This window comes from Ascaphus truei, chromosome 4 (genome assembly GCF_040206685.1).
Source record: "Ascaphus truei isolate aAscTru1 chromosome 4, aAscTru1.hap1, whole genome shotgun sequence".
In the NCBI taxonomy this organism is placed as follows: domain Eukaryota; kingdom Metazoa; phylum Chordata; class Amphibia; order Anura; family Ascaphidae; genus Ascaphus; species Ascaphus truei.
The window spans coordinates 119,680,405-119,752,493 of NC_134486.1; the positions used below are offsets into that span (position 1 = coordinate 119,680,405).

Sequence of the window (72,089 nt, forward strand, 5' to 3'; positions counted from 1 at the left end):
CTCACCAAAGCAATACACACTCCCTCTGGTATCTATTGCAGCTGTGCAGCCTATCACTGCAACATAGACTTGTATTCACTCATTTGGAGCAGTACCTTCACACCCCCGCCGGGGATTGGCCCGCTGGCCTTTAAGTATTGCTTTCCCATAATGCTCCTTGCCGAGCATAGTCCTAACTGGATGTCAACTGTTTTGCCACAAGCTCTCGCTTGTTCCCCTTTGCTGATACCAGGTCACGCCCTGCGTCCTTCAGCTTCCTTCAAGCCGCTTGTTCTCCCATGCTGATTCCAGGTTACGTCCTGCATCCTTCAGCTCCCTTCAAGCCGCTTGTTTCCTTGTGCTGATACGGAGGTATTCCCTGCGTCCTTCAGCTTCTGTTCCCCTGTGCTGAAGCAGAGGTTTCGTCCCTGCGTCCTTCAGCCTCCTGGATTCCTGCACTAAAGTAGAGGTTCGTCCCTGCGTTCTGCAGTCTCCTGGATTCCTGCACTGAAGCGGAGGTTTCCCTGTATCTACAGCTTCCTGGTTCCTGGGGCCTACTCTTTCCCTAATATAGAGAGGCCGTGTCCTGGTTCCTGCGCTGAAACAGTGGATTCCCTTGCCCGCTCAGGACTTTTGCGTTGTAGCACTGGTGCACCCGTGCAGCAAGACGGTGTGCTATTCTGGTCTGCCTACCATCTCCTGTGACCAGCACCATGGGCCATGGTCGTCGCTCGCGCAAAGGCCAACCCCGCGCGCCTAAGCTGAAGCGGGACTCTCCTGACTACCTGTTGCCGAACTCTTGCCTGTACAATGTTTATCCTGTTGTCTCCTGTCCTGACCCTGGCTTCTACAACGACGACGCTGCCTTCTCCAATCCTGATCCTGCGACATATGACTACGAACTGCGCAATCCGGATCAGCCTGCGCGGTCTCAGGTCGGTGCTTTTACAACCCCACCTCAGCCTCGCGGTCCGGTCCTGGTTTGTGGCGAGCAGAACCCTGACAAATACTAATAAAGAATATTTTAGTAAAATTACTTTACTTATGGATACTTGAGTGCTCTTACAATACGAGGTTCTTTTTCTCTAGCTCCTACATTACCATTTCCTGGGACGAGCACTGTATCCACTACTTCTACTAATACAGCTGAGCAGGGGTATTTTCCCTTCCCCATCCACTTCCCCTTTTCCCCTGTCCCTTGGGTTACTTATTTGTTTTTAGTAATTGTTATATTTAAATAAATGTACTATCAATTTTATGTGCTTTGTCTTTAAGGACCTCAGTCTAATTACCTTTGGTATTACACCTGTATATTGTTACAACAAGTTAGCTCATGCGCCATATATCTTTATTTATGCTGCTTAATCTAAGACCCTATTTTAGTTTGCAGGGCCCACAGGTTTGAAATCACTGGTATACTACATATTGAGCACAGTGGCAGATCCACAAAGCTCTGTTGGCCTATTTCACCTAACGTTAACCTAAATTATTGTTAGGTTAATTATTACGCCTATGAACTAAAGCAAATAATGTAACATTAACCCAGTGCTACTGCTTAAATAATATATGGTTCATTTTTTTCCCGACCACTAGTGCTAATGATATGCAAAAAGGTGTCCCTTATCATTACATTTCCACTAAATTTAATACAGGGATTTAACCTGATGTTATTTTGGTCATATAGATAAGGTAGCGTTCGCTCCCACTAGACACTGACCAGACACTGAAATATGGGTTTTGCTTGAGAAGAAGAGAGAAAATGGGGTAATGTGACATTATTTGCCCTGATTTAATGGAGCTCTGTGGATCTGCCCCATAGAGAATTACTTTAAGGCCTCTTGAAAAAATGGACTATATTTTATAACTAAAATAATTTATTGATTTATTTAATGTATCAGAGTTATTAATTTGAGCATTTTTCATGGGAGTGAAAACAATGCTTTAGTCTTCAACATTACACTTTTGTCAGACATTTACTTCTTTCCTTTGTTTATTTAACATTTGTAGTCATACACAGTGCAGAAAGGGAAAGGCAAAAAAGAGAGATAGCTAGAATTTAATTGTGTGGGATGATTGTTTTGAAAGTGATAAACAGATGGTAAGAAAACAATTATCTTTAGGTTTGGAATATTCTGTTTTTTTTTTTTAAATAACACTGAGAGCTAAATTTACTAATAGATATAATACAACAGGGCACCTTCTGGTTGCTGGAAGACACCTTTTGACTCATATAAACCATTCGCTTAAGTGGGCTGTAACATGTCTTCCAGCACTAGATGGTGTCATTTGATATAGCACATATTAGTAAATATGGGCCTGAGACTATAAATAACTTTTCTTAGGTTGTTGCCACAGTCTAAAGTTTAATTAAAGACTCTGTAAAAGTTCATGGATAAATATAAATGTCATAATTACTATTACTGTAGAAAAACATAAATTATATGCAGGAGCACTTATGACATTCAGGAAACGCCATGCTATTAATGCTTATTTTCTAGAAATAGATTGCATTCGCCACTGAATGTATCAAAATGGAGCACTCCCGTTCCCTTGGATCAGACTCTTGAACACTGGGCCACTACTGTGGTTGCAAACACGCGATCCAACATGACAAACATTAATATATCCCACAGATACTGTTGTACATAGACTTTCAATGCTTCATCATTGCTATTAAATAAAGATAAACAAGACATGTGCAAAAATCTCATGAAAATTGATTTTAGTGAGAATATATGTATGAAAAGAAACATTCTAGACAATGCCAATGCAATAATAAATATGATGAAGTTGCACTTGCTATGAAACGTGTTGGATTAGATTGTGTGCACTTTTTCATATTGAGCTTGTTTCTAGCATTGCTCTGTATTTGCCTAAAAAAAATCTTTTTATGCCTGAAATTGTCCAGCTTCTAAATAGTGCGAGGCGTTGATGTCACTTCTAAGTATCCCCGCTGCAGCTGCTGAGCTTCTGTGTGAACAGAGGTGATTTCAGCCTCAGCTACATCTGTACAGCTGACGGAGATGGGGGGTTTGTACACTTATGACCGGGAGCGGGTGCCTTCCCTACCGGAGACTATCTTCCCCTGCAATGCTGTGTGTTTGCTAATTGGAGACCAGGAGCGGGTGCCTTGCTCGCCGGAGACTATTTCTCCTCCAAAACGAGGAGACCGTGACTGCCTACACTTTCGAGACCTGGATCGTGTTCTTTCTCTACTGGAGCAGATGCCTACTTCTCTTGCTCACCTTGGTGGTTCCATTCATTGGATTAACATTAACCCTATGATGTCTGTGGGAGTCCGGTAACCCTGTTTCATTGATGGTTAGTATCTGCATATTTATTATTGCATTGGCATTTTCTATAATGTGCATTTTTATACATATATTCTTACTAAATATCAATTTTCATGAGAATTCAGCACTTGTCTTGTCTATCTTTTTCTATTTTTTGATGTTTTGAGCCATTTGTTTTGACTAGCTGCAACTCATTTGTCTTGGGGTTTCCCCATAACTTTTTTCAACATTAGTTGGTTAATGTTTCACTTTTTCACATTTTCAGGGGTTTTCCCCTCACTACTACAGTACAACACTAGTTGTTTCTCAATATATATTTCACAAGAAGTATAGAGCATACTATTACAGATGCTGCCACCTGTATTAGAACACTTACCTGGGAAATGCTGGCAGATTCTGGAGCAGTCTCACAGTACATGCCTCAACATTTCTGTGAGATTCTTAATGGCCCATCAGATTAACACAGCTGGGGTGGGGGGGGGGGGGGTCCCTGCAGACCCTGCAGTCCCATTCTAACTGATTGGGACTGCAGGGACCTCTGCTGTGTTAATCCGATGTATGAAACCAGGTAACCAAGAGGTTAACTATCCAGGCGCTTCCAAGAGTCTATAGAAGACAGCTGCATCCTGATAATAGGTAAATGTAATGCTGACCAGATCCCAAAACAACCGATTAACACAGTCTTAGCAATAAACAAATAGCTCTCCTTAGAGCACCAGTGAAATTGTAATTGTAGACTCACGGTTCTGAAAAGTGATGGGAGGCCAGTAGTAAGAATAAACAGCAGCACCGGCAATCTGAGAACCGGTTGCAAACTTGGCTCTGCTCGCATCAGATGTATCCCTCTATGTCCTGGAATGACAGGAACAGCAGCCGTCCGGCGCGCAGCCAGTGAAGATCTGCAGCATGAAGACACTCCCCCCGTGGGAGGCAGGAACGGCGCTCAGCCCAAAATGAAACCGCAGCAGGCAATGGTGATGAAGCACACAATTTATTCAAACATCAGGGTAAAAGAGTCTGGCGGATCCTCTTACGCGTTTCAGCCCGTGGAGCCTTTTTCAAAGAGTGATCCACCAGTGCACAAGCTGCCCTAATATGAGATGTCTGATCTAAAACACCTGCGACCAAACAATGATCAGCAGGTGCCTCAACAAACACGTCACACAGGGAATACAATAACGAGACATAAAAGGGTTAAAAAACACACACAAATTGCAGAAATATGGCATAGGTTAAATGAGTACAAATAGAAATATGCATACTAAACCTACTAACACTCTGCAACTAATATACAAAATAAAAACAATGTGGCATATCCAGACTCAATAAATAAGTAAATCAAAACGAATACAATACTATATGACATTTGCTGAAATAAATATAGGACAGAGGATGAAACAGATGTAAATAAATATAATAAAGTATATAACCAAATTAGAAATAAATGGAGAAAAAAAAAAAAAAAAGAGGGGGTGGGGGAAGGGAGGTGGGGGATGGGGGGTGTAACATAATCAAAACTATATAAAAATGATATAATCAAGAAGTCATAGAAGGTTATACTACAAAAAGTGTTGCAATTCCCAGTCCACGTTTAAACCATTTGGATACAATGTTTTGAGAGAGAAAATCCAATACATTTCTCTCCTATTGAGAAGTTGAATTCTATCTCCACCTCTAATGTTAGCGGGGACATGTTCAATGCCAATGAATTTAAAGTTAGATATACCTCCTTGTGGGCACTCAGAAAAGTGCCTAGGCACTGGATGTGTGATATCTTTTTTCCGAATAAGCCTCGCATGTTCAGAAATGCGCACTTTAAGTGGTCTAATAGTGCGACCGACATATCTCTTCTTGCACCCACATATGATGACATATATAACATAGCTGCTATTGCAATTGATAAAAGATCTAATTTTATGTCTATCTTTGGGTTGCACTGTGTGTATTCTCTTAGTGGGAACAGCAAATGGGCACCACTTGCACAATCCACATTTGTGAAATCCTATAGGTATATGTCCCTTTGAACTGGGGGGACATGATTGAAATAAACTTCTGGACACTGAAGTGGCCAATGTCTTGGCTTTTTTGAAAACAAATCTAGGGCCATTTTTTGTGATGGAATCCAAATCTGAATCTAATTTGAGAATTCCCCAATGTTTATGTACAATTGAACGTATTTGTTGTATTTGCCCATTAAATTGAGTAATAAACAGAGGATTATCCATCAATTTAGTATTTTTTTGTTCTTTTGATAGATCAAACTATTACGTTCCATGGATTTAGCATCCATATATGCTGCTTTTACAGTATTAGGAGCATAGCCCCTAGCAAAAATTTAGAACTGAGTTCTTTGGAATATTTCTCAAAAGATTCATTATCAGAGCAAAGTCGTCTGTACCTCTGGAACTGGCCCTTAGGAATGCCTCTAATAAGAGATTTAGGATGGCTACTGTTAGCATGCAGATAGGAATTTCTGGAGTGAGGTTTGATAAAGACATCTGTTCTAATATTAGTATTAGGGTCACCATGGAGTGTCACGTCAACAAAATCAATAGAGTGTGTATCTGTATGGAATGGGAATTTTAAATTTATATCATTAGTGTTAAGTTCGTGAATGAAAGTGTCCTGGATGAAAGAAGGCAAGGTATGCACCATGGGCTGAAGAAATCTGTCAATGTATTTGGAGACACCATCTCCCAAAGATCCAATACTCGCAACGATAGGACGCCCAGGAGGGTCCTCGAGGGATTTATGGATCTTTGGGAGATGGTGAAAAACCGGTATCACTGGATGTAAACAATTCAGAAAATTTCTTTCTTTAGCAGTCAATATATATATGGTGGTGTCTCCAAATACGTTGACAGATTTCTTCAGCCCATGGTGCATACCTTGCCTTCTTTCATCCAGGACACTACGGCCCTTCTTATAGCATTGAAGGATATTATCTGGAGGGACGGGTATAGATGGGTTACCATGGATGTCACGTCTTTATACACCATTATTGAACACCAACACGGTTTATTGGCTATCAATCACTATCTTGAAGAATCTTCACTTTCCATGGCACAAATTTCATTTATCACAGACTCCATTTTAATTTTACTCACACACAATTATTTTCTGTTTGATTCACGGTTTTATCTTCAGAAACGGGGCACGGCTATGGGGAGCTCCTTTGCTCCTTCATATGCCTATCTTTTCATGGGATTATGGGAATACACATATATTTATGGTAGCACTAATCTTTTTCTTTCCAATATTATCTTCTATAAGAGATATATTGATGATTTGATTTTTATTTGGCACGGTGAGTTAGATAGTTTACACTCTTTCATTCACGAACTTAACACTAATGATATAAATTTAAAATTCCCATTCCATACAGATACACACTCTATTGATTTTGTTGACGTGACACTCCATGGTGACCCTAATACTAATATTAGAACAGATGTCTTTATCAAACCTCACTCCAGAAATTCCTATCTGCATGCTAACAGTAGCCATCCTAAATCTCTTATTAGAGGCATTCCTAAGGGCCAGTTCCAGAGGTACAGACGACTTTGCTCTGATAATGAATCTTTTGAGAAACATTCCAAAGAACACAGTTCTAAATTTTTGGCTAGGGGCTATGCTCCTAATACTGTAAAAGCAGCATATATGGATGCTAAATCCATGGAACGTAATAGTTTGATCTATCAAAAGAAACAAAAAAATACTAAATTGATGGATAATCCTGTTTATTACTCAATTTAATGGGCAAATACAACAAATACGTTCAATTGTACATAAACATTGGGGAATTCTCAAATTAGATTCAGATTTGGATTCCATCACAAAAAATGGCCCTAGATTTGTTTTCAAAAAAGCCAAGACATTGGCCACTTCAGTGTCCAGAAGTTTATTTCAATCATGTCCCCCCAGTTCAAAGGGACATATACCTATAGGATTTCACAAATGTGGATTGTGCAAGTGGTGCCCATTTGCTGTTCCCACTAAGAGAATACACACAGTGCAACCCAAAGATAGACATAAAATTAGATCTTTTATCAATTGCAATAGCAGCTATGTTATATATGTCATCATATGTGGGTGCAAGAAGAGATATGTCGGTCGCACTATTAGACCACTTAAAGTGCGCATTTCTGAACATGCGAGGCTTATTCGGAAAAAAGATATCACACATCCAGTGCCTAGGCACTTTTCTGAGTGCCCACAAGGAGGTATATCTAACTTTAAATTCATTGGCATTGAACATGTCCCCGCTAACATTAGAGGTGGAGATAGAATTCAACTTCTCAATAGGAGAGAAATGTATTGAATTTTCTCTCTCAAAACATTGTATCCAAATGGTTTAAACGTGGACTGGGAATTGCAACACTTTTTGTAGTATAACCTTCTATGACTTCTTGATTATATCATTTTTTATATAGTTTTGATTATGTTACACCCCCCCCCCCCATTCCCACCTCCCCTCCCCTCTTTTTTTTTTTTTTTCTTCATTTATTTCTAATTAGGTTATATACTTTATTATATTTATTTACATCTGTTTCATCCTCTGTCCTATATTTATTTCAGCAAATGTCATATAGTATTGTATTCGTTTTGATTTAATTATTTATTGAGTCTGGATATGCCACATTGTTTTTATTTTGTATATTAGTTGCAGAGTGTTAGTAGGTTTAGTATGCATATTTCTATTTGTACTCATTTAACCTATGCCATATTTCTGCAATTTGTGTGTGTTTTTTTAATCCTTTTAGGTCTTGTTATTGTATTCCCTGTGTGACGTGTTTGTTGAGGCACCTGCTGATCATTGTTTGGTCGCAGGTGTTTTAGATCAGACATCTCATATTAGGGCAGCTTGTGCACTGGTGCATCACTCTTTGAAAAAGGCCCCACGGGCTGAAACGCGTAAGAAGATCCGCCAGACTCTTTTACCCTGATGTTTGAATAAATCGTGTGCTTCATCACCATTGCCTGCTGCGGTTTCATTTTGGGCTGCGCGCCGTTCCTGCCTCCCACGGGGGGAGTGTCTTCATAGTGTTAATCCGATGGGCCATATTTAGAATCTCACAGAAATGTTGAGGCATGTTAGGCATTTACTGTGAGACAGCCCCAGAATTTCCCAGGCAAGAGTTCTAATACTGGTGGCTGCATCTGTAGTTTCACATTCCTAGTAAATGTACCATTTAAATAGACTGAAAGAATATCTGCTTCTTTCTTTTAACTTAATTTCTTAGTAGAAAACCATAAGCAAGAAGTAGAATGCTGATGATAAGAATGATGATTTGATGGTAATGTTAGGCTGCATAAGTGCCTTATCTTGCAGATATTAATTAGATGCAGTGGCTAAAACAAAAAATCATCAGAGACATCATCAGGCACAGATGAAACATGCCAGCTCTGAGACTTAGGTGTGAAAGAACACAGCAGGCCATGCGTGTAGTCAAGACCATGTTGGACAGTTTCCAGCAAATGCCTGCTTTGAACTATAACATTGTAAGTGATTCTCTGTTACTGCTCATAAATTGTTATATCAGAACTACACTATGTCCCACTCCTTAATCTAGATGTACATATATAAGAAGGATCTGTGACACTTACCTTGATATATCTATATATCTGCACATCTTGAGATGAACAGATGACTGTTGGCAGATCTCACCCAAGATGGATTTTCTATACTACATGTGCCTAGACCTGACAAAAAGGGTGCTGGAGTTGCTTTGATATTTCAATCCAATATTATCTGTATCGCCTGCCCTGGACCTAAACTGGGGTCATTGGACTTTATGATTGTGCTTTAGTCCAAAGGAGGGAAACCAAAGCCTGTACCTTAACCTCATCTATAGACCGCTTGGGCAATGTGGTGAGTTTTTAAAAAACCTCTCCAGTGTGCTTCACCACCTGGTGGTGGTGTTTGCTTTCACTTTGGTGCTGTGGGACTTCAACTTCTGTGTGGACGACCCACTGGACGGGATTGTGATGGATCTCAATTGGGTTTACCCAGATTGTCCATTGCTCCAATGCACGAATTCGGTCATACACTTGACCTTAATTTTGCCCAGGGCATATTGGTGGGGAACCTTTGCATCATTTTGCCCCTATGGACTGATCATAAGGTTGTACAGAGAACAATAATAGGAACCTATCCAACCGTTCGTTGTTGGGGTGGACTCAAGAAGGTTTTAGGTCCAGCCCATGAAGCTCAGGAATCTTCCAGATTTCTTGAAGCTTTAGAGGTCCATCTATCTGCTGTGCAACCCCCAATTGCTCTAGATGAAGTCAAGCAGTACGATTTGGTACTTTGCATGACAATCAACAGCATTCTGTAGCTCCACTCCGTCAAGTATCTGTCCACAGAACCCCAAATACCCCCTGGTTTTCAGGGGACCTTCAGGTCCTGAAGGTCCCGCTGCTCAAATAGATTAATGGGAGTGGCTACAATGGTGGATCCTGACAGGGATTTTTTAATGAAATAATACTCTAAATGGATTTCTCAAAATTGTATGATGGATTAGTTCTACGATCAGATCAAAGATCTGGGAGCAAGTTTGAGAAATTTTTGGACAAGACCAGCAGATATGGGACATCGTACCAACTTTTCCACATCTATTGAAGAATGTGGATACCGTATATTTTATGTAATCTATCCAGTACTAGGTACCAGCAGAGTAGGACTTTTATATCTATTTTCTTTCATATTAGTACAAATCAGGCATTTAGAGGTGTTTGTATATATGGCTTTCCATTCCTCTAGTAGCACAGTATGCTAAAACCTTGTTCTTTTTCCCAATTAAGCATATATAATAATTTAGTATCAGGATACATGTTTTGTAGGATATTGTTTGTAGTGGAATTATACCTTTCATAAAGGAAGACTCCTTGCACAGTTTATCAAAACAAGAAAGTATTCCCAGTCTACTCTCTGGCAAATTCAAAGAGAGTATGACATGTTTTAGATGGAGGAAGTAGAAAAAAAAAATCAGATTTAGGAAGGTTATATTTTTTTATGGGTGATATTAACGCGTTTATCCAATCACTCTATAATTGCTTATTGAGCAGGTTTTATCCCCTCCCTCGAACAGGATGAGGGGAAAAGGGGAGATGGAGGGGGAAGGGATACCCTCGCTACTGCTTGCTGGATGAGGCTGTGGAGGTGCTACTATCAGGGGTAAGGTAGGTATGGAGTAAACAGGGAGAATAGGACCCCAAGGAGAGCACTCATCCACTATGGTGAAAGCCACGTGTGAGAGAAAACACTAGGGTTAGGGAGTGATCACAAAACCACACCAATTGAAGCAAAATAATGAGTGAATAAATGGTAATCCAAAAAGTGGGTGCAAACTGTGAACTGATTAGTGAATCAGAAAAATGGGGGAAGGAAAACACAAAATGGATGTGTCTCCTAAAAGAATCCACTATACTGCACTCCTACTTGATTTAAAATTTAACTTTTAATATATTTACATAAAACATATGTTACCAAAACGTCGTGTATTGTGCATTAAGACTAAATTAAATAATCAATACCTAGCGTCCGTGTCAGTGAATGTACGTTGAAATAGTCTCAAACACCAAATTGTAGTAGAGATTACAGGACACAGGGCGCTAATAGTCCGGGTATGAACCCATCTGGGGCACCTATGAGATCAGGTATATGTGTAATTATAACTTACAAACTCAGTGACTGATTGTGTCATGAAAAAACAGCAGTCCTGCTTCAAACTTTAAACCACAGAGCACTTAGGGATGTCTGTTAGAAAAGTATTACCATCCTATATGTATTGGAGTGCTACTGACAGTAGGGGGATGGAGAGTAAAAGATTCACAGCATTGTGAAGCAATTGTTCACAGCATTTGAATCAGTGAATCATTCTACAGCACACTCCAAATGATCATATTATATAAAGAGAGCAGGCAGGCTTGCGCACTGAGTATAGTGAGAGTATCAAATTCAGATCTACATAGATAGAGCCAGGAGACTACAGAACACTACATAAAAGCAGCTCCAAGTAGGAGACTGACAACATTGCGCAATGTTGTCAGTCTCCTACTTGGAGCTGCTTTTATGTAGTGTTCTGTAGTCTCCTGGCTCTATCTATGTAGATCTGAATTTGATACTATAATATGATCATTTGGAGTGTGCTGTAGAATGATTCACTGATTCAAATGCTGTGAACAATTGCTTCACAATGCTGTGAATCTTTTACTCTCCATCACCCTACTGTCAGTAGCACTCCAATACATATAGGATGGTAATACTTTTCTAACAGACATCCCTAAGTGCTCTGTGGTTTAAAGTTTGAAGCAGGACTGCTGTTTTTTCATGACACAATCAGTCACTGAGTTTGTAAGTTATAATTACACATATACCTGATCTCACAGGTGCCCCAGATGGGTTCATACCCGGACTATTAGCGCCCTGTGTCCTGTAATCTCTACTACAATTTGGTGTTTGAGACTATTTCAACGTACATTCACTGACACGGACGCTAGGTATTGATTATTTAATTTATTCTTAATGCACAATACACAACGTTTTGGTAACATATGTTTTATGTAAATATATTAAAAGTTAAATTTTAAATCAAGTAGGAGTGCAGTATAGTGGATTCTTTTAGGAGACACATCCATTTTGTGTTTTCCTTCCCCCCTTTTTCTGAAAGCCACGTGTAGCAGAACCTAGTGAAGGTGGGTGGACAATGGGTGAATTAAAACTATTATCTATATTAGAGTCGTAACTCCGAAAATTAAAATAATGGGGGGAACTCTGTAGGTCAAGTAAATACTATGAAAAAACCAGTGTACAGCAAATTTAAAAGATGGACAAAATGAGCCACAAATAAGTCTCTCTACTGTCTAGCCTGCTGTAGTAGGGCACGGTGTCCAATATTAGCCACCACATAATAATAATAATAATAATAATAATAATATAATTCGGTGATTATAATATAGCCCAGCATCTGGGATATTGGCCACACAATGCCACTTGTTGAGTAGTGTATATCCTGATACAGTGCTAGCCCAGTAGGTGGGTCACGGTAAGTATCTACGTAGTACCATGTCACGTGACATATGCCAGCATAATGATGTCAGTAATACCTGTAGCAATACACAGACTATGTCTGTTTATATGTGAAGGTTAGGTATATCATATATGCATAGGTGACACACCAAACAGGATAAATACCTGTACAGATACTGCAAGAACCGTGCCTTTATACAGTAGATCTATGTGCTTCTAAGCCACAAGTCCTGTGGGGACTTAGTGTAGGTAGATGTTGTGCAGCGTATGTGTGTTGTCCCTCAGTGTAGAACATATACAGTACACCAAGACACTCTCAGTATTTATCTAAAACAGTGCACAAGTAGTGCCTGTTAACATGGAGTGTGTGGGGATTCACGAAGTTCATACACTCACATACATATCAGGATAGTATGCAAACCGAATCAGTGTTTATCTAGAACAGTGCACAGGTAGTGCCTGTTTACATGGAGTGTATAGTGAATCACAAGGTGTATTTGTCCATCAATCAGCAGACATACCTCCTAGAGTGGGGCTGGGCGCCTTGACAAAGCAGTACGAGCGAAGCGTACGTCGGCAGTTGATGACGTCATCACGTCAGAGGGGCGGGAAACGCGCTGGCGGTCGGAGCGCCTCCTGTCCCTAGTAGCCTCAGATATGTGGCTCTGCTATTGCTATTGTAGTAATACTTTTTAATGCTATCACCAGGCGTACCGAGGCTGATCTAAGAGAGCTCCTGGCATGTTGCTGAAGGCGCCCAGCCCCACTCTAGGAGGTATGTCTGCTGATTGATGGACAAATGCACCTTGTGATTCACTATACACTCCATGTAAACAGGCACTACCTGTGCACTGTTCTAGATAACAACTGATTCGGTTTGCATACTATCCTGATATGTATGTGAGTGTATGAACTTTGTGAATCCCCACACACTCCATGTTAACAGGCACTACTTGTGCACTGTTTTAGATAAATACTGAGACTGTCTTGGTGTGTATGTATGTGCATGTTCTACACTGAGGGACAATACACATACGCTGCACAACATCTACCTACACTAAGTCCCCACAGGACTTGTGGATAAGAAGCACATAGATCTACTGTATAAAGGCACGGTTCTTGCAGAATCTGTACAGGTATTTATCCTGTTTGGTGTGTCACCTATGCATATATGATATACCTAACCTTCACATATAAACAGACATAATCTGTGTATTGCTACAGGTATTACTGACATCATTATGCTGGCATATGTCACGTGACATGGTACTACGTAGATACTTACCGTGACCCACCTACTGGGCTAGCACTGTATCAGGATCTACACTACTCAACAAGTGGCATTGTGTGGCCAATATCCCAGATGCTGGGCTATATTATAATCACCGAATATTATGTGTGGTGGCTAATATTGGACACCGTGCCCTACTACAGCAGGCTAGACAGTAGAGAGACTTATTTGTGGCTCATTTTATCCATCTTTTAAATTTGCTGTACACTGGTTTTTTCATAGTATTTACTTGACCTACAGAGTTCCCCCCATTATTTTAATTTTCGGAGTTACGACTCTAATAAAGATAATAGTTTTAATTCACCCATTGTCCACCCACCTTCACTAGGTTCTGCTACACCGGGCTTTCACCATAGTGGATGAGTGCTTTCCTTGGGGTCCTATTCTCCCTGTTTACTTTATCCCCTCCCTCCAAGGTATATATTCTCCAAGTATGGTCCCTGCAAGTTCACTTCCTACAGTATGTCACTTTCCATTTCACAAGTAGTGAGTGTCTTGAGACTTGCCTATACTGTATGTGAGTATCTTTACTGGTATATACCAGTTAACTGCACTAAGTCACAGAAGCATATGCTTTGTTTATTAACCCCTTCAGAGAATATTTCACATACTGTAATTCACTAGAATGTTAATGTGATTAATGAGGGTAACACTGATGCTATCAAGTTCATTGGCATCGACCATGATTTGGTACCCCTGCCCACTGAGGAGATCACCATTCCCCTGCATTTGGAACCACTGCATCCTAAGGTCGCAGAGGAGACCAGGCCGGTAAGCCAGACCAAGTCTGTACTGTGTCCTGTCCTCCCTTGCATCATGCCTGTTTCCCCATTCCCTGACTTAGTGACTGAGGGCAAGTGGCCGGAGAGCAGCCCACGGTTCAGCAAAGCTGTATGCTTTGATCCCAATTTAGAGGACATGAGAATGCAGGTGGCTGAGTCTGTCTCTAATAGTGGGTCGGATCGATTCCTCTGACACTGTCGGCTCTTGTATAGAGAGCAAGTCCCTGGGGCTCTGGTCAGGGTATGGACAGGTAGGAGACAGCTAGTGGTACACAGGAAGTATAGGCAGCAGTTACCCACTCCATCCCACTAGCAGGGCATCAGGGGTCTCCCGCACCAGATCCCAGCTCCTGCAGAATTTCTACTGGCCAGGGGCATCACAGGAGGTATCAGTGTAATGCTTGCCAGCGGGTAGGCAAGTCAGGTGACCATGCGAAGGTCCCCCTGAGGCAACTATCAGTGATCAGTGAGCCTTTCCCGAGGGTAGCTGTAGACATAGTGGGTCCACTTATGATCCCTAGCTGGTCAGGGAAGTGTTACATCCTCAAAGTGTTTGATTTTGCAACCAGGTACCCTGAGGCTGTAGCACTCTCCTCAATCGAGGCAAGAAATGTAGCTGAAGCACTGATAGTGATTTTCACTAGGGTAGGGTTCCCTAGTGAGATTCTAACCGATCAAGGGGTGCAATTCATATCTGATTTGCTCCAGTGTCTCTGGGCTACGTGCGAGGTGACAACCCTCCATACTGCCCCTTACCACCCCCAGACAAACAGACTGTTTGAGCAGTTTAATGGGACTTTGTTGCAGATGCTGCTAGCATTTTTGGAAGCAGAACATGGAGACTGGGAGGCTCATCTGCAGCATTTGCTCTTTGTGTACTGAGAGGTACAGCAAGAGTCCACCGGGTTCTCCCCGTTTGAGCTTCTATATGGGCGTCATGTCCAGGGACCGCTTCACCTGTTCCATGAGGGATGGGAAGGGGAAACTACTGATACTGATGCTTCTGTGCTACAGTATGTAGTAGATATCAGAGACCAGTTAGAAAGGCTCATGAGTTAGCACAGGCTAACCTTCAGGCAGCTCACACCAAGCAGAAACTTTGGTATGCCAAGAATGCCCATAGCAGAGAATTCATCCCTGGGCAGCAAGTGCATGTTCTGAAGCCCACTCGGCAAAACAAACTCCTGGCTGCCTAGATTGGCCCGTATACGGTACACCGGCAGATGAATGAATGTAATTATGTAGTGAATTAAGACCTTGAGACAGATAGGCATAGGACATATCAATATGTTGAAGGCTAGCCAGCACCAATGACACATTCGTGTGATATCTGTAGACCACCGGTGGGGGACCTGGCAAGCCAAGCTCTGCCTGATCTCATGGGGAAAACTAGGCAGGTAAGTACAGTGGAGCAATTACGGATCTGTGCCCAGCTCAAAGCACCCCAGAGGGTGCAGGCATGAGCTATGCTAGAGCAGTATACGGTCATGTTCATGGAAAAGCCAGGCAGGACCCATATTACTGATCACCTGATCCACACCGGAGATCAGAGACCCCTTCATAAGAATGCATACAGGGTTTCTGCAGAGGTGAAGCAGAGCACAGAAGGGGAGGTAGAAGAGATGCTGGCCCTAGGGGTGATAGTCCAGTCTCAGAGTCCTTGGGGTTCCCTAGTAGTTTTAGTGCCTAAGAAGGACTGAACCACCAGATTCTCTGTAGACTACCGGCAGCTCAACGCTCAGACCATGTCAGATGCCTACCCCCTGCCCCTCATGGATGAGCTTGCGGGGGCAAGGTATCTGACTACCGTGGATCTGTCCCAAGGGTACTGATGAAATAATATTGCTGAAATGAATATACTGTTGAAATGGATGATATATTACTGAAATGGACTGGGGGGTCACTGGAGAAGAATAGATGGCGGTGTTATGTTTCCATTTTATCTGTTCTGTTATGTCTTTAGTGTCCATTTTGTGTGTAAGAATGTGTGTGTGTGTGGTATGAATGAGATTCGCTCACAGTAGATTTACGTCTGTGCCTCTAGTAACGCCCAAATTCCTGGTATCAAGAAGTACCTGATATCTATAGAGAGCTGTTTTAATCGAGTTTTAACCAGGTTTTAATTATCTGAAAGATGACTGGTTTAAGAATAGGGAGTAGTTATTATATTCTGCCTTGTAACCTATTTTGAACAAAGGAATCTAAAATGTATAAAAAGCCTACTTGGGCCCTCCCCTGGCAGAGAGTCTCATTGACTTTGTGTGTATGATCATACTCTGTGCTGTACAGGCAATAAACTACTCATTATCTAAGAACCAAGTTTGCTCTTATATATTTGGGTTTGCATACAATGACAGTACTGGCAGATTCCTTTGACCCAGGGGGCGCAGGAGAAGTTATCTTATATAGCCCAAGTGGCTTATATGAGTTTCTGGTTATGCCATTCAGGATGAAGAATGCCCCGGCTACCTTCCAGCACCTGGTCAATCAATTACTGAGGGGATGCAAAGTTTTACTATGGCATACCTGGGTGATATTACTGTATTTAGTCATTTATGGGAATCACATTTAGAGCATGTAGCATGGTGCTGGAAAGGATCAGGGAAGCCGGGTTAACCCTCAAACCATCGAAGTGCCTAGTTGGCATGGCAGAGGTATTGTACCTAGGGCATCGGGTGGGAGGGGGTCAACTCAAACCTGGACCTGTTAAAGTGGAAGCAATCATTGATTGGCCAGTCCACCCTACATAGAAGCAGGTTTTGGTATTCTTAAGCACTGCTGGCTACTATAGGAATTTTGTGCCCCAGTACAACACCCTGGCCAAACCCCTGACTGACTTGACCCAGAAAAAACTCTTGGTTATGGTAGCCTGGTCTCCTGCAGGTGGGTTGGCATTCCAGGCTCTGTCTGCTCTGGCAAGCACTCCCATTCTGACAGCCCATGATTACAGCAAGCGGTTCCTGGTTCAGACCGATGCCTCTGACTATGGTATGGGTGCTGTACTGAGCCAGGTAGGTGAGGACGGAGGAGTGCACCCGCTCGTCTACCTGAGTTGCAAGCTATTGCCTCGGGAGGTTGCTTATGCCACCATTGAGAAGGAGTGCTTAGCCATTGTGTGGGCACTGAAGAAGTTACAGCCCAACATTTATGGCAGAGCCTTTACAGTGATCACTGATCACAACCCCCTCAGTTGATTACAGATGGTGTCGGGGATGAACAGGAAACTACTGCGCTGGAGTTTTGCCCTGCAAGAATTTGGCTTTACGGTTCAGCCCAAGAAGGGCAGTGAACATGGCAATGCAGACGGTAAGAGGGTACTCAGGCCAGTAAATAAAGTATTATGCCCAGATGGGTGCCCCTGAGCCATATTGGGAAAATGTAGCGTGTCAGCTCTGCAGCCCACTAGTGTCCCGCTAGGTATAAGGGGACCACATCAATATCCTGAGTGAAACTGTATAAGTATTGCAAAATTTATGTATCAACTATGAGTATTGCAACAGTGTTTCCCTGCAGACTGCAGAGAGGAAAAAAAGGGTTTAAAATGCAAGAAGCCTCGCGCATAGCACATAAGCGGTAAGCTAACTTTGGCTAGGAATGTGCTAGCACTTTTAATTTTACTGTGCGTGTGTCTGGGGGTAAATCATTAAAATGGTTATATTTTACTTTTTATAAACGTTCATGAAAAGTCATGAATGAAAGTCCCCCTCTTTTAAGTGTATTAATATTATTAGAGCAAAGGAGTTTGCTTCCAGGTGGGTGGAGCAGCGGAAACACTGGATTCACAAGTACAGTGATCAAAAGGTGTAGGGCACGACATTCCTGTGAGTGAGTCATGAATGATTAACCCCGGACTTGTAAGGTATCACGCTGGTTCCAGCATGGTTCAAGCATGTCTGCAAAAGTCCAGAGTTAAAAAGGTTCCGACCGTTAAAGGTGTTAAGCAGAGTGGAGGGAAAATAAGTGCTGGCATCCTAGCAGATGTCCAGATATCCGGGTGGATTAGACTACCCGGTGCCAGGGAAGGGGGCTTGGCCGGGTACGCTAAGTGATGAAGGTACAAAGTTTTCGCATGCCCTTGGTACACTATGAAGCCTCTGCCCGGTGCTGGGTGTTACTGGCAAGACCTGGGGATAGGTGGCCTGTTCAGTCCCATGTAGCGATTGGCTGCAGAGCATAGAGATAAGGGTTTTCACTGTTTAAAGATCCCTGTAGCCGATCGGGAAATGAGTTTCATCGTGCAGTACAAAATTGTAACATCGTAACAAAGATTTGTATTCAGCTTCAAGAGTTCGTAAGAACTAAGGTCTTCCAAACCAATTCTACAAGGGTAGAACGAAGCGAGCAGTCCCGGCAGAGAAAAAGTGGTTGCGAGCGGCGCCACTAGCCAAAGACTGTTTTTGCAGCTTTGTGTGTGAACAATCCCCGCTCCTGGGAGATTGTGCTTAGAGACTCTATTTCTAAAGATTTCGTTCTGGAAGTAGATAATTTGATTTTACCCCATCCCAGTAAGTGTATTTTCATAATATTTTGTAAATCAAGCTGTGTATGTTCATTGTGTAAATAAATTTAAATTTATTTTATCTTCTGCTTTGCCCAATCAAAGTATCTGGGTAATTAAGGTGTTAAAAGCATTGGTCTCCCATGACAGACTCTCCTGACAGGATATCCCCAGTGACTAAATAACCTCCAGGACATCCAGGCTTGTGGAGCTACCTGATGAGGTGACTGCCACAATGCCTTCATCTTGAGGGGGGACGTGTGATGGTAGGGAGGTTCAAAATAAAGGTGAAGCCCAACTGGTTACCCCTGAAAACCAAGGGACCCTGGTAGCTAAAGTAGCACCATAAGCCAGGGACACTGTAATGTAAAGCTAAAACATGTCCTGTTGTGGGTTTTACCTATTCCCCTTTCCCAATAAACATGAGACTTTGGGAGTGAGAGTTTTAGGTGGGATATTTGGGACAAATGTGTTTATCTTGTTTGCAGGAGTTCGGGGGATAAAGTTACCAGTAGTCCCGTAATTCTCCCTGACGTGCAGGCATGATTTACGGGTACGTAAGGTGAATTACACCAGGGCTACACAGTGTCCCTTAGAATCCTGTTTTTTGAGCCCAAGTATCCCAGACCCATTTCCCACACATGTATATGGTTCCCTAAGAAGTATAAGTTTAATAAAACAATGGTCAATCTGTTATATCGTATGTATTAATATCTATACAGTCAGCCCGGGCATCTACATAGGTGCTAGGATGTAAACATAGACATCAGAGTTCAACAGAGAAAAGGGATGTCCACAGGTGAGAAGACCATTTCATGAGTGGGAAAGGACAAAGTACCAGGTCCGGAGAAAAAAGAGCAGCGTGCTGGGGCACCTTTTGGACTGGCAGACCTGGTGGAGCCTGCCCAGTGGGTGGCAATGGGTTGGTTGGGGGGAGATGCTGCTAGTAGGTGCGTTTCCCATTGGCCGCTTCATATTTCCTGCTCGCCAGGCATTTCGAGTCGGCTTGGCACGCCCCCTCCTCCTCTGACATCAGCAGCCAGACGATCCCCCATTCTGATTTGTTTGTCGGAGAAATTCCCACGCTCTGAGTGGTCGCCAGTCTGACTTCCATGATAGAGATAGCTCAGCAGAGAGTATGTAAGGAGACTGACCGATCAGAGAACCAGACCCTCTAGTGGCTTGAATCGGGGATGCAAAGGCGGGCTTTTGAAAGTTGCTCTGTTGCGAATAGCAGAGCAATGGCTTCATTTTTGGAGCTAGGAAAGTCTGCCTAGCTGAGGTTATGTCAGACGTGAGGACCAAGTTCTCAGAATAGAGCGTAGCGGTCGCAGTTGGGTGTTCTACCCGAAAAGAGTACCAGGAAGCTCAAGATGAGGTCCCAGTCAGGTTAAGCCTTCCAAAGCAGTTGCCCGGCACCTATTTGAGTCTAGTTTTCACCCCCAGACCCCCAGTTAGTGTGTATTTCTTCAGTATTTTGTATATTCATTGTGTGTACATGGGTTTACCCAAATAAACAACATTTTATTCCACTACCTTTTTTTGCCTAGTGAATTATCCCAGAAGGTAAAAAGTGTTAAAAATTATGGTCTCGTATGGCATGCGTGTCTTGTTGCAGGTGCGGGAGAATGAGAGGAAGTGAGGGAAGAGGTGAGTGAGAGAATGAGGGGGAGAGATAATGAGAGAGAATAAAAGGGAGAGGGAGAAAGATAATGAGAGGGAGGGGGTGAGAGTGTTTGAGTGAGAGAGGGGGAGTGTGTGTGAGGGACAGAGAGAATTATGTCTGCTCTGGGTACATTTTTTCACCACCAAAACTTAATTGGGGGAAGGGTACAAGGGTCAAGATTCACCTAGGGTGCCTAATACAGTAGCACCAGCCCTGTGAACATACTATAAATAAAGTGCAGGTATCAGGAGAAAACTGATGAAGAAAGTATTCATACTTCAAAGCAGCTGATGTGACACAATTCAAATGCAAAACGCATCTAGGCAAACCATCCGAATTTGCAGTGATGATAAAATCTCTTTATTATCTGCATACTTCATAAGTTACATTCATTTTGAAAAAATATTATAATTTCCCAGTATCCACTTTATATATAAGTAATGCTGCCATCAGCAAAGATATACACAATTAAATGTTTAAATATTTATGCGGTAGATAAATTTTTACATTAAATAAATCTTTGCCTGGTATCGTCCCTTAGGCATTTCTCCTCTTTCAAGATCCAAAACTTATCAATCATATATAACATTAATATGATTGGTACAATCAGCCTTTTCAATCAATTTAACTTATCAAAATGTTTTTGAAAAATTGGAGAAAAAAATAAATAAAATCTGGAAAAGGTATATTATATTTTTTGGAGAAATGGATTTTGGATCATTTCTATAATAGATATGTGTTCTATTTTAGCATCTTCAGACTTTGATAGAATTTGTTATCTAATTTTTATCTGTTGAGTGTGATATGGAAATATACTGTATCAGTTACATTACACAATTGTTCTTAATCTTCACCCTGGAAAGTTTAATGTTCATGTTCTTCTTTTTAATGCATTTATTGAAATAAAGGGTTTGAAGCATATGAAATCACAGGATTTTCATGAATAAAAGGCTTGCATACATATGTACAGCTTTAGGTAGAGATCTCTAAAGTAATATTTACAGTGTAAACATCAACCTTTAAATATAAGAAACATATTTGTCACGATTTTCACTTCACAACATATTTGTTTTGGTTTGAATACTGAAGTAATTTCTTTGAAATACTATGTCAAACTCAAAAATATAGTAAACTTGCTCTTGTGATTAAACAGCTATATGGGTTCTCTCCTTCAAAGGTTCTGTAAAAGAAAAATGGTCACTTTTATTATACATGTACGCGTTATGATAGCAGATACAGTGTTAGAGGCAGCAACATAGCCCAATTTACAAATGCACCAGAAGACATCTGCACCTTTAATTTTAATACACCCCAAACAATGAACTATAGTTTTTGGGTTTGAATGTTTATAAAAGTTCCAAGCGTCCAAACCCAAAGGAGATGCACTAATTGAAAGAGACATTATGTAATACATTTCAAGTAAAACAAAGCTTCACGAAGGTAGCGTATAAAAATGTAAATGAGCATTTACCTAATATTCACCAGTTTGTAATAAATTGCAACTCTAAAAAGTACACATCCTGTAGGTGCAAAATGCTGTTGGGTGAATTATTGCAGGTAGGGATCATTTCTATTATATCCCTAAACAGTGTTATCGAATACTAAATGTAAAATAAATATAGATACATTGATGGCCTCCAGTACCGAAAATGTGTTTTGCAGCATTTTAAAATGGGATATCATGAGTATCCACACTAGGTTTTAATCTAAATAACCAACATTGAAGAAAATATTGATCTTAAGATCCTCGTCATTAGAAAACATGGAAGATATATTCAAATGAATTGGGGCCTTAAAATAAGACAAACAAATGTGAACAATTTTTTTCAGCTGTGCGTACATCAAAGTAGAGGAAACAAATGTTTAATTTTTAAAGGTTTCTTTAAAAAGAACATGGTCATACATCTGTGTAGCTATATTACACATTTGTCACCCACAACTCATGGTCGTTAAGGAAAATCATTAGATCTTTTTTACAATGAAAGACCAAAATGTTCATATGATGTGATTTTTCAAAACATTTGTTCATGCTCCACTAACAACAATGAAATGACTAAATGATTTAATCATGAATACAGATAAGCCCTGCGAGTAATAAATCATGCTTGAAAATGAGATGTACATAAATAAAATAAACAATTACGGCCTAGCATTGGAGAAATATAGATTTGTAGGAGTTTCATTTTCAAATCCCCCATTACTGTGGCTCTAACAACTTAAACTAATCAATATGATTATTTAGTGACATACATTAGTTGAGAACATATTCTTAAAATGTCTCAAGTCTCTACATATACTATAAGAATAAGTATATATCACATTTTATGAACCAATGAGTGGTCGTTAAAAAAACCTGCACACATTTTTGGTGCCAAAGATTCTAGCAAAGCAGCCAAATTTGTTCAAATTTTTTTGATTTTTAAGTTGGATCAAATTTCGAGAAATATGCTGTAGATATTTTTCAAGTCTCTATTCCATATAATATCTAGCATTTTACGTACCAATGGGAGGTGGTTCAGTAGCTCATCAATGGTGGCATCATCATAGTTTTCTGAAAATGGTGTTTGACTTAGATCAGCATCCTCTCGAAAGCTAGCAGGATTGATTTCCTCTTGACTGTTGAATATAAAAAATATTATGTTTCATTAAAATAATGGCTACTATTTGATCACAGTTTACAGGGGAAAAAATTGAGAAGTATTGGGGGTCTAAATTACAGATATCATACTGTAGGTCCCAAAACATTTGAGGCAGAAAATGTATGCATGTAGATTACCACATATGAATCGCAGAGTTACTGTATGGCAATTTAATAGAGCAACAGAGTACCAGAGAAGAAAGCTGGGGGTTTTCAAACAGTGCTAATAAACAGGCTGAATGGAAGTTTAATTTATAACAGAAAATGGGGTGAAGAAATGTGATATTGTAACAAATGCGCACAGCTAAATAATATAAGCATGTTGCAAGTACAGCTGAAAAAACAAATTATCAGTGGTTAATGCTGACAGAAATGTTACTTCTATTAGATCAAGCATCATTATTATTGTGAATATTATTGTTGAGATTCTCTTCCAAAAGTAGTTTAATTCACTCAGGACCTTTCATCAGGTCAACACAAATGTTGTGTTTTTTCCTGTTCTATTAAACTACTTTTGGAAGAGAAACTCAGTATACGTGGAACTTCAATTTTTCTACAGATTACCTTTCTCTGTTTGATTTTCATTATTGTGTTGGCTGCACATTTCGTATTTTTTTCTTTGTTCGTATATGTACCCTAACTTTTTGCATTGCTATTATAATTGAGATGAAACAGTATGGGACTTAGATTGTAAGCTCTTTGGAGCATGGACTCCTTTTCATATTGTTTTGTCTGAAGCACTTATTCCCATTGTGTTATAATATTATGTCACATGTATTGTAATGTGCTATGTACCTGGATGGCGCTAGATAAATAAAGATATACATTCCTACTATACATACTTTGAGATTTATTTAATTATACAAGTCAATATATTGTGTAGATTAGCTAACATAAACAAAAGACAGAGAGCCCCAATGCTACATCCAACCTGACAAATCATATAGTTAAAAACTTATCTGTTCTTTTCTCATAAGTGAGGGTCAAAAAAAGGGGTCCAAGGTATCTCAAAAAGCCCCTATTACAGTGCACTCTCAGAAACTCCTCACACAATAATAGAGGGCCATTTAGTTAATTTTTTTCGCCAAAGCATTTGTAAACTTGCAGACCACATCAAAGGTGTGATTTCTTTTTCTACAAGTCCTAACACTATCTCTGCGAATGTTTTCTTTCTCTAATATGAGGTCGAAGTCTTAATAGACTCGTCATTCACAGCTGCATCTCAGGTTAGCTAACAACATGCAAAAATATATTAGTGAAGCTAGTTTGAATAATAAACCACCCAAGTGTGTAGATGTGGAAATCTATCGAGATCTGCTTTTCTGCTGTTTTGATCAAACGTTAGAAAAATGTTTTTTTTAAAAACCTGCTCCTATTTCAATTAAACTTTTGGCACCAGAGTTTCTAGCACAACGACCAAATTTGATCAAAACTTGCTGTTTCGCTTTAAAGTGACAAAATAGCAGCTTAGCAACTTTGACTTTTTTTTAAAGTTTGATGGAATTTCCAAAGTGAATGTAATCAAAATGTATCGAACATTGACTATTTAGCGTTAAGCAAACTTGTTGCGAACTTTTAAAATCAGCTTGATTTGTGTCCTTGAAATCTCATCTGTCATTCAATTCACAACCCAGAAATTAGGATTGAAGATTAAAAACTTTGGCATTTGTAATAGTTTACACCTTATTACAAACAAAGCAATGTCTTTATGTATTGTAATTCGTAGTCCATTCCATATACACATACTAAAGAAATCCCTTTAATATGTTATTTTCTAAACAGTGCATTGCAATTATATCTGGTTGCATGAAAGCTAAATTAGTATGGATTAGTAAAGTTGTGGTTATACAAACTTGTATTCTCTGATTTGGAGTTATGCAGGGTTTTATTTAGCTTTTCAGATAAACAGAAAGAACATTGGTACCTTCTTTTTCCAGTGAGAACAGAATCCAGATACTTTTTTACAGCCATCTGCTTCCGAAAGCGGCTATAGTTATCCGTGAAAACTGCATCAGAGTGGCGTTTAACTGGACTCTGCTCTTCCACAACATTGTTGCTGTTTCAGCAGGAAAAAAAAGAATACAAATATGTTCACATAAACATACGGTACGTGTGTCTCATCATTGCAAGTTGTAGTAGTTTGCGAGGGTTTTATGATCGGATCTCCCAAGAATGAAAGTACAGTAGGTCAACATAGAATAATCTGGTCTAGGTCTACAAATGACTGTAACATGGTAAGCAAGCTTTTGTAGCTTGCAAAAATTCCTAATAGCAGAATTTATTCTTATTGTTTCAGGTTTTAATACTCTTTTATAGTCCAACATGAGAGTTTTTTGAAGCCATAGTACAACTGTCATAAGAAAATATTTGAATGTGCATGTACATCCACGTATGAAGTCCTCTCAAGTTGCTCCATCAGCAGGTATCAAAACTAGAAATACATTTACATATCTCTGGGACCAGTATAGCTACTTAATATATCTACTGCTTTTCAAAATTAATACAAATAACCACATTTATTTACATTCCTTTTCACTATTTTAAGACCGCAAAGAGAACCCAACAAAACAATTACAATAAAAATAAATATCAGCATTCACTTTAAACACCAAATAGTATACGATATATAAAAAGAAGAATAAATAACAGCCGGTGTGATGGCTAATATATTATTCCTTAATAGGGAAATTAAAACAAATCATGAATCAAACAGTTAGGCAGAGCTCATGATAACCAATGTGGGCTTTGAATTGTTTAAATGTAAATGTAAATGCAAATATCAAGATTTCTAGGAAATATGTTTTATCCACTCAACTGATCTATGAAATGCTTCCATATACATCCCCACTGTGGACAAATGTACATGCTTTATTGGAAATGTAAAGCTACTGTACACTGTCCAAATAAGGTCTAACTAGATGCAATTTAAAAACCATAAAAAGCTATTGTAACAAATTGCAGCAAAAATTAGCAGGTTACTTGTTTCTAGTGAAGACTTATTGCTAAAGTTTATTGTCCAGATAGTCAATTGAAAATATGATGATGTGTCATAGTCCCCAAACCAAAACGTGTAATCACTAGAGATAGGGCAAAACTGTAAGAATCCGCTTCACGGAATTTCCCGCGTTTTCCATTTAAAACCCGTTCCACAGTGTAAAATCCCACGGCGGATTGCTGTCGTTTCAATCCATGAAGATTAATGATAAACCGCCATTGAATACAATCCGCTGGTGGATTTTACCAATCCAATCTGTGGATTTCGCAATCAGATGGTGGATTTTGAGAATCAAATCTGCGGATTAAACTCTTGAAATCCACCAGCGGATTGTGGAATCAGCGGATTGGATTGTCAATAATAAAAAAAAGTGTGTGTGCCGAGCACGCGCATTTTAAGTGAAACTTCTGTGTCTTTTGTCACAGAAATTGTATTTGTGATGGTGATGTTTTTAATTAAATATCTAAACACAATTTCAGCTCCAAAACACAAAGAAGTTAGAACGTGTGTTTTAGCTATTTGCACATCTATATTTATAGTAACTGAATTCCTTGTGTGTGTGTAAGTCAATGTGTGTGTCTCTCTCTCTCTGTGTGTGGTGTGTATGTATCTCTCTGTGACCTGCCCCCACCCCCCTCTCTCCTGACTCCCACCACCCCAGCGGAGCTGTGGACACAGGGGGCTCTGTATGAGTCTCCCCCCAGGCCGAGCTGCGGGCTGTGTGTCCTGCTGCAGCCAGCCCCCCAGCGGAGGAATGGGAACGTGGAGGGGGGGGGGTGCTTGGCAGCTCACTGGGGGGGATAGCCACATCACTCGGGTGGGGGGGGGGGGACGGTGTTCAGCGCATCACTGGGTGTGTGTATGTGCATGTGTGTCAGTCAGTGTGTGTGTGTCAGTCTGTGTGTGTATATGTGTCAGTCAGTGTATGTCTCTCTCTCTCTCTCTCTCTCTCTCTCTCTCTATGTGGTGTGTATGTCTCTCTGTCTGTGTCCTGCCCCCCTCTCTCCGGACTCTCCCCACCCCCCGGCGGAGCTGTGGACACGGGGGGCTCTGTCTGAGTCTCCTGAGCAGCTCCTCCCCCCGTGGAGGTACACGACCAGAGCAGCCCCCACTCTCTCCACCCGGCGGAGCTGCAGACACGACTGTGTGTCCTGCTGCAGCCAGCCCCCCGGCGGAGGTACGGGGCCACAGGGGGTAGGGGATACTGAAGGGCATGGTAACACATGTGTGTGCACGCGCGCGCTCAGCGATCTTCTTTCCCCCCTCTGGTGGTGCTGCGGGGGACACAGCGCGCTCGCTCAAACTCCCCCCACTCTCCCCATCACCGGACCGGAGCAGGAGGTGCGTGCACTCAGCGCTCTTCCTTCCTTCCTCCTCCCCCCCCTCTCTGATGGTGCTGTGTGGGATGCGGCGTCCCCCTGTTACCGGAGCAGGAGCCATGGGAGGCGGCAGGGCACGGTAATGTGTGTGTGTGTCAGTGGTGACTCCTCCTGCTGGAAGCTGGCAACACTTATGGCCTCTTCTGCCAGGAGTGATGTCACTTCCACCACCACTTACTTCCATCTCAATCAAATGCATTCAAGCCGCTAAAGAAGTTTCACTTCAAAAAATCCAGAAAAGGCGAATCGCCCTTTTTGTGATTGATTTGCGGAAATCCACAGACCAAAGGAACCGTCAGATCCATGGCAGATCCAAATCCACCCCCACAAATTGCCCATCTTAACTAATCATTAGTATCAAGATAGTAAAGGGACATGCTTGTGGGAAATATGCTAAGGTTAGACTAGGAATGTTTACGGTTGCTTGAGAACACTGGTAATTGTAGAAAATTGACTGACTAGGTAACACTGGGGACAATACGTGTTGTTGTTATTAACATTGCATTACTTACCAACATCACATACAGTACCCACATTATATTGTCAAACATTAAAATAGAAATACTGGGAAACTATGTTTTGAGAACATGTACCCAAACAAAATGAAAACTGCATATTTACCTTACTCTTTTGCCAATTAGAGACTCTAAATATCTTCTTGCAGAAAGCTGACCCAAGAGTTTGCTATATCCACTGGTGAAGAGCCCATCAGCATGTCTTGAAGTTCTTATCGAATGCAAATAATAAAAATTAGCTTACTTGCACTATGAAAAATTGATAAGCAGGTTATGTTTTCAATATGTGTTACAGTAAATAGACTATAAACATGTGCACGTGGGTTGAGCAATAGCATATAGATAATAGACTTTGCGGATCATATATAAGAAGTCGAGTGATGATGCCAAGTGAAAAGTTGGGATATTGGAGACATTTTGTATGTCTGTAATTCATGTAAGAAGATGATAAATTGTATCTATGAACAACTCATAAAAATACCACTTATGAGCGCATTCACATCTCAGACAGGTCCACAAACCTGCCTTTCCCCATTATCTCTTAGCATACAAAGTTTCCACTTCAAACAGGGATTCTGGGTAATGACATGCAAATGAGCACTCACAGGGTGTCACTTTTTGCTTCTTCTCCATTTTTACATGGACCCCTATAAACTTATGTCTGCGGTTTTCCACAGCTTTTCCAGCACAGCCTAGGTTAAAGAAGTGCATGGCCAGTAAACCAATTCATAGCTGTGTCTTTAAACAATAAATACACCCAGATAAATACTGTTTATCTAATATGTTTATAATAGAACATCATTTATATCTGTCATTATATTCTCATAATTATTTCTTTGTTTATTTTCCTGAACATATTGACATATTCTAATGCTACTTCTGAGTGGCAGAACTATATATACACTACCTACTCAGTAAAGAAGTAGTCTACTTTCTCATTTGTTGTATTCCCTTAATTTCCATAATATTTCTATGTAGAAATGTAACTTTTATGTAGTATAGTACATATGCCTTGCAGGTAAGTAGCTCATATTGTCCCTCTTTCATTTTTGCTCTCTGAGGACCTCCACCTTTGGGATCTGGCCATATGTATTTTCAGTTCAACGACTTCCATTTACAAAGATACTCACCAAAGGTAAAAAAAGAAAATTAAATAATAGATTCTAAAATTAGGGATACGTACTAGGTTTAACATTGACATTTTCAATTTCTTTCCATGATCTTACGAATAATTATGATTTGTAATTTAATAATAACTTATTAAACTAGAAAATGCGCATTGTTAAGGTTCCCCATGATAATTCGAAGGTTAAAAAATGCTCAGTGCTCTGTTGGCTGTTAACATAAATCTGTGTTTTTCTCGTTTCTTTGTTTCTGCAGTATATACATATGTAACCCTCAGGATAAAATGAGTCACGTCTGTGGTTGAATCAATGAACCATTACCGGTCAATTTGTTACTTCCAGACTTTTAACTGATAAAATTATTGTTAGCATAATAATTGATCATTAATGGGGTTTTCAACATTCAAGTTTTTATTCTGAAAATATCACAATTTACATCACTGGTTATAATAAAGAAAAAGATAGGTACATTTCCTAATTTGGGATTAACAAACTAAGAGGAGATCTAAGTAGTGCATTATTGAATTAAATAGATCTTTTTAATTATAAATGTTAGTTAAATGTCAAAGAGACATTAAACTGTATATTCCACTCAAAAAACAATAAAGTTCTGGATGATTGGTTTGAGATACTGTATCAGAGAGACTATAATAGTTTAGACTATCTTAGAATAAAAACCTGTAGCCTGAATGATAACTTTATTTTTAAAGGAAAGCAAACATACAGATGTAGAAGGCGTGACCAGCGTTAAAGTGCTAACACCACCCCATGTTGTGCGAGGTCAATTTAAATTAATTGAGCCGCCAACCACATAACAAGCTATGCGTTTTCCAGGATAATGTGTTAGGTTAAAGTTCCATAGAAATCTTTGTTTTGTTTTTTAAATCATAAACCTCTGAATGCAGGAGTTAAGTAGTAACTATGTAAAAAATTTGCCTGTAAGCAAGGTCAGAATTAAATATGTTTCACAATTTTCTTTTTATGAAAGTCCACACTTGTACAAAGTGTGTAAAAAATAAGTGAACATGGCAGTATATCATGTAAATGTCAATGTTCCTCAGGTCACATGAACCCAGTTGTACAAATGCCTTAATACGGTATGTGCTTTGAAAAATTGTTTGCAGTAAAGAAATGCAAAAAAACAAATCTGGTTTGTGAACTTCAGCAAAAATGTTGCATATCTACAGTATAGTCAGAACCTTACAGTATATCGTTTTAGTTTACTCTGCAGATGTATTACTGAAGTATTGCTTGCGGCACAAATATGCTAATTAAAAATGGACCCTACTATATAAAAAGCATAGGAATATGTTGTCGAGAACTATGGATGGTGTTTGTGTAACCTTTTAAAAGGTGCTGCATACATCAGATAAATATATAGAAGAAATAACTAACTCACCTGCCAAGAGCCCTAGACATGTCCAGAAAGTATTTGTCATTCTCAGGTAGGGTGTTTTGCAAAATATCAGTGTCTGTTTTTAATGAATCCTGAGTCTGGTCAGATTCACTTGCTCCATCAAATGGCAATCGGTTTCCCAGTCCATAAAAAAAACAAATACAATATAAGATTTACTATCAAAAATAAAAATAAAAATTGAATTTTCACATTTTTAAACCGCTTTGTTAAAATATGTATACTGTATGTATATTTTATTTATATAGCACCCAGCATGTACTGTACGCTGTGCTTTACGAAAGCGACAATACAGTAAAGGGAATTATAATACCATAATACCATAAGTTCAACAAACATAGTCAGACAATAAGAAAGGAAATACCTGCCCTGGAGATATAACAATCTAAGGGGAATTTTGGGAGATTTACAGATACAGCAGGAGGGGAAAGTGCAATGGATAGCAGTGCTTGGCCAAAATGGTTGGTTGGAGTGTGTGGGTGTGGGACAGTAGCCAGGACAGTAGCCATGAATCCAGGCTATTGAAATGCTTCAATTTAACATGTGAGTTTTAAGGTTCGAGAAGGTGCTTGGCATCTACTGGGTCTGAGGGTGTTCCACAGATAAGGGGCAGCAAGGGAAAAAGGTTTAAGACGAGAGAGAGCAGTATAAGCGAAAGGGGTGGAAGTAGACAATTATGGGCAGAGTACAAGAGACAAGCAGGTCATAATGAGAGATCAAAGCTGATACAGTATGTATGGAGGAGCCATGAGTATAGATCTTTGGTTAAGGAGGAGAACTTTGTGGGTGATTCTAAACTTGATGGGAAGACAGGAGAGGGATTTAAAGAGATGAGCAGGGGCTACTATGGGAGAATGTTAAATTATTCTAGCTTCAGAATTTTGGATAGATTGCAAAGAATAAAGTTGTGAGGCAGAGAGCCTTAGCAATATGTTATAATAATCCAGTAATAAAACAAAATATATTAATATATAGCAGTTTGACAGTTGAAATCTGAAGCTTTGATGCCAGAAAATATATCTTGTGGAAACTATCTCTGTGATAGGTAGCAAACCATTTTTCTTTCTCTACGATAAAAAAAACAATTTTTTTAAATAATCATTGAGCACTAAAACATGAACTGAAATTGTTTTAATTAGTGGCACGTATACTAATTTATTCCCATTGACAACAGGTAATTACAGAATAATACAAAAACATTAGCCCCTATTCAATATGCAGTGCATATGTTATTCTTCATGCTCTGGAATATTTAAGCTCAGCTCATTCCCTTGAGCAAGGAGAAGACTGCTTCATAACATGTTGAATAGGGCTCATAGTGTGCTAGGTATTAAGATTATGGTATTAAGATTATGCTGTCAGCTATCAACTAGGCACAGAGATTAATGGCACCTCTCACCTGGCAGATTAATTTAATGCAAAGAACAAAAGGAAAACTTCAGCAGCAGCGACAACCTGAAGACATCTATTTACTTAAGTCTCATGGACCAAGACCAGTGGAAAAAAAAGAACCATAATTATCAAAGAAAAGGAAGCCAGTGGAAAGCAACTGCATGTTTTCCCCTCTGGAGCAATGAATTTGCACTGGTTTTGCCCCAGTTTTGCAGGCAGGAAACTTTGTAAATAACCCCAAAAATATTTAATTTAGGTTTCATTGTGCCACGTAAATCCTTCCATAATTGCTCTACTAACTTTTCACCAAATTACTCACTGATGGAAGTGATGCAAAGTTGATGCAAAGCACCATGATACACATATTGCAAATTATATGACTTGATTCTTAAGACGCACATTACAAACAATTGGTTTGATATATAGATGTATATATAGATGTCATTCCAAATCATTTGTCTACGTCAAATCAGTGTCAAATTTTAATTATCAACCACTTAATAGAAATACCCATAGTTTCAACTTAACATCAATATGCCCATTTGCACGCCTTGATACATATCAACACCTTACCCACTAAATCATGGGCCATATTTACTACGCAGTCATCTGCCATAAGGCACCTTTGAGCGCTTGAAGACACTGCACAGGCCATTCAAGTCAATGGGCAACAATGTGTCTTCCAGCAGTTGAAGGTGTCTTATGGCAGAGGACAGATTAGTACATTTGGCCCTTGCGTCTCCCTGATTACCATCTACTTTTTATTTCTGTTAGCATTAGCTTGGGATTTGGGCAGTGTCTAAGTAAAAGGTATCGCTAAAAGTAATTTTGTTGCAAAAGTGATGCATAGAAGAGTAACACATTCACATGTCTTTGTGCGACAATATATAGAACTGATTTTAACTGTGCGTTTTGTGCAGCAACTTTCTTTTTGTCTAAGGAAAAAATTAAACGAGGGGTGAAGTTATAGGCAGAATTTGGAGATTGTTGGTGGCACACATATGCAAATTACATGTAAAAAAAAAACATTTTGTGCACCATAAATGCGTTTACATTTTCAGTCAACCTTTTCTTGGGTAAAAGGCAAATGCAAGACACAAACAATAATTAATGCATTATGTGTGAGCTTGATGCACAACCTTACAAAGAATGAGAAAATGTGTGCAAAATGTAATAATAAAAATCACGATGCTAGAACATGTTGCTAATTATTTCAGGTGAGCAAAGACATTTGTGACACAATGCACTCTTTCAATTAAAAAAAAACACAAGTCTTTACACATCGCCCTCAAACAGTTTTAAAAGATGCCCATATTATGCTGTAATTTGTCCGTCGAGGCCATTTTTAACCTTTTTGTAGAATCAATTAAATCCTTGCATTAGAGGTGCTCTAAATTTCCCTGGTCAAAAACAGGCAGCAAAGGTAATACATTTATGGTTTTCATCTGATGTAGCTGCAATCATAAAGGAGTGCACCAAAACAAAACATATCAGTCCCCTTGTCTCAGTGGGGAACAAATCTTACAGTCTTAATTTACAATCCATACATGAAAATATATATTAAGGCAAAAGGAATAAGTGGGGCACATACTGTATGTGGAGGGCAGGAGGGAGGGGGGAAGTGCACCATATGTATCAAAGAAAATAGATCCCATAGAAATCAAAAATACTTTTTGTTAGATGCATCCAGAGCCCTGCATTTGTTCCAGAATTGCTCCACTTTTACCTTGATAGAAATGCCCCAAGGAGGTTTTTAGCTTTTTACCTACACAATGTACTATTACTTAATCTATGGTCTATGGAACCCACACAATGTCGCGAGCATTGCAAACAGCTTTACTGGTTGAAAAATTGGCACAGTTAAATGTCATTTTAGCTTGCTCAAGAATAAAGATAATCCAGGCACACGGACTTTGCAACAAGCAATTTAATTCAGCTAAGAAACCAACGTTTCAACTGCCACCCAGTCTTTGTCAGGGTCAAGCCTTTGATACCACGAGCACCGGCAGGTGAATTGTGTGGTTCAGAAGTGAGATGTGTGCCAGTTAAACTTCCCCTGGATTGATTTTAGCTTGCTCTTTAGTGTACTTACAGTATGTACAAACCTGAAAGTTCTCAATCTATGCCAACAGCATAAAAAATAACAATATATATATATATAATATATATATATATATATATATATATATATATATATATATATATATATTGGGGTGTGCGTACAGAATGAACTGCACTTTGTATACATATGTTAATGGTATATACTACAAAACAATATTTCTGTGCACCAAAAAAGGAGAAAGTGTGTCAAAGTCAATTGCCAAGTTTAGCTTGGCATAACCCTGAAAGGAGTAAATTTTTAACAATGTAAGCGCAGAATTTAATTTCTTTGTATTAACCCTATCATGTATTTGATGGAGCATGAATGTTTCATTATATAGGTTACCAACATGTATTATTTTCACAGTAAGTCTATTAGAAATAATATTGCACTAATAATTTATAGTCACTAATACTAGTTAGAAATAAAACATTTGCAGATTTCTGTTTAAATCCAAACTGCATCAATCAGGTTTTCAACATACACAATTATTTCAAATTCCAGCGAGCCTTACGGTTTCCAGTGTTCCGTCCAAAAAAGTGAATGTCTGCAGCTCCAGAAACCGTAAGTCTGAGGTCATGTTGCGGGGGTCCATGCTTCTGGATCGGATCCCCTCGTATGACCGCAGCTTACCCCCGTGCCAGGAATCTTAAAGTTTCCTACATCTGTATGCGTCATATTTATAAAGTTGTCATACTGTACATATAGTATAATGCACATTTTATAAAGGCTTGTATTACTTTTTAGCACTGGAATTTGGAAGTGCACAATTTTTTTTTTAAAAGAGATGCTTAGCACAAATATCTCCTAAGACAATAATATTAGGCATAGGTATCCAAGAACGGTTTTGTTTAACACATTTTTTGCAATGTTTTGCCTCAAATCTGTACAATTTTTGCCTTGGTACATATGCACCTCTTTCTTTTTCTGCATGCCTCATAACTTAACTCTATAAAATAGTACATAAATCAATATTATGTAAGTTACATGGGGTTTATGTACAAAGTGTTGCGGATTTTGCTAATTCATTAAATTAACGCAAAGAAAAACAAAAAATTAATTTCATGTACTGTATGTGTGTTTATGTAATAACCTATTATTATTTCTACGTAATGTTTTTCCAGTTCTTTTAATATAGTATTTTTCAGGTTACACTCTGTTTGGTTTTCCTTTTTCATCTGTATCTTGCAAATAAACTCTAGCAATATTCTTTTCTTGCAAACCATTGGTTTAAATTAATTATTAAAAAGGACCACGATAGATTTTTAAGAACTGAATACAAACAGGACTACTTCTAAATAAATAAAAATACTAGGCAAATGTGGGGCAATTCTGGGGCAAAAATGTGCACTATGTGAAGCAAAGTAAAAGATCCCACTGAAATGTGTATGATTATTTTCTTTGATTCATCTGGAGCAATTTACTTACCCTAGAATTACACTATTTTTCCCTTGGTACAAATACCCCGCTGTGTACATTGTCATATATTACATAGTTACATACTGTAGTAGATAAGGTTGAAAAAAGACGTATGTCCATCAAGTTCAACCTATGCTAAATTTAGACAACAGATACTTTATCCTATATGTATACTTAATTATTGATCCAGAAGAAGGCAAACAAAAAACCCCATTAAGGATAAAAAATATATTCCTTCCTAACTCCAAGAATTGGCAATCGGATTAATCCCTGGATCAACATCCTTCCCATGTTTACTTACAGCAGAGACTGCGACTATTCTAACACAAACCAGTGGCAAATGCCAAAAAGACCTAGGTACAGTACACCCAGGTACATTCTGAATACATGCCTTAAACTTGCCTTAAACTAGCCCCAGCATTTCTGCATTGATTAATGGCCCAACAGATTGACAGCAGGGGTCCCTGGCAGTCCCATTCAAACTGAATGGGACTGCCAGGGACCCCTGCTGTGTTAATCCTATGGGTCATTAGTCAATGCAGAAATGCCTTAAACTTGCCTTAAACAAGCCCAGCACAACCCCAGCATATACCCAGAATGTAACCAGGCTAGTTTAAGGCAAGCTTTAGAATAGTCGTGGTCTCGTCTGTATTTGATATATCCCTGTATACCTTTCCTTTCTAAAAAGATGTCCAACCTTTTTTTGAACAAATATATTGTGTCTGCCGTCAGTGCTATAAAATAAAAATATATTATTATTTTTGCGCATAGGTGTTTAATGAATGTATGGTGTTTAGGTAATGCCTTTCCTAGTTATGCTTTTGTCTCCTTTTCTTCAAATGTTTCTGCCGACTACCTGTCAATGTAAAATACTGAATCATGTGCCTTTAGATGTAGTATCCTCTGTTATCATTGCATCTATAATATATTAATACTCCTACAGCTGTAGCACTTTGGTGTTCCTGAAGCTGCACTACAGAAAGGGAAAAGCTAGAATGGTTGTTTGCTGTCTTAAAGGTACAGAGGCCACAAGACCACATTGCATGCAGTAGTGACTTTGAGAACATAGTATCTCTACATGCACGCTGCATATACAGTACAAGACTTTTCATTGTTCAGTTTCTCTCAACTGTCCTGTCCTGTTGTGGTTGAATTATTTCTGCTTTGCTGCCCCAAGTCTTGATAGTTTGATTCCCTGTGTTGTTTGCCAGGTACCAGCTGTATGTGTCTCTAACCTCTTCAATTCAAGAGGGGCCAACAACGTACAGTATTTCAAAGCCCTTGTACTGAAGGAGTTACATTAAATATACCTTAAATATACCTTATATTTTCTTAGAAGAATTGTAATGAAACAACAGTCAGCTACATGCAAATATCTGAACCCTATGTTTGCATTTACAGTAGCTATATATTAACATGGGTTACCCTATATTTTCCATACTCTGCTATATCTGCCCTAATGAAGAATACAGCAATGGAATATAATATGATGTCAGACAATTACCCACATGTGTAGTTGCTATCAAAACCTACTTTGGAAGTGGGTGACCTTTCAACATTATTCTATTTCTGGCAAGTAGTCTTCTACCCAGTTACTGGACATAGAGCAGAGCCCTCACCCTAACTGATGTTCCAAAGTCTAAGGTTGAAAAAAGCTGTCCTTGAGAGATTTTACTTGCATGGTATTGCTTAAACTAGGCTTGGCTACAAAATCTGGTTATAGCAGCAGGCTGAAGCTGCCGGGACATTTCCAAAAAAGGGATTTAGAAGCAACAAGTGACACACTTAGTGCACATATTTGCATGTCTATGCTCAGAATCGCAAAATCTGGAAGTTTAAGTGTGTGATGTTTAATAGAATAGAAAAGGCATGTTGTAAAACATGTAGTTGCACTCAAAGGGTGTCTGTTTTTACTGGAACTTTCTTGACATTCCATAAATAATGAAACAATTCTGATTGTGGCATGAAATACACACTATAATGTTATCAGTTCCGAGAAGAAGAAAAAAAACACATGAAAAAAAAAGGCTTGGATTTTAAATTCTTCTTTTTTTTTTCTTCTTATTTTCAACAAGTGGCAAAGCCCAATATCCAGTACAAATATTGCAGTTTTAGGGTTATGTTTACCAATTTAAAAGTACCAGGAAGGCTGGCATGGCAAACAGTGACCATATAAGGCTGTTTTCTAAAAAATAAATCTGCATAGAGACGTCACTAGATTGCATGGAAAGCCATGAATGCACCAAGAAGCTTAACATGGATGATAACTTGGCAAAAAATTACAAAGTTGGCTTAAGTATTAGATTACCTCTGCATTTTAAATGTCAATTTAGTCACTATCACTTTTTGCAACAGTTGTTTATTGATCTGTGACTGCAAAATATAAACAAGTACTAAAGTACCTATTGTTTATTTTATATTGTCAAAATTATGTACTTTTTAAAACAGAATACTACACTTTTCTACTTGTTTAATGGTCTTCCTGTACAACAACAGTGGCTAAGCCATCAAGTAAAGATTGCACCTCAGATGATAAATTGAATGGATAAAAAGTTAAAAATGATAGAGAGTGAATGGGTGCCACCAAGTACATATAAACTAAAACAGCATATAACCTGTAACTGAACTAAAGAAGACACCATACCTGTTAGTAGAATAAGACCCCAGGGGAGGTAACGCCTGTGCTTGGAAGTAGAAAACACTGAAGAGGGTAAAAGACACCAGAAGGTGGAAGATGCTTCTGTGTTCCATAACTTCAACCCTGCTTAAGCACAAACACAGATCACAGTGTACAGTACCTCTAAGAAATAAACAGTTCACAATGTTTTTTGTGTAACTTATTGAACCACGTTCACAGTTTGGATACCTCTTATGGAGAAAAAGTATTTTTTTTTGCTATTATCACTTTAAATCAGCTTTCAGGACCTTGAGACTACATATTTTTTGATTCTGTGTTTAGATCTCACATGGAAAAGCTGCACTAATCAGAAAAACAAACACACATTTACTTATGGAACTTGAATCTATAATTTCATAATTTACACAAATGAAGTAGCCAAAAAATGTTGCCCCTCATGTCTAAATCTTCTATAACAAATACATATTGTGTATAAAGTTATGTACATAGCTCTAAGTAATTAGCTTCCTCATAAAATGATGCCATGTACTTTACAGTACGTCTTGCCCCAGATATAGGACTCGAAAAAACGTGTTCCATTAATTGAAATGCAAATAAGTTTTAATTGATATTATATGTCAGGAGCATATCAGATAGTGTTTTTCTGAAGTACAATATGGGGGTAGATTATATCTATTCCATCTCTTGACAATAAATGCAAGGGGGAAACAAACTTATCAGAGTGACAGTAAAAGTAATTATGCATTCTGAAAGAGCTACTACGTAGTAAATGTATGTATAACTAAAAGTATTCATGTATACTATACGGGACTAGCAATAACAGACAAAAGGGGACAACAAGTAAAATCAGCCAATATAAAATATGATGCAATCATAAGAAGATATTTTGTTTCTTTTTAAATTAATTAGAAAAGTTATGCATGCTTAAAAGTATAGTTTATCATTCTTTTTGTAATGTTGTAATGCAGTGTATCAAGCATCGCAGATCCTGCCACCCACCAAGGCAAATTTCTATATTTGGAGTAAGAAATACATTAGGCATTAGATAAACCCCCAATAATACAAATACAAATTTCCAGCTTTAAATATTATTTCAAAGTAATCGTATTTAAATAGTCTATATGATATTCCTTACACTATATGAAACACACGAAGGCAAATGTATCAAGGAAAAGGTAGTTCAACAAATCTTAACCATACTGTATGTATCAAATAATAAATCCCCAATGTAATCAATAGGAATCTATCTGTGATACATCTGGTGCAATTTGTGTTGCCCAGAATTGCAGATACATAGTCACTATTGACTTTTAGTTTACTCACAGAGTTCGCTCCTCTTTCTTCTTTCCTCGTGTTCCAAAACAGATCGCAGGTTTCAAGTCCCTTCAATTGGTTGCAGGAGGGAGCTGGGTGCTATCCGAGGTCCTGAAACTCTCAGGCAAGTCTCCTGTAAGATGCTGGTGGTTGCAGAAGTAGAGCTGTTGTAAGTTAGGGGCTGCAGCTCTCCTGCTGCTCTATATCTGATACTGTCAGCACTTGTTGTCAGGCTGTCTCGGCTTCAGTCATTTAACAATCTGAGGCAGAAACCTGGTCCTATAAAACGAGTGGAACAGAAGGGTTGGTCATGAAGACTAACTCGAGTGGCTTCTGTGAAGACGTCACTCCAGATCCCACGGGAATATACTAAAAAAAAAGTCGTCATCATCTCCCAGTTTAGGACAGTGAAAGATGAAGTTCCTGTGTAATCAATGGATTCCATACAACATGACAATGTAGCGGTTAATTTACTTAGGTAATGAATGATTGCACGTTTACAATGTCATTAGGATCGCTGAAATTCTTAAGGGACAACAACAAATGCTTGATGATATTGTACTTGTATTACGTATACAAATAAATATGGGCATCTGCAAGGTGTAACTTGTACATATCTGCTCTCCAGATAGAAATATATTGAATATTTATATTTAATAGTTTCGTGCCCCCCTCGTATTTAAAACTTGGAAGAACCACACTTATGCATCACTGTTGTGATTAAATGATGTGCATAGGCAACGCAATTGTAAGTGCAGCTTGATATATTGCAGACTTAATATTATATTCAGATGAATTTAGCGATTCTATTTATTTTGCATAATGTAAATTGCTTTTCAAAGTGTACATTTGTGTGACAAATATATTTAAACAACGTCTTAGACTATTTTTAAATTCTTAAACGTGGCATGCACACAACTTTGTTTCCAATATATTTAAAAAAAATAGCAAGATATTCCTATTATAATCGCTTAAATGCTTCAACTAGGGATTGAACCAAACATTAGTTGATGCTGGTGATTTACACAAAGTAGCAAATCCCTTTTTTTGGTTGTTAGAAGCCCCTATTTGTATAGTGTGAGCCATAATATTGAGGAATTTGAACATTTTCTACGTCCATTAACTGGAGCGGATAACGATGGTAGTTAGTTTCTAGTTGAAATGTGCTGGCCTTAACAACCACCCTACAAAAGTGAGTTAAACCTTTTATTTAGTTAATTTACATGAAAAAAATGAAATCTTCCAGGAAGAAAAAAACTTTCCATCATGAACTTTACAAACACACTTCAGACCTCGTTTAATGTACTCCTATTCGTGTTTCCAACTAACTTTGTGTTTGATCGCTCCTGGTTGTTCTAAATTCTAATGGTATCCTATAACCTATTGTATATTAGGAGTTAATGACCACAGTATAACTTTTATGCCAGTTTTTTTTTTTAAATAGTTTTGCGTCTTTAGGTCATGCTGTATAATGTTAGGAAGGTTTATCAAATATTCTGCAATTCCTAATCTCCCATCATAATCAAATTGTGCCAAAACTAAACGAATTAAATTAAAACAGCCTTGAAATTTGTTTCTCTGCTGACAGCTTTAACTTAAACCAGAGTTCCTGCAAAGGCTTAATTCCAGGAAATTGTAGCCCTTACCTAATGACTCAAGGTCGATGCATCCAAGGAGCATCTCTGGTCTGGGCAAATATTATGCTCACCTTTTGCCCTTCTTCACTAAACAGATAATAATTAAAAAAAAATATATATATATATTTGTTAGTAAAAAAAACTATTGCAAGGGAAGAGTTGTTACTATGTGTTACTTGAAAAACAATTGCAAAACAACAGATTTAAGAAGAGCACACAGTAAATATTATTTTTAAACTTACATTTTATTAGGTTTCTTTGATTTTCGTTATAATGTCGTTGTAATAAACTGCACTTTTTCTTGTAAAAATAGAATGGTAACGTTCAGTTCTAAGTTAAATTAGAGCTCCCCCTAGAGGTTTGAGATTCTTTTGTCTGAGTTCTATCGCTACTGCATATTTGGTATTGCACAATTGGCTAATAACTAACACTTTCCAATTGTAGTTGAGGTTATTTGTTTCTCGTTCATTTAGAATGAAGGAAGCTCGTGGGGTTATTTATCAATTAAATGCATACATATGTCAGTTTTAATGGCAGAATTGTAGTATGTACCAGTGAACAAGTAATGGATTACAACTCATCAATTTAATCTGTAAAATATAATGGAGGTATTAGGCTAAAACAGTAATGAAGTGAAATGAAGTATGGTAAGTAAAAAACATACACATGGCTATGTGTTGATATATCACAAGGGGGGATTAGTAATAGACACAAGTGTATTTTCACTGGAGGTGGAGTATGCTGTACTGGAATACAAAAAACTTTGCTTAGCACTGTTAGATGAAATATTCCATCTCCCAACTAGATCTGATCCAAATAAGTATGAAAATCCCATTCCTCCAGGGAGTTATTGTCTTCAAATGATTTGAAACAACCAGCATGTACTGTAAGAAGATCATCGGAGATAAGAGAATAATGTATGTTTCCAAATAACATTATACTAGCATTCTTATGTATAGGGGAAGGAAAGCTAGCAGCACTTTTCTCAAGAACAAGAGTGAACAATGAGTGTTAGCACAAACCGTAATGTTTCTAGATAAACAATTGTCCCCATTATTATACTGTATCTCTGGTTTGCTATCCCGTTCCTTACATAACAGGCTTCTGAAGTATGACAATTGGATGATTCTTGTCCTTAAATATAACAGTGGTACCAAAATAAATGCTGTATCCTGTAACTAGAGATGTGCAAATTATTCCCCAACATTCAACTTCCCTGCAAATATGATGTTTATTTGCAAGCACACGTAGTTGCTGCTTAATTTCAAATAAGGGATTTTTTTTTGTAGCCCGGGTGGTGAAAAAGTGATTTTACCTCAAAAACCGTACTCGTGGTCAAGTGAGACCAGGTGCGCAAAACATGTGACAGTCTTCTCCGCAGAGTAGGCTAGACCGGTTCCATGACGTCTTCCTCCGAAGAGTCCGACGTCCTTCTCGTTCCCACCTAGTGCAGCAGGCGCCGCAGGAGGGTCCAAGTCTTTAGGGTTTTCAGCTTTCGCCTACTAACCAACCGTAGTCTTTTCCCGAAGGAGGGGCGACCACCGACCAGCACTTAGTCTTCTTGCTCTCCGAAGAAAGAAGGGTGACTATAACCCAACAAACGAAACATCAAAAATCCATAGTGCGAGTGTTCCAGTGCGCTGTGTGATGCAGTGCAGGAGGTGCTCAAACGAAACAACAAAAAAAAGTGCACAAGTGCACGCCAGACCACGCCTGGCGGGTGAAAAAATAGTGGCGAACCCCTCAGCGGAAGGCAATAAGGGGTGCCAGTGCAAAAAATGTAGGGGTGTGCAAATTATCCGTGCAATGTCAAGTGCTGTGCAGCGTGCAGCAAATGACTCCGCCAGGTCAACCACTCCTGGGGTGCCGTGATAAGATAGCCCGGGCTACATATCCGCCTTCCTGGCCATGACCAGAGGACCAAGTGTAACTACTACACTTGATCCCAGCCAAAAGGCCGAGAAGCGATGTGAAAATGGCTTTGCTTCAATTGCCTTTAAGATGACGTCATGAAAAGAAACATGGCGGGCCTCACATGGTACGGCAGCCAATCAGAGCGTGAGAACTCCATCCCAACTCTGATTGGCTCTAGTAGACCATGTGACAGAGGCTTGGGGAAGAACGGATATGACGTCATTGAAAGCCTGTCACATGGTACTAGAACCAATCAGAGTAGGGATAGACTTCCCACTCTCTGATTGGCTGTGCTTTCATTGCTTTGAGTGACGTCATCATTTTTTTTTACATCAGCCAAAACACATGGTTTTCACGGCCCAATTAGGGCCGTGGGAACCATATGACGAAAATGTGACGTCATAGGCCTTTAAAAGCCTATGTCGTCTCATTTTGAAGCCAGACGCCGAGGAGGAAGGACCTCCTCTGAAGAAAGAAGACCAGGGCGTGGCAGCAGACGGGAAGAAGACCCCGGAAGAAGGTAGAAGAATACAGATGAAGATGGATTACAACTAGAAGACCCCTGGTTTGTCGTGCTTTATTATTTTAATGTTTATTATTTTATGGTTTATTATTTTATGGGTTCCTGTTCGTGGATTGGTTCGTGAGTAAGCTGATCAACGGGAGTCGGTGAGTGGGTCAAGTAATATAAGTTAACAAAAGAAATGTATTTAATGTAAATGTGTTTTTTTTTGCTTTTTCATGTGTTTATTTTTTTTTATGCACATCATTGCTTGCCACTGTATGTATGTATGTCTAGAGAGATATATACATACAGGGTAAGAAATGATAGTGTTGTTAAAGCTTGATTTACTGTATTGTAAATGATTGTGGCTATGCTGCTATGCATAGATGTGTGTTAAATGTATTTTATAATTAGAGAGATTTAATTTTTTGGCTTCTATGCTGTACTGTAGGTAATGGTGAGGCTTGCTCTAGTGTAATGTAATTTTTGGTTTCCTTTTTTGTATGATGCTAACTTGTTCTTTGTAACGGTTGCTATAGTTAATTGTGTAATTGGTATGGATGGTATTTTAATTGTTTAGGGATGTAATTCATGGTATGTTAATTCATTGATGGTGACTTTATTGGATTACATAGTATACTTCTTGTGATGTAATGCTATTTTAGTTGGATTATTGTATTGTTAACATTGATTTGCAGCGTGCACATGTAGCTTACATTTTATGCTACATGTATACAATGTAAATGCAATGTTTTAAGTGGCATTTGAGGCTTTAGATTGAATGATTACATGAGATTTGTTTAGGAAATTGCTTTTAATTCATTGAGGATGTTATGGATAAGTGGTGTTGCCATTGCAGGATGGCTTCACCCCTTAATTACCTTTGAGGTTAGTACCCGATAAGGTGATTAAGGGGTACATTGATATGTGATTGTCATTGAAATGTATTCACTATTTATAATTTTGGCAACGGAACAGAATGATGATGCTGGCGACGGGGCCTTCTTATTGAAGAGGTTAGTAGAATTTTCTTTATTTTACTATGGTATTTAATGTGTTTAATAATGGACAAATAATGTATTATCCCTATGTGGATAATAGTTATTTGGCACATTATTGTACTCTATGTGCTGGGGGGAGGGGGTGGTAGCCCCAAGGGTATGTGGTAGGACTCCCTTGTGGGTAGTGGGTGAGGGTGGTTAGGCCTCAGGGGGTGGGGGGGTAGTGGGGTAGTGTATGTGGGTGATGGTGGGTTAAGCCCTTAATGACTGTAGCGGTTAATAACCGCTATGGTGATTAAGGGGTTCGGGGACATTACATTGGATGTTTTTATTCTTGTGTCTGTTTTGCAGAAGCGGATGGGGCATGGGCAGGATGAAGATGAGGATGGCCTTCATCGTGGCTGCCGGACATGGGTGAGTGCTATATGTATTTAATGTCTTTATTGCTCTGTATGTATTTTAAATGGACAACTGCACTATTATCCATTTGTGGATAATAGTAATGTTGCCCCTTACTGTATTGTATGTTGTGTATTGCAATGTTTATTGGGGGCAATTGTCCCCAATAAACATGCTATTATGCGTTAACCCCTTCATTGCCTTAGCGGCTATCCGCTATGGTAATGAAGCAACATTAATGTATTTTATTAATATTGTGCGTGAGCAGGGGGGCCCCTGAGCTGAACCGCATTGATTTGTGGCTGAGAGACCCCCTGCTTCCCGAGTTACAGGCCCCGGTTTGGGGCATCGGTTACAGTGTGGACGCTATGTTTATTGCGGGCACGTAGCGTATGGGACGCTATAAACATGGCGGCGACACTGCCCATCCGATCACACATACTGGGGCCTGCAACTCGGGAAGCAGGGGGTCCCTGGTCCACAAAGTGATGCGGTTCAGCTCGGGGGACCCCCTGCTCACTGTACAGTATTATTAAATAAATATTCATGCTGCTTCGCTACCATAGCAGATAGCCGCAAAGGTAAGGAACAAGTCTTTATTGATATGTGTGTTTTATTCATAGTGTAGATGTGCAGAGGGTCTCCGGAGCTGAACCACTTTGGTTTTATGTCCGGGGACCCCCTGCTTCCCGAGATACAGGCCCCTTTAGGGGGTGCCGGTATCCCTCTGCTTTGTTTACATTCCGTGGTCACGTGATCGGGACCTTTAAATGCAGAGGGATACCGGCACCTCATAAAGGGTCCTGTATCTCGGGAAGCAGGGGGTCCCCGGACCTGAAACCAATGCGGTTCAGCTCTGGAGACCCCCTGCACATGTACACTATGAATAAAAATGGTTTAAAAAATAATTTTTAATGTGCTGATGTTTGCGCCGAGAGAGCAGCAGAACTCTCTCTGCTGCAAACACAACTCGGCAGGGGACGGCTTCTGGCAGTTTCTCGCCAGGCAGCCATCTCGCCACCAGTTACACACCATTTCATCAAATGGTGGTGGCGCATTCATTCGCCAGGGATTCGCCCCTTACAGCATACAGCCAGTTTAACACGCCAAAAACATGGCTAATTGCTAAACTGGCTAATGCATTTTTTCGCTGCTTACTGCATGATACCGTAGTGACAACACAAACACAAAAGTTCCTCCTTGAATGCACTCAGAAAGGTAAGTGAAGGTGATATGGTTAATGTAATTAAAAACCTTTTAATCACAAATGTATTAAAACCATGTTTGTATAGAGGGGGATGGTGAAAAGTCCAAGGCCAATCCCTACTAACAGACCAAGAAAATCTTCCAAAATATATACACGGAAGATAGTATAAATGACAATACACCACCTCAATGTGGGCTCATAGACTGCAGGAATCACCTATGTAAACCTTCAGACTTGGAAACCTGTCCTGTCTACAGAGTTCCTATTTACAGAAAAACCATCAGACCTAAGTAAGTATAGGCTGATGATACAGAATCTGGAGGGGTGATAAATTGACAGTCAATACGGTCATATAGTGTACCTATAAGGTATCAGTGGACCACATTAAGATATGATGTATGTCAACTCCAGAACAGGATGAAGTCAACATAAAGTGAAAACATAACCACATACAAAGACAATAACTGCGTGGCTAGGTGGTATGGAGCTCTGCGGAGGGCACGCACAAAGTGTGCTCTGCTAATGCCCTGAGGCACAGTTCTGTGACCGTATCCAGTTATAGCCTCATATTCTATATAAAACAATCAGCGCAGAAATGCATACATGGAGTCTCCTAGATAGAACCCACCGACTCTAATGGCAATCAACCCCTTTGGTCACAGTAGACAAACAGTGCATGGAGTGTTATCCGCACTGAATGATACACAATGTTATGTCGCCATATATATATATGTGTGTTCCCCCTACTCAGGTATACAGCGGGGGCCCCTTATTTAGTGATGGCTGTATGAGTGTTATCCTGTAGTCCCATATGGATAATGCACTGCTATAGTACAAGCCCGTCAGGACACAAAGCTGTAGTATATACGGCAAAAAGGTTCAGTCACCTTTAACAATCGCATCTGATTCAGAGATGGTGTACTTAGCTTAGGGCACAATGTGTAAGTCCGTTGCTGCTTATCTCGATCCCGAAGTAGGGGGGAGAGGGGGCAAGGTGCCAGCATCGGGGATACCAGGATTCAGAGTCAGCGGCTGTAGTTACAGAGATACCATGTCGCTTGTGGGAGGCATCCGTTCAGTATAATGACGTCAAATTTTGGTTGTACTTTACCCAGATATTATTTTCATTTTTGATTCTGCTGATGCGGGAGCCTCCCTTTCCCTTTTCCCTTTCCCCTCTTCCCCACTCCCTGATTTATTACTGCATGATACCCTAAGACTAGAAGAAATGGCCAAACCTGCCTGAATCCGATCTGCACACCAAAATCCGTATGCAGATTGGGTACTAAAAAAATCAGAGTGGAAACCTCAGAATCTGTCATTAGATCCAATCTGGTCGGATTCTGTCTTGAATCCAAGTACTAATTCTTAAAAATCCAAAATCAGATTGCATATCTGAAATATAGTTTTTGCATTGTGGTGGTGGAGGAGATGGAGGACTTAAATTTAGTAGTGTATCTAGTTGTAAGTAGGGCAGTGCAGGAAGGTCCTGTTTCTGGGACCGAAACGTTGGTTGTTTTGTACCATGCTTTGACAATACAGTTTACCTGCTCAAGATTGTGTGCTGTTTCCTGATTTCATACATACATGTCTGTGAATGGTTTCTCTGTCTTTGCATCTAATTCCCATGCTGTGCTTTAAAGCTGTGTCAACATCGAGCATTAGCTTATATAAATAAATATATATGTAACCCATATTCCCCCCCCCCCCAATCGCTGATATGTGCATATGAGGAGAATATATATGTATTACCGGTGTGGTGCTTTACCTGTTAGGCTCACAGGAGGCCTGAGCCTCCACCAGTGAGAGCCTGGGGTGTATCCTCTGGAACAATATTATATGGTACAGCGCCTCCACCTGCGATGGCTACCAGCAGAGCGGGAGTTGTTCCTTGCAGGACACATTAAAATGAACACATACACTAGATATATATATATAACTGTTTACTATATGGGCAAAACAATAACATCACATCACTTCACATAATAGCAACACAGCCGTGTCACCCTCTGCTACTAGCTGGCAGCTATAACCTTGCCCCTAACTGGGCTATACCCTTACACCTTCCCAACACCGTGTACCCAGAGTCCCACGAGTCCTCTAAGAAACCCAAAACCTATAGGCGGGATCAGCGCCTGATGTACCGGTAGGTTGGTGCATTTAAAATACGATACCTGCCCCAGTGCTCGGGCCTCTGGGGCTGCAGACACTTTACAAAGGATCCACCGCTCTGCGATCTCCTCAGCGATGTCCTGTAACTCTGCCTGGCGGTGGGTGGCTCCCACATGGAATGATCCACCTTTAGAAAGTCTCTTATCTCTGCAGCCGCAGAGAGTAATTCACATTCACAGCAATACCAGGAGATCACCGCTTCCTTGTTGTACCCTCACTTGTCTGGGTTCTACAGAACCCTGTCCCTATCTAAGGGGAGTCCCTGTAGTAACCACAAGCTGAGGTGATTGGGGCCTAGCTGGGGCCTAAGGGGGGGAATGTCTGGCCTAGTGTATGAGCCACTTGCTCTCTACACTTAGCCACCCTCCCCTGTCTCTGTCCCAGCTTCTTCTGCTTCCTCACTGCAGCACACAACAATGTATCTTTCCTCTCAGGGAAAGCTGTAAGCCTTATTGGCTCCCTGGTATCAGGTGGCCTGTCTGCCTCTAAGCACTCTGGGGGCTGTAGTCCTCCATGGTCCTCTTTCCTATTGGGGCCGTGTGCGCGATCTGTAATGGCCGCCGCTGCTCTCCGCTGAGCCTGTGCAACATTGTAATGGCCACAGCATCGCCCTAATTTCACATGCCCGACTGTGGGCCGTCCCTGCGCTATGGAGCGCCTCTGCTGCCAATTCTCCTTTACCAACATGGCCGCCGCGTCGCTACTGCGCATGCACGAACCTCCGCGACACAACCAAGATGGCGACGCCCGGCCTCCGACACCGCCGGGAGCCCCCGCAGCAGCGAGGGTAAAGGGGACTAGGGGGGACCCTGCTACATATATATATATAAAAAACGCAATCCACCCCAGCAGGAGCGGACACATGACAGCACTCAAAGGTAAGTAAGAAAACTTGTATTGCAAGTAAAACACAGCACAAACATGACCAACGTTTCGGTCAACGTGGGACCTCGCGGTCACTGCTATGTGTGTGTGTGTGTGTGTATAAGTGGGAGAGTGTGTGTGTAAGTGAGAGAGTGTCACCCACCCTGTCTCCCTCTGTCACTCCCTGTCTCACCCTGTCTCACCCTTTCACCACCTGTCTATCCCTGTCACCCTCTGTCTATCCCTGTCACCCTCTGTCTATCCCTGTCACCTTCTGTCTATCCCTGTCACCCTCTGTCTATCCCTGTCACCCTCTGTCTCACCCTCTATCTCACACTGTCACCCTCTATCTCACCCTGTCACCCTCTCTCTATCCCTGTCACCCTCTTTCTCACCCTGTCACCCTCTGTCTCACCCTCTATCTCACCCTGTCACCCTCTGTCTATCCCTGTCACCCTCTGTCTCACCCTCTATCTCACCCTGTCACCCTCTGTCTATCCCTGTCACCCTCTGTCTATCCCTGTCACCCTCTGTCTCACCCTGTCACCCTCTGTCTCAACCTGTCACCCTCTGTCTCACCCTGCCACCCTCTGTCTCACCCTGTCACCCTCTGTCTCACCCTGTCACCCTCTGTCTCACCCTGTAACCCTCTGTCTCACCCTGTAACCCTCTGTCTCACCCTGTAACCCTCTGTCTCACCCTGTCACCCCCTCTCACTCTGTCACCCTCTGTCTCACCCTGTCACCATCTGTCTATCCCTGTCACCCTCTGTCTCACCCTGTCACCCTCTCTCACCCTGTCACCATCTGTCTCACCCTGTCACCATCTGTCTCACCCTGTCACCCTCTGTCTCACCCTGTCACCCTCCATGTCACCCTGTCTTACACACTCTCTGTGTGTCACACACACACACACACACACACACACACACACACACACACACACACACACACACACACACACACACACACACACACACACACACACACACACACACACACACACACTCTCTCTCTCTCTGTGTCTCACACTCTGGATCTGGACATCTTATTTACCCTACAGTATATATCTTAACTGGCCTATACCTACACCGAAATAACCTATACTGCTTTCTTCCAGATCTAACTCTTGAACTTCACACGGGAGACATCGGAATCCCGCCTAACCCAGAAGATAGGTAGGGAACACCTCCCCTCCAACATATAACATATAATGAGGGTACCTAGACATTGAGGGACTGCGGATCAGATAAGATCCCAGGTGGGATTGCTGCTTTAGATATTGTGAAGCAGGGACGTCCAGAGACTGGTTAAGGGGTGCAGGAAACTAGTCATTCACATCTGGCTTTTTTTTCTAAATCCGACATTTACACACACACACTTAACAAGGACTAATTGTAGTATAATGTAATACAATGTAATACAATAAATAAACTTATGTCAAAAACGAATGTTGTTCTTACTAGGAATTTATTCAATTTTTTTTAAAGCGGGCCTGGGGGCGGGACTAGTGGCGGAGCTGGGGGCGGGGCTAGGTGGTGAGTAGATTTTTTTGTTCGGCGAGTAGATTTTTGGGTGATTTGTCGACCACTGTATAAATATATAAATATATATATCCCTTCCTCCTTCACCACAACCACAATCATGAAAAACTATATTTTAGATATTTAAATTTGATCGGATTGGATCCAATGATGGATTCTGAGGAATCCTCTCAGATTTTTGCTATCCGTCTGTCGGATTTTAACTGCCTTTTTTTTTAGACTGATCCACAGATTTCCATGTATGAAAGAAACTGGCGGTTAGGATAGCATTTCAAGTGGCACATTTCAAAGGGAACATGTTTAAGGACTGAAACAGTTATATAAGATATACTGTATATATAAAGTCATGTGAAAAAGAAAGTACACCCTCTTTGAATTCCATGATTTTACATATCATGACATAATAACAATCATCTGTTCCTTAGTAGATCTTAAAATTAGGTAAATACAACATCAGATGAACAACAACACATGTCATATTACATGTGTCATAATTTATTTAAAAAAATACGCGTCAGAGGAGCGTTCTGTTAGTGTGTTATCTGTTAGGCTTCATGCCTGATTAAACTATCATTATTTTTAACCCGCCTCCAGTCCGGATTTTTTTGCAGTGCTCATCCCGTCCACCCATCACTATTGTTACTATTGTGGGAGTGATGCACGCCTGTGGAACGGATCCATCTGAGATATACTATCTACATCAGTGAGTACAGCTTCATTACTATTGCTGTTTATGGGCCAGTGTGGGACATTATTTGGCAGCCGGAGGATCACATAGGAGGAGGGTAAGGGATTGCAATACATCAGGGGGGTGCTTTATTAATAGCATTTATCATGGTTCCCCTGTTCCCCCCTCCTCCATCCCCATTTATTCTGCCATAGCTCTGTACACATCATTTTGGAGCCACATTACAGCTTTATATAGTGTATTATTATATCTGTTCCTTCTTTGTACTTTATTATGTATTTGGATTACATCATCACGGAGGAATATTGGTAGCACCCCGGGGGAGTCCTTTCCCATCTGTGAAAATTAAAAATAAAGGCTTAGTATGCCTACTCCGTGATTTTACCCCACCTACAAACAAAAACTACACAATTTTGAGGAAGTAAAAATAGGGTCACAACTTTATTTCTTTAACATATGAACATTAAACTGTCAGCCAGCCCACTAGTCCATATATGCAGACCACCCCATGCATCCTACAAGTAGTATGGTAGGAGACCCTTCTGCCGCATTCGGGTGGTCTCACAGTGCCGTAATATGGTGGGATACCTTTCTGCTTAGTACAGCTTGTCTCACACCACCTTACTGGAAATGCTCTATGCCCAGTCCCTACCAGCATAAGTTAGGGCCCAGCTTCCTAAGACTTGGGCAGGGGTACAGCCGTGCCGCATAAGTTGACATCGGCACAATCTCTTTGGGTGACATTACCTTGAGCCAAACCAGATAAGTTGGTGCCTCACGTCTTGATGTTTCCCTGCACCCTAAAGCTGACTGGCCTGGAAGTTCTGCCACTCGGAGAACCCATTAAGACCACTTACTGGGGAAGAACACCCACTCTGATTGCTTATTGCCTGCAGAGACAGACTGAGGTTTATGTTAAAAAGGTCTATGCCATTGTCTGTTAGGTGCACCTCATCCCTTCTGTGCCAACTACATCCCCTGTCTTCAAACTGTATGTGTTTCATTATCTACCCCTTAAAAGAAAGGATATACTTACTGACTGCCTTGTTCACATTTTTCCTGTTTTTTTTCTTTCAATTCTCTCCCAGCTGGATGCCCCCTCCATAATAGTCTTGGGATAATTTCAGAGCACATAATGACTGCGTAATTCCATAGGACGTTGTCTTGTACCGCCTGCCTGTATCTGGATTATTAAGTCTGGTGATTTGGTTGTGGATTCTTGCTGCCAAGCTCTTTTGTTATTCGGATGTGGGGCTGGGGATTTTTGTACCACTGCAGTGTCTCTTTCTAACCTGAGGTTAAAGATCTTACCCGTGGTAATTACTTTGCAGGTAAAATGTAAAAAAAAAAACAGCAGTGACTGCCTATGTTTCAGTGTCACTTTCTTAGCCTCCCTGACCTAGGCTAGTTCTCAGTTTCCTGACTTTGTCTGCAGGTAAGCGCAATTCTCTCGCCAACGTGTCAATCTCAATGCCTAGGAACGACAATATTTCTGTTGGTACCTCGGTTTTTTCTTCCGCTATGAGGACCCCTTGCTCCTGCATGAGCCTGTCAGTACTTTTCAGTAACCTTCCGCACCGGGAGAAGTGGGGGCACCCATTAGCTGGAAATCATCTAGATAGTGCATGATTGTGCTAGTTCCTGGCTTATTGACTATGCAGTAATGCAAAAAAGTGCTGAATGCCTTAAAGTAGGCACTTGATATGCCGCAATCCATAGCAAAAATAAAGAAGTTCGGCAAAAAAAATAAGGCACTGCAGATTTTCCAAATGCTATTTAATGAGCCAAAAACTTAGCAACGTTTCGACCAGAGCGGTCTTTTTCAAGCGGTGAGTCTTTTTGCAATCCATAGCAAGACATTTGTCAATGTAATACACCCCTCCAAATTTGCAACCCATGAATCTAATACTGCTGGGGGCCAAGGGTAACAGCTGAAAGGCTTCTTCTATCTCAATGTTTGCCATGAGTGCTTCCTCCCGATTTGTTTTTATGATACTGTGAGGATTCGCCATCCTGGTGTCTTAACCTCATCATCTCCTACCTTCCCTTCAAACTCTGGAGATGCATGGATGCGCAACATTACAGCAGCACTTCTGCGCGTGCACGTAAAACATGCGGTCTGTTCCACTTTCCGCGGGTCCCACTTCCAGACTCCGCCCCCGCTCTGACATCAGTGATACACGGTGCGTGAACAAAGCGCGATCTCTTGTTCCTTCCTCGGGTCCTGCTTCCAGACTCCGCCCCTGCTATGATGCGGTCATGCTCGGTGCACACAGGGCGCGCTATCGGGTTGCCCCGCTACTGGTCCTGCCTCCAGACCCCGCCTCTGCTCTGACGTCGGCGATGCACGGCACGCTAAACATCGTGCGCGGTGATTCTTATACTTAGTGCATTGGGCTGCACAATAGGGAGCACCTGGGTTACCCAGCAGCCTATCAGCACCACTTCCTGGTTCCTTGCTACCTGCCCATTGGAGTAGGGCCCTTAATATACCTTGTTTGCTCATTCCCACATTGCTGAGCATAACCTTGGTTTGTGACTCTGTACCTTGCTCCATTCTGCCTTGAACCTGCTGTTGCCTGACCCTGCTTGTATTCGGACTCCACGTCTCTCATCTCCTGACCCGGCTCATGTACGACCATTCTGATCTCTCTGGAATTGACCACGGCTATCCTCACAACGACCATTCTCCACTCTCCAATCCTGACCACGGCTAAGTACCCCATATGATCCGCTACTCTATTGTCCGGAACCGGCAAGTATAATGACCAATCTAACCTCTGTACTGACTTGGCTTGCAAGACCATTCTACACTCTAGACGCGCCCTCGCGGTTGTGGGTTGGCGTAACATACAATTCCCTACCTCAGCCTCATGGTCACGTCTGGTTTGTGGTGAGCTACGCATTACAGATACCTAAGGCAGTGTTGAATGACTGGTATTGTATCTGGTATAGGCCCTGGTCTATGGCATCATTTACAGAGCTCCCTTTTGAATAGGACAGGTGCTCGATGAGCCTGAATTTACCAGGGTCATTTTTTTTTTCAATGTTTTTATTAGGCATTTTTAGAGAATACAACTTTTCTGACAAATTGTGTAGCCTAACATTTTCCAAAACATATATTTTTTTTTTTTTTTTTTTTTAAAAGGGGGGGAAAGAAGGGCAACCTAAGTTGTCCATGAAAAAAGGGGGGGGAGCCTTCATAGAGAGAAGGTAAGGAGGGAGGGTGGTGGGGTGGTTGAGGGGGTGGGGGGAAGAGGGGGGGGGTGGGGGAAGAGGGGGGGGTGGGGGGAAGAGGGGGGGGAGAGGGATGGGGGGGGGAGGGTATTGTCGTCCTACAGGGCTGATGGGGTGTGGCTGGTGAGGTTCGTACTGATTTTTTCTTATGGGTGGGGAGTTAGTCTCCCACCTCCCTGGGTTGGTCGGGGCGCGCTGGTATAGTGGAACCAGGGTTCCCAGATATCCTCAAAGGCCGGGGTTTTTTGTCTGATGTTGGCTGTGAGCCTTTCCATAGACATTACTTCCCCAATCCTTTTCTTTATTGTATTGAGCGCTGGCGTAGCCGTTTTCCTCCAGGAGGCCGCAATACAGCATCTCGCCGCAGTGAGAATGAAGGATATTAATTTCCTGGTGGGCCGAACTATATTCGGCATGGGTGCTGCCAACAGGAAGGTCAGTGGTTCAATAGGAATTTCTAGGCCTCTGACCTCTTTTATAAGAATTTGGACCTTGGCCCAGTATTTCACAATTTCTGGACAGGTCCACCAGATGTGGGCCATGTCCCCTCTATTACCACAGCCTCTCCAACATTGGTCTGATGCCAGAGGGTAGATCTGGTTTAATCGTGCTGGGGTAAGATACCAGCCAAACATGATCTTATAGATGTTTTCCTTAATTGTGGTGCAAAGGGAAGTTTCTGAGGCTGCCTGCCAGATTTCCTCCCAAGTCTCTCTTTCTATATCGACGTTAAGGTCAGCTGACCATCGCAGCATGTAGTCGTGCTGTGTAGGGGACGTTGAGCGCATTAGGATATTGTAAATATCTGAGATGAGTCCCTTCTGGTAGGACTTGTCCTCACACAAGAGTTCAAACGTCGTGAGAGTGGGGTATTCTGGATGAGGGCACGTAGTTCTGACAAAGTTTCTAATTTGTAGATATTTAAAGGTGTCCAATTTTGAAATTTTAAATTTGTTCCTCAGTTCTTGGTAGCTCAGGAGCTTCCCTAGGCTCAGTACGTCGGCAATCGCCTCTATACCCCGTGTGTGAAAGTGGGCGAACAGCTTAGATCCGCATCCTGGAGGGAATTTAGGGTTATTAACAAAGGGGGTGAGTTGTGAGTTTGTGGATGTGAGGTTAAATTTAAGTTTGCAACTGGACCAGGTATCCCACGTGAATCGTGAGGCCTGTAGCTTAAGATTGTGTAAGTGGCCATCTCCTCTGTTCAGGCTCCAGAGGCAGGCTTGCAGAGAAGGCAGTTTGGCACACCGAGTTTCCATTCCCACCCAGCAACATCGGGTCGAGTCTGAGTTCCACATTACTACCTGCCTGAGCTGAGCGGCTAGGTAATATTTATATAGGTCAGGCACCCCCATCCCTCCTCTGGATCTTGTGGTCATCAGGACTGATCTGGCTACCCTGGGTCTCTTACCCTGCCAAATGAAGTGGAGTAGTCTATTCTGTATATATTTTAGATCGGCGGCCGGGACCTGGATTGGGAGCGTCTGGAATAGGTACAACATTCTTGGGAGTATATTCATTTTGGTAGAGATCATCCTCCCAATCCATGAGATCTGATAACCTTCCCACCGATCTAGATCCCTTTTGATCTGATCCCATAGCTTCGGGTAGTTATCCCTATATAGGTCCCGATAGTGCCTAGATACATTAATTCCCAGATACTTAATGCATGAGGGGCACCATCGGTAGCTGAAATTTAGCTTGAGGAGTTTGATTATGGGGTCGGGAAGACTAATATTTAGGGCCTCAGATTTGTCGCTATTTATTTTATATCCTGATACCTTTCCAAACTCCGTCAGTTCCATCTGAAGGTTGGGGAGGGAAGTTAGGGGTCTGGTCAAGGTCAGGATAATATCGTCAGCGAATAGGGAAATTTTGTATTGTTCAGTGGCCATAGGTATACCCTGGATGTTTGGATTTTGTCTTATTTTGGCCGCCAGTGGTTCAATCGTGAGAGCGAAGAGGAGAGGGGAGAGGGGGCAACCCTGTCGGGTACCATTTCGAATGTGGATTTGTTCCGCTCCTCCACCCGATAGTCTAACTGAGGCGGATGGAGTTTGGTAGAGCGCCTGGACACCCGTAAGAAAGGAGTCCCTGAATCCGAATTTTTTTAATGTTTGGTCTAGGAACAGCCAGTCAATTCTGTCAAATGCCTTCTCTGCGTCTAAGCTTAGTAACATAGCTTGTGAGTCTGTAAGGTGGGCCTGGTCAACAAGGTTAATGATTTTACGGGTATTGTCTGAGGCCTGACGGCCCAGGACAAACCCGACCTGGTCCATATGTACTAGTCTCGGGAGAATTGGATTAAGTCTGTTCGCCAATATTTTACTGTATAGTTTTAGATCATTGTTCAACAGTGAGATTGGTCTATAGCTACCGCATTGTGTGGGGTCCTTCCCTTCTTTAAGGATTATAGCCAAATTGGCGGACGACATTGAAGATGGGATAGGACATCCTTCTAAAAATGAGTTGAACAATTGTAAAAGGTGGGTGGACAGGATGGGAAGAAACTTCTTATAGTAGGCATTTGTGAAACCATCAGGGCCCGGTGCTTTAGAAATTTTGGAGGCCTTAACGGCCCATTCTAGTTCTTCCGCCGTTATTTTGGCGTTCAGGAGAAGGAGTTCCTCCTCTGTTAATGAGGGGAGGTCGCAGTCAGCTAGATAATCAATGGTAGCCGATAGCGCCTTCGGGTCTGGGCTAGCAGAGTGAGCCCTTAGGTTATATAATTTAGAGTAAAATTTAGTGAATTCCTCTGCAATTTTTTTTTCATTGTATTGGAGCTCACCAGCACTATTCCGGATCGCCGTTATTTGCGATCTTTTGTGTATGCCTCGTAACTTGCTAGCAAGAAGTCTGTCGGCCTTGTTCCCTTTATCGTAATACCTCTGACCCGTCCATTTAAGAGCTTTTTCGACACTGTCCATTTGAATTATTCTTAAGTCGCTTCTGGTAGAAGTCAACTGTTTATAGATTTTCCGGGAAGGGTTATTTTTATGCTGTTGTTCTAAACTTATTATTTTGTCTGTTAGCTCTTTGGTTTGTTTAAGTTTAGTTTTTTTCCTATGGGAGGCAATCGAGATGAAATGCCCTCTAATTGTCGCCTTATGGGCTTCCCACAGGCTCGCTGGAGAGGTAACAGTACCTATATTTGTCCGGAAATATTCCTTAAGGGATTTTTTGATCTCCCGTACTGTCTCCGAGTGATTCAGTAGGGAGTCGTTCAGTCTCCAGGAATACGAGGTTGTTTTCACGAATGGAATGGATAGGGTCAGGGTGATGGGAGCATGATCTGACCACGTGATTGGGCTGATGTCAGTATCTAGGGCGGCTTCTAGGATGTTCTTGGTAGCAAGAAAGTAGTCTATACGGGAATATGTCTGGTGAGGGGCCGAGTAAAAGGTATAATCCCTTTGCCCCTGGTGTTGTGTTCTCCAAATGTCTAAGAGTGAGAAGTCCCCCATTATGTCCTTGAATTTTTTCCCCAGTCTTTGTGACTGGGTGGAGTGTTGTCGCCCTGGGAGGCTCGATTTATCTTCTTTAGGGTTGAGAGCCATATTTAGATCGCCTGCAATAAGTAGCGATGATAGGTATTGGGGGTCAATTTCTGCCAGAACTGTTTTTAAGAAATCTGTCTGGTTCTCGTTTGGGGCATATAGGTTAATAAGGGCGATTGCCGAGCCTGAGAGCGAACCGTAGACCACAATAAATCTTCCCTCTGGATCTGCCTGGATTTTAGCAAGATTAAATGGGGTGCCCTGACGAATCAGAATGGCGACCCCTCTGCGTTTACTACTATATGAGGCAAAGTAGCTCATCGGATACACATGCTGGAATGTTTTAGGCGGCTCCCGAGATGTGAAGTGTGTCTCCTGGAGGAAAACAACATCGCCTCCCAACCTCTTAAGTTCCTGTAGGGCCAGGCGTCTTTTTCTGGTGTTGTGGAGGCCCTTGACATTTAGGGAAGTAAACTTTAGAGCTTGTTGGCGTGACATTCTGCTTGGGATGGACGCAGACTAATTGTAAACTTTAAGTTAAGATGGTAGCTGGACAGCCAAGTGGGACGGGGGGTAGGGTGGGAGGGGAACCGCTGGGATAGGATCAGCGGATGTAGAAAAGAGGGAAGGTAGACCCTATTGGGGTCTGTAAAGTTTGAAACCGATCTGGTTTAAAGACCGGTTGGGGTGGTTTAAGACCCTAGGGGGGCGGGTCCGACGACTGTCTCCAGTAAGGGTGGGCCGAGTAGAGACCCTTAGCTATTGGGAGTTACAGCCAAAACATGCAGACCGTGGGTGTCCTAGAAGATTGGGTTTCTCTCCTGTATGGGCAATGTGGGGAGTGGGCAGGCGCTGGGCTGCTCAGTTCTAGGGGTGGGCGGTGGGGGGGAGGTGAGTGGAGGGGGGGGGGTTCAGGGTTAGGCTGGGTAGGGGACCGCTTCTGGGAGGAGTCCGATTAATGTGTTCCTGGCTTCTGTACTGTGTGTACAGGCGCTCATATAGTGTACCTTGACCGCTCGGGTGGGTGTCTATAAGTGTTGAATGAGCCTGAGGTCTCTTGGGCCCTCCCGGGGCGGTGAGATTCAGGTGCGTCCCCTCCGTGGAGTGGTCCTTGGTGTGAGAAGAGGGGGAAGAGAGGAGGGTGGGGGGGTGGAGGGGAGGAGTTGGGGGAGGGTGCGGGAGGAAAAAAAGGGGGGTGATACGGGAGGGGGGAGGGGGTTGGGGGGGAAGATAAGGGGCAGAAGGGGGGGGAGAGCGGTTCTGACATATCCTAAGCATAGCATTCAATACCAACATTGTACCTCGTATTAGATAGGCTGTGTGCATACAATACTTGACAGATTGGTTACATACACTACTGAGCTGAAGCAGTCCACTCCTAGGCTTCCTTGGAACGGCGGTGGTCACCTGTGATTTTACAGGAGGACGAACCGTGGGTGGGGGAGGAGGGGGTGGGGGGGGAGATTGATCATAGGGGAAGGGAAGCGGACTGGGGGGCGGTGGGGGGAGGGGGGGTCTGGGGGAGGGGTTGGGGGAGGGGGGGGGGGGAAGGGGGGTTGAGAGGGAAAGGGGAGGGGGGGGGTTGCAGGCTTAAACATTGATCCTTGCGCAGTGTACACAGTTTACATTTAACAATATAGACATCAAACATTTGCCATAGTACAGGTGTTGTGTGACCTTTTGTGGTAAACCTGGGCAAAGCGTCGGAAAGATGGGGGGATAATTAGGGGGGAGGAAGGGATAGGGGGTAGGGGGGGGTACAGGCTTATACATTTAAACATTGAATATTGTACGTAATTTACATTTAGCAGTTGAGGCAACCGACATTTGCCATAGCACAGACGCTGTGCGACCTCGTGTGGTAAACCTGGGTACCGCGTCTGTCAGGCCAATCCGCGTGAGCGTGTCCGGCCGAACAGACGCGGGGGTGAGTGGTTCAGTCCGAAAGGGTCGGGGGAGGGTAGGGGGGGGGGCAGGGGTAGGGGGGGGGGTGTGGGGGGAAGGGGAGGGGGGGGCGGGGGGAGAGTGTGACCCTGGGCAATGAGTCATAAGTAGTGAGAGCATTTTGCGTTACAGTTAGATGAATGACGAATAGGCAGAGGTATACGGATCAGCTGGAGGGGAAAGAAAAAGGGGGGGGGGCGGGAGGGCCGGGGGGGGCAGTGGGACAAATGGGGGTGAGGAGAGGATGTTAGGGGGAGGTGGTGGGAAAGGGGGAGGGGGTGGGAAAGGGGGGGGGAAGGGGACTTTAGAATGAAAGGGGGGGGGGTGCTGTTCCCGGATCGGGGAGCAGGGGGGGAGGGTGGTTGGGGGACCAGGGGGGTTGGGGGTGGAAGGGAGGGGGAGGGAGTAGGTGGGGATAGGGGGGGGTCTACCAGGGTCATTTTTAAGGAACATTATCAATGATCAATTGTGCAAGTGGGGGGAAGGTGAATGGACCTGCCATGCACCTCAGCTTTAGATCTTTGCATAGTTTTAAGCAGATTCAGTCTGCACAGGCTGTAGCTGATTTTAAATTGCAATTCAATCGCCTCTCCTGTTTTACCCCTTGTACTGGGATGTTGAAACCCTTCTTAAACTCTTCTTCAAAGACCATTGTCTTCTCATGGGCAGGGTACCCTTGTAACCACCGGTTCAAGCCACTAAGGCTGACTACTGTTGGGGTATTTGTAAGGGGCATTACCTTTTCCCTGGTTATTGTTGCCTGCATGCTTGAAGTAACTGTTGTCCAAGTAGTTACCACCACACTGGCTATGTGTGCATGAACTTGCAACATTCCCCAAGTGTGCACTGCTTATCGTTAAATACCCAGAATTCTCCCATCTGGCCCCTGAACTGTGGTTGACTCCTAGGCCGCTGACTGGGCCCCTTTGTAAAGGAACTAAACCTTTCAGGTTGTCATGTTCTAAGCCTGCAGTACCCATGCTTGACCACCGAGATTGCTGCTGCTCTGCTGGCACTCTCATGGAGCATTCCAGACCCTGAAATCTGACACCTCTGCACCTGTGCTCTACCTCTCAGCCTGCCTATATAAACTTCCCCTTCCTGTCTGTCAGTGCCTGTTTATACTGGTTCCTCAGCTCTGCTTGGGTCCTGTGTTTACTGCTCTTGCTATTGTCCTGTTCCTGTCTCTTCATTGCCGACCTCTGCTTGTGACCTCGACAATGCTATCTGCCGCCTGCCTCTAACCTCTGCTTGTGACCTTGACAACGCTATCTGCCACCTGCCTCCGACCTCTGCTTGTGACCTCGACCACGCTATCTGCTGTTCCTGCCACTGGGATCCACTCCAGCCATTGATCAACCCTTGACAGAATAAACAGGCCCTATCATGGATCCCACCAGAAAAGACCAGACCCAGGCTCAGCAGATTATTGACTTGCAACGTGCCATGATTCACATCCAAGCACAACAAGGACATGTTTACAATCGCCTTGGCCACGTGGAAGCTGAAGTATGTGAACTGCGTGCCACCATAGCCAATGTGCCTGTTCAAAATACCATGCCTGTGCAAACTGAGCCCCGTAGGCCCCTTACGGAATTTATTTTGGGGAAAAACAACCTTTCTGGGGTTTTCTCAGCCAATGCAGACTTAATTTTCAGTTACAACCCACAATCTATATACTGAATAGGCCAAGGTGGTAATAAGTATCACCCTGCTCAAAGATGAGGCCCTTGCTTGGGTCTCCCCTATGTTAGAACAGAATAGCCCATTACTAAGGGATCTGGAGGGATTGATCGAAGACATGAATCTGATTTTTGATGACCCAAACCGTGGTGTGACCGCTGAGGCAACGCTGAATAAATATTCGGCAAGGAAAACTTTCAACAGCTGAGTACGCCATTGAGTTCCACAGATGGGTTACCGATACTGAGGGGAATGAGGCCACCCAGAGATATTATTTTCGGCAGGGTCTCTCTGAGCAAGTTAAAGACAACAGGTCAGGGTTGTGCCTCCAGAGGGGTTTGAGGAATTTGTCAGTTTATGCATTCAAATCGATCGAAGGCTTACAGAAAGACGACAGGAGAGAGAGGGGTATATGCCAAACAACTCCGGGGTCAGAGATGTCAGCACCCCAAGATGTTCCAGGGAGACTGTGGAAGAGTTGATGCAAGTAAAAACATTGCAGGAACCTATTTCAACTGGAGAAAGGAATAGACGCCGAACAGAAGATCTCTGTTTAATTGCGGAAATAGAGGACACTATTTCGCCGATTTCCTAAATAAGTCCAAGCGGTCTTCTTTCCAGAGCCCTAGGAGAAATCAGATGCACACCATTTCATAGATTGTTTCTCTCTGTCTGCTTCTCAAAATAAAGGTACACCTCCTCCTCTACATCCACACCTTCTGGTCCCTATTACTGACTTATATTGTCTATACTAGGGGGCCTATGCAGAGAGCTGCGAGAAGCCCAATCTCGCCAGTTTTTCACCAAATATACAAAAAACACAGCGCACGACGCTCATAGTGCATTAAATGATAATTTTAGTAACCAAGTAAGAAGGTGAGTAATGTGCGTACATTAATACAAAATTAAACAAGCAATTCAGGGTTATTGTTACCCAAACACCAACGGACGCTCGTGATGGTCTCGTGGCTCTCTCCTTCTCACTCCAAAACAGCCTCGGTGTAGGGCCTGGATAGTCTCCACTCCAGTCACTGGTGTGCCAGCCCCTTGCCTCAGGGTAGGTCTTAAGCAGTCTCAAGTTTTTCGGTAAGCAGCAGTCCCGTTTAATGTGCGCAATGCCCGCTACTGCACAGGTCCACCTAGCAATCGAGCAGCAGAGCGCACGCTGTTTGGCGTCCTGCTCAAACACTTCCTGGTCTATGACGTCATGCGATCGCGAGAGTTCGCCGCGAGTCTGCAAATCACCGGACCGGTTCTCTGGGAGTGCTGTCTTGTGGGTGGCTCGCAAAGGTCTTACAGTTCTTTAATCCAACGCGTTTCGAGACCACATGGGTCTCTTCATTAGGGCTTGCGGTGGGGTTGCGGGTGCACTTACACCTTCACGACCGTAGCAGTCAATACCGCTACGGTCATGAAGGGGTTAAGGCCTCCCGCTACCCACCCGCAAGCCCTAAACAACCACCGTTGGGGCTAATACCTCCTTCACCCACCCCGCTACCCACAATAAAAAAAATCACACTCAGCAGCCCCACAATAAATAAATAAATCTAAATAAATAAATGAATATAAATATATATATATATGTATATGTATATGTATATGTATATATATATATAACAACAACCCCTAACATACACATATATGCACATCAATGATACTATAGGCCTGCGGGGGCCCTCGGGTCTTACCCGCAGGCCTGCAGTACCAATTATGTGCACCCCTCCAAATTACTGAATAAACACATACATACTTATAAAGAAATAACCACCCCCCCCTAACACATACAGTATAATAATGGCCACAATTACTATTATCCACAAAGGGATAATAGTGAATGTGCCCATTTTAAATACATAAACAGCAATAAATACATTAAATACATATAGCACTCACCCATGTCCGGCTGCCACGATGAAGGCCATCCTCCTCTTCATCCTGCCCATGCCCCCTCCGCTGCTGCAAAACAGACACAAGAATGAAAACATCCAATGTAATGTCCCCTAACCCCTTAATCACCGTAGCGGTTATTAACCGCTACAGTCATTAAGGGGTTAACCCACCCTCACCCACCACTCGGAACGCCTACATACCCTCCCCCACTAACCCCCCACCCCGTGAGGCCTAACCACCCTCACCCACTACTCACAAGGGAGGCCTACCCACATACCGTTTGGGAACCCCCACCCCCAGTACCCACAATAAAAACAATACAGTGACACACAATAAACATCATTATATTTATTAAATACATTACCCACCCCCTGTGCCCCCCCATAAATACAAGATTTATCCTTTTACAAACAGGGTTCATAACACAGCCCCACGCGAGTCCCCGGTGGGCTGGCGGGGCACCTGACAGACATACAGGGTACCAGCAGCTCGTTTCAAACAGGTTCTGGAGGCCATGGCCTCCAGGTGGTCTCCTTGGGTCACCGTGGGCTCCAATTGGGTCCCCACGGTAGGCCAAGGATGTCTGGGAGCCCCGGGTCAGACCCACAGGTGTCTGCGGGGCCTCGGGTGGTTCCCACGGGGGTCTGGGGAACTCACGAGTGCTTACTACGTGTCCGCGGTGCCCCCACGGATGTGGGACCACCGCTTCATCCCCGCACCTATGGGTCGGCGGTGCCCCCACGGATGTGAGGCCACCGCTTCATCCCAGCAGATGTCACCCGTGGAACCACCAGCCTGATACCCGTGAGATACCTGAGGAGACCACAGGTGGTCTCCAGAGGTCTCACGCAGAACCACGGAACAAACCCTGAATGTAAAAAAAATAAACCTGCCCTAAACATTCAATACATACACCCCCCGCCCCTCCCAACACCTACAGTACAATAATGTGCAAAATAACTATTATCCAGATAGGGATAATAGATTATTTGCCCATTATTAAAAACATTAACTAGCATATTCAAATAAATAAAGTACTACTGACCTCATCAATAAGATGTCTCTGTCGCCAGCAACATCCTTGTCTTGCCTACAAAATACATAGCCAGTACAAAGCCAATACATTGCAATTACATTCAGATATCAATTAACCCCTTAAACACCTTATCGGATAATAACCGCAAAGGTAATTAAGGGGTTAAGCCACACTGGCCCGATACCCACCCTTCACCCATGAATTTGTACATTGGCTTCATCATGCAAATATATATATATATATATATATATATATATATATATATATATATATATATATATATATATATATATATATATATATATATATATATACAGAGATATATATATATATATATATATATATATATATATATATATATATATATATATATATATATATATATATATATATAAACACACATGATGAACCAATATACAAATAAATGTCAAAGGGTTATCAAAAACATGCTTTACTCCAAATAACACTTCTCCATACAGAAACACTACAATACAATTAATTTCCTTTAATAATCCTAACTGATCTTACAATCAAAATCATCAAATGCCAATCAAAAACCTCAAATGCCAAGCAACATATTGCATTTACATTGTACTGTATATATGATGCATACAATCTATGCACCATATACATTCTGCAAATGAATGTTAACAATAATATTGAAAGCAAAATACAAATACCTCCAAACAAGTGTACTATTGTAACCAATCCAGTAAACATAAACCAATTAGCATTCATTAATGACATCCCTAAACAATTTACATTCCATCCCTAACAATTAAACAATTAACTAATTCAAGCCTTGAACAGAACAATTTAGCCTGTGAAAATATATAAGTACCAACCAGAATACAAAATTTAAAACCAAGGCTAACCCTGACCTCAAGTACACCATAAAATAGCTATGATTACATCTATCTAATTTTAAAATCCATTATACACACATTTAAGCATAGCAGCATAGACAAATTAATTTAAAACACATCAAATCAAGCTTTTAAAACAACACCATTTCTTACCCTGTATGTATATATCTCTCTAGACATATATACATACATATATACAGTGGCAAGAAATTATATACCACAAATAAATAAATACACATGTTAAAAAAGCATTAAAAAAAATTAACAAGTTCAATGAAATACATTTCTTTAGTTCACTTACCATTACTTGACCCCACCGACTCCCGTTGAACTGCTTACTCATGAACAAAACCACCAGGCACAGGAACCCATAAATTAAAAAACCATAAAAAAATAAACATTAAACTAAAAATCTAAATCAATCCACGGGTCTTCTAATTGTAATACATCTTCATCTGTATTCTTCTTTCTTCTATCTTCTTCCGGGGTCTGGTGGTTCCACGGGTGACACATGCGGGGATGAAGCGGTGGCCTCACATCTGTGGGGGCACCGCGGACCCGTAGTCTGCGGGGATGAAGCGGTGGTCCCACATCCGTGGGGGCACCGCCGACCCATAGGTACGGGGATGAAGCGGTGGTCCCACATCCGTGGGGGCACCGCGGACCCGTAGTGAGCACTCGTGAGTTCCCCAGACCCCCGTGGGAACCACCCGAAGCCCCGCAGACACCTTTGGGTCTGACCCGGGGCTCCCAAACATCCTTGGGCCTACCGTGGGGACCCAATTGTGGCCCACGGTGACCCAAGGATACCACCTGGGGGCCATGGCGCTTGGCGGGACCCACCAACAGGCCTCCAGAATCTGTTTGAAACGAGCTGCTGGTACCCTGTATGTCTGTCAGGTGCCCCGCCAGCCCAATGGGGACTCGCGTGGGGCTGTGTTATGAACTCTGTTTATAAAAGGATAAATCTTGTATTTATGGGGAAGCACAGGGGGTGGGTAATGTATTTAATAAATAGAATGAAGTTTATTGTGGGTCACTGTATTGTTTTTATTGTGGGTACTGGGGGTGGGGGGGGGGGTTCCCCAATGGTATGTAGGTAGGCCTCCCTTGTGGGTAGATGGTGAGGGTGGTCTGGCCTCACGGGGTGGGGGGTTAGTGTGGGAGGGTATGTAGGCATCCCGAGTGGTGGGTTAGGGTGTGTTAACCCCTTAATGACTGTAGCGGTTAATAACCGCTATGGTGATTAAGGGGTTAGGGGACATTACATTTGATGTTTTCATTCTTGTGTCTGTTTTGCAGCAGCGGAGGGGGCATGGGCAGGATGAAGATGAGGATGGCCTTCATCGTGGCAACCGGTAATGAGTTAGTGCTATATGTATTTAATGTATTTATTGTTGTTTATGTATTTTAAGTACACAGGGGGTGTATGTTATTTATTGCAATGTTTATTGGGGCAATTGTCCCCAATAAACATGCTATTCTGCCTTAACCCTTCATTGCCTTAGCGGCTATACGCTATGGTAATGAAGCAGCATTTCCGTATTTTAATAATATTGTGCGGGAGCAGGGGGTCCCCTGAGCTGAACCGCATTGATTTGTGGCTCAGAGAACCCCTGCTCACAGTACGCTATTATTAAAAATACATTCATGCTGCTTCGTTACCATAGCAGATAGCCGCAAAGGTAAGGAACGCGTGTTTATTGATATGGGTGTTTTACTCATAGTGTAGATGTGCAGAGGGTCTCCGGAGCTGAACCGCATTGGTTTTAGGTCCGGGGACCCCTGCTTCCCGAGATACAGGCCCCTTTTTGGGGTGCCGGTATCCCTCTGCTTTGTTTACATTCCGCAGTCACGTGATCGGGACCTTTAAATGCAGAGGGATACCGGCATCTCATAAATGGGCCTGTATCTCGGGAAGTAGGGGGTCCCCGGACCTGAAACCAATGCAGTTCAGCTCCGGAGACCCCCTGCACATGTACACTATCAGTAAAAATGTATTTTAAATAATTTTTAATGTGCCGATGTTTGCGCAGAGAGTGCAGCGGATCTCTCTCTGCTGCAAACACATCTCGCCAGGGGACGGCTTCTCGGCAGTTTCTCGCCAGGCAGCCGTCTCGCCACCGGTTACTAGCCATTTTATCAAATGGTGGTGGCGCATTCATTCGCCAGGGATTCGGCCCTTCCTGCATTCAGCGTGGTTAACACGCCAAAAACCTGGCGAATTGAAAACCTGATGAATGCAATTTTTCAGACCTAGGTTTGTTAGAATTATTCAGCAACACTGAGTCTATTTATTTGAGAGGTGTTTGGTTGTAGGTGTGCTAATTAGGGAAGTACCATAGACTATATTAATCTGTGGGAACGGGCATGAAGAAGGGGCATTTGAGACCTGAAACGTCACCCCCCTACATTTTTATCATGCCCGAACATTTTTATCACCTCATTCTTTACGTATACTGTATGTTTTTCCCACCCCTGTTGTGTTTGTATTGTTTCATTCCTCTGTTTCCCCTCCATCCCACCTCTCCCTCCATTTTGTTTGTTCCATGAGATGTATTCTCCAGGCCTTTATTAGGGTTAACCTTGTAAACTGCCATTATTATTCTCAATAAATTTTTGACTTTTTCATATTGACAATTTTTGTCTGTTTTTCTTCTAAATTGCATGCTGGGAACCTGTATACATATCACTGTTTCCCTTGGGAGGCTTGAGGTTACTCCCTGCTCCTGTGCACCATATCATTATTTGCATAGTAGTTGTTTGGTTGTGGAGTGCTACACTACCGACACACTTAATCCGAGCAGGGCTAGTTCCGCAAGCCGGGGGATGCCCCGGCTTGCTAGCCCCACTCCCTCGGCGTGCCGCGCGTCACCGATGCGCGGTCACGCGTCATTGGGTGCCAGCGCCCCCTGCACGCGCGTCCAGGGCCCTGGTGTCCCGCGATGTGGGGGATGGCGGCAGGGGGTTCCGGGGGACCCGGCGGACCCGGCAGCGGGAGGGAGAGTGCCCCGATCGGAGGGCGCTCTTCCGCTGCTTCGGCGCGCGCCCGGCACCCTCCGGCGCGCGCCAGGTTACTGCTGCGGCCGAGAACGGGCAAATGCTCAAATAAACTCGGCCGCAGCAGTACTTAGCACACAAACTTTTTTTAGACGCCGAAAAGAAGATCTCTGTTTGTATTATGGAAATGGGGGACACTATCCCGCCGATTGCCCAAATAAGTCAAAGCAATTTTCTTTCCAGAGCCCTAGGAGAAATCAGCTACACGCCATTTCAAAAACTGTTTTCTCTGCTTCTCAAAATAAAAGTAACCCTACTTCTCTACTGTGACGGTGAGGGGGTACCCAGGCCATTAATAAAGGTATGTGGCCCGACTGGGTGCCCCTGAGCCATATTGGGGAATTGTGATTGTTAGCTCTTCAACCCAATCATGGTATTTAACTGCATTTGTAATAAAGATGTATGTGTATTTTTACTATTCCAGGAGTGCCAACCAGCGGAGATGTGCAGGGCGTCATTTTCGGGGTGAGTTTACAGTAAAATGTTTGTCAGGGTGTGTTTGGGTAGAAGGGGCCAGTGTTGCAGGTCACCCCGAAACATGTACTCAGGAATCCCCCCAGATTCCTGAGAACACGAGGAACACAGACACCAGATAAAATCCTCCCTAGAAAGCTGTTTGCAGCTCACCGCCAAATCTCCCTACTTTAGCACAGACCAGAATAGTGAGACCGGGCAGGGGAATGAATCACATTCATGATACCCCGGTATATTCCCACAAACCCCAGGACCCAGGTTGGGGTTCAGTGTGTCTCCCACCAGGTATAAGGTAGCGAGAATAATGTTATTTCTACTATGCAATGTACTTCTATAGCAGTGTTTCCCTGTAAGTGCGCAAAGGAAAAATGGTTTTAAAACCCAGCAGCCTGAAGCACAGCGCATAGCGTTTAGCTAACTTCTGCTAGGAAGGTACTAGAGCGCAGAGATTCGCTGTGAGCGCTGAGAGAGTAAAATCATAAAAAAGGTTATAATGCAATTTTTTATAAAGTTTCATAAAAATTGATGAATGAAAGTCCCCCTATTTTAATAGTTTTAACATTATGGGCATATGGGGATTATCCTTAAAGTGGCCGGAACAGAGGGAAACACTTAAATTGTAATTGCGATACTTTTAAAGTGTATAGCAGGACATTCCTGTGCGTGAGTCATGCATATGTAAATCGGGCTTCTAAAGACTCCAGCTGGTTCCATGCCAGGATGTCTAGGAAAAGCCTGTACTTGAAAGGATTTAGCCAAGTAAGGTATTGTGGGGAGGAGTAATTTAGGTATCTCCATCTTAGCAGATGGTCCAGATGTCCGGCCAACCCAGACAAAATGTCGCCAGGGAAGGGGGCTTGGTCTGGTATGCTAAGCGGCCAATGTGCGAGGTTCACACATGTCTTTAGCAAACTATCAAGTAAGGGCAACCCTGGGATATGTAGGAATATTATTCCCATGAACGAGATTGGCTGCAGAGGTTACAGATAGGGATTTTTACTGCATAAAAATCCCTGCAGCCGATCGGGAGTCAGTTCAATTATGCGGTAACAAAGATTCATCTAAGCTGGATTTTAAACTTTGCAACATCGTAACCCAAGTCAAGAGCTCATAATAACTAAGGAATCCAGAACCAATTCTACGGCAGTAGAACGAAGGAAGCAGTTGCAGAGGAGAAACAGGGGTTGCGAGAGGCACCCCTATCCAAAGACTGTTTTTGGCTTTATTTGCGCACAACTCCCGCTCCTGGGAAATTGTGCATAAAGTCTCTGTTCTAAAAGGTTTCATTTTGGAAATAGAAGATTTTGTTTTGCCCCATCCCAGTAAGAGTATTTCAAGTGTTTTTTTGTGCAAATAATCGTGTGTGTGTTCATTCTGTAAATAAATTACAATTTATTTTATCTCTTGCTTTGCTCAATCAAAGGATCTGAGTATTTTGGTGTTAAAAGCACTGGTCTCCTGTGACATCTACATCCACACCTCCTGGTCCCTATTATAATCGAGGAGGGAACACATCGTTTTTCAACTACAGTAATGGTCGACTCATGGGCGGCAGGGAATTTTATGCACGTAGAATTCACCAAGAACCATTTGGTACCCTTTATAGCCAAGGAAACACCATAAAGGATGGAAGTCATTGACATTTCTCCCATGAGCTCTGGACCTGTTACAAATGAAACAAGTAACTTAACACTAATCATGGAGCCCAATCACCAGGAGAAGATTTCATTTAGTTTCATTGATTCACCTTTGTTTCCAGTGATTCTGGGAATTCCATGGCTCATGATCCACAACCCACTAATTGACTGGAAGACCAAGACACTCATGTATCCCTCGGAGCACTGCCAGCTAGCCTGCCTACCTAAAACTCCTATACCAGAGTGTGTGGGAATACATAAGATTTCCTCGCCTCAAGAAAATCTACTGCCAACTCCATATGAGTTTTTGGATGTGTGTGACAAGATGAACATGGATACGCTTCCCCCACATCGTTCTTACGACTGCCCCATTAAATTATTACCGGGTGCTGCCATTCCTTTTTGAAGAATCTATTCCCTCTCAGAACCAGAATTGAAGGTCCTCAAAGGTCCTGTGGAAGGGTTTCATCCGGCCCTCCACTTCCCCAGCAGGTGCTGCTCTCTTCTTCGTGTGAAAGAAAGATGGTTCTCTACATCCCTGCATTGACTATCGGGAACTAAATAAGATCACAGTGAAGCACAGGTATCCGTTACCTCTGATTCCCGAACTATTGGAACGAATTCGGTCAGCCAAGATTTTACCATATTAGATCTCCAAGGGGCGTATAATTGTGTCCGCATCCGACCTGGTGACGAGTGGAAGACAGCCTTTCCAACCCGTTATGGGCACTATGAATATCTGGTGATGCCTTTTGGACTCCTGTACCTTCTAGCATTTAATCAAAGATTCTCCGAGAGTTACTGGACCAATTCATAGTGGCATACCTGGATGATATCCTAGTCTTCTCAGATAACATCATGGATCACCAGAAACATGTCCGGATAGTCCTTGAAAATCTCCGAAAGCATAAATTGTACATCAAATTAGAAAAATGTGAATTTGAAAAGACCAGCATGCAATTTCTCGGTTACGTCATCTCCCCTGAAGGTTTGAGTATGGACCCAGGAAAGATTCAAGCCATAGTGGAATGGCCAATTCCTCGAAATGAGAAGGACATTAAGAGATTTGTGGACTTTGCCAACTTCTATAGATGTTTTATTAAATATTTCTCTGGCATTATTACAGAATTCCCCTTCAAATGATCTCCTGAAGAGGATGCAGCATTTTAACGATTGAAGTCACTTTTCACATCTGCCACTATCCTCATCCATCTGAATCCAGAACTACTATTTGTCATGGAAGTGGACACATCCGACACCACTGTTGGTGCCATTCTATCACAAAGAATTAGACCCAAGATGCTCCTTCATCCATGCGCCTTCTACTCTTATCAAATGTCAACAGCTGAAAGAAATTATGACATCG

The 72,089-nt window shown here is 42.0% G+C and overlaps 1 protein-coding gene across 1 annotated transcript; it reads right to left on the reverse strand.

Moving 5' to 3' along the window:
• Positions 1–20,889: 20,889 nt before the first annotated feature.
• On the reverse strand, positions 20,890–39,769 carry VIP (vasoactive intestinal peptide). Its single transcript, XM_075594759.1, has 7 exons — positions 39,479–39,769; positions 38,162–38,278; positions 30,591–30,731; positions 28,174–28,278; positions 25,103–25,234; positions 23,042–23,156; positions 20,890–21,720 (listed from the first exon to the last, which is right to left on the reverse strand). Exons 2-7 carry the CDS (start codon positions 38,266–38,268, stop codon positions 21,712–21,714), a joined length of 609 nt encoding a protein of 202 aa, XP_075450874.1. The 5' UTR covers positions 38,269–38,278; positions 39,479–39,769; the 3' UTR covers positions 20,890–21,711.
• Positions 39,770–72,089: the final 32,320 nt, after the last annotated feature.

Bases quoted from the DNA above. Each gene is read 5' to 3' on its own strand.
- VIP (XM_075594759.1), bottom strand. From the start codon at position 38,268: ATGGAACACAGAAGCATCTTCCACCTTCTGGTGTCTTTTACCCTCTTC. The intron at 25,235-28,173 runs GTAAATATGCAG...CTGCTGAAACAG, and splicing joins CTAATTGGCAAAAGAGTAAG to CAACAATGTTGTGGAAGAGC. The intron at 23,157-25,102 runs GTACCAATGTTC...TATATTCAACAG, and splicing joins GTTCTCACTGGAAAAAGAAG to TCAAGAGGAAATCAATCCTG.